The following is a 67,076-nucleotide window of genomic DNA, read 5'->3' as shown; positions in this document are numbered from 1 at the left end:
CTGTCTTTCCTCTATTACTCTTTTGAGTCGACTCGGAAACATTGGGAGTCGACTCGGCATGTATTGGAGCCGAGTCGACTCGAATTTTCGAGGAGTCGACTCGAGAACTATTCTTTTGAATTTTTCTTTAGAATTTGCTCCTCCAATTTGAATACTTTAAACTTGAAACTTGGGCCAATAAATTGTTGCTTTCTTCCAACTTTTCTTGAGAGCTTTGGAGGCCTTCTTGTATTCATCCAACTTGCTATGTTCCTTGCAAAATAAATATCTTTCTCCTTGCAACACAAACATTAGTATTTATACTTCAAAGTTTTGTGATCATCAAAATCAATCTTTAAATCAATCTTTGGGTCATCAGTCTTCCCCTTTTTGATGATGACAAAACTTGGAGTATATGCAATATAAAATATATTATGTTCTAGAAGTAATGCATAGCTAAGTTGTTTGAAGTGGAAAAAATATATATCTTTAAAATATACTTCATGATAATGCTTTTTAGATTTAATCTTAACATAATCAACACATAAAGCAATATGAGCATGTACTCAGATATTTCTCCCCCTTTTTGACAACATCAAAAAGGTTGTAAAATAATGAATCATTAAGCACAAGGTTAATGGTACTCAAATATTTCTTTTCCTTATAGTACTCTGATTTTCAGTTAATGCATGTTAAATTATTGCAAGTATGAATCATATAACTCAAGGCAATAATGTCAGAATAAGATTAATTAGCATAGATCATAGCCAATTAAGATGATTTCAGAGCACATTATGATGAGAGCACATCGAATGTGATTCTAAAGATAGTTTTCAAATCAAGTACAGGTGGAATCTTTCTTAAGTTAATTCAAGAAGTACCACAAATGATATTCAAGGAAAGCACGAATGGAAATCTAACCTCTTTTCAATAATAAGTATGAAAGCTTGTTCATTTAAGATCTTTTGCCCCAATATATTAAGTATTTTAGCAAAAAGAGAACAATTAAACTAATTTTTAGAGTATAAGAGCAATATATTAAGTATGATTGCAAAGTTCTTTTATGGTGTAAACATATTGTGGCATAAATACCAAAACATGAATTCATTCAATTTATGATATATCTTAGAGCATACATAAAATTCAAAGCTTTGAAGGTTCTTCTAAAGACTTTATTCCAAAAAAAAATATTTTGGTACATATAATAATGAATTGGCACAAGATTGAAGTTCTGAAGAATAAGCCAATAAGAACACATTAATGAATTCCAAAAAGAGGTTTTCTAAGAGATACTCAAGAGAATTAAACACATTATTCTCCCCCTTTTTCAATAAGTTAGAGGCTCTTAAGATCAACTGTTTGAATTGCAATTTGGTTCATGATATATGCATAAGATATATCAAACAAATAACAAGCCTCAAGGTGTATCATAAAGATTTTCAGATTTTAAATTTCAGATGATACATATTGGAGAGTATTAGGATCACTTTTCATTTAGTATTCTTTCTCTCTCTCCTTTAGTTATAGATTTATGCGATTAAGTTCCATAAGATCTCTCCTTCTGAAATTTTCTTTCTCCCCCTCAATTAATCATTCTATTTGAGAGTTTAGAATTTGAAGATAATGTTCAATAAAATTGTCAATCTCGAAAATATATTTTCTATAAGTTTCAGCTTATATTCATAAGACTCAATGTTTGAGATAAGACAACCTTTATAGAACTCATCTCAAGGTATAAACTTATTATATAATTAAAGCAAGTCTTGCAATATAAGGAGGTTCATCAAAATCAATCCATAAAAATCAAGGTATGCATCAAATTAAAGTAACTTTAGGATAAGATACTGAATATCTAAAGCTCCCCCTCAAAAGATGCATTCCTCTTTAATCATTCTTTTCTATTGTTGAATTTCAGAGTTTAATGATAAACGTGAATAAAACTGAAATTCTATGATATCGAGAATGTAGAGTAATCTAGCATTATTCAAAATTTGTAGCAATTACTCTTTCTTCAAGAACAAGTTATGTTTTCTCTTAATCTTAGAGAAAATATATAGAAATATTAATAAGAAAATGATTCATTTGAAGCTCAGTTTCTTTCAAAAGCATTTACATTTTCTTTCTTTTAAGAATCATTTGAGTGAGCTAAAATATTTCTAGCTTTAAGATCATTCACTCTATATATATATATATTGATGGAAGTCTTTAAGAATGTAGGAGAGAAAAAAAAGAAGAAAAAAAAAACATATAGATGATCATTGAGGTATATATATTTATAGAACTCAATTCCTTAATCATAGTTTTTCAGCAATGTATACATGAAACACAATAAATCTTTTTAATATCAAAATACAATCATATATTTAGAAATTTTTGTTTGCAATCAAGATCATTGAAAGACACATCATTTGGACTAATATTAGTACACTTTAAAGATAAGAAATGATATGTTTCGGATGCGTATCGGAGCAATCAACCAAGGCATCAAAATTAATTCTGTTTTTCTTAAATTAAGATTTTATTTAGAAATCATATTGAGTTTAAGCTTTTATACAAAATCAGATTCTGAATTTCATAAAGATTTTCAATAGAGGCTTTCAAAGTCATAATTTGAGATATGTATCTTCCACATTGTAGCTCATCTTAAATCATTATGATTGAAAACACATATTTCAAACATATAAGAGCATATTCAGAATATTTGTATTTATGTTGAGTTTTGGTAGAAATTAGAACATTATATACCAAGGTTAGGCAAGTTGAAAGATAAACAAAATCAATTCTTTTTTTTTGCCTAAATAGAGATATTCTTCTCTTTTCCTTTTTACAAATTTATTCAACTTTCAGATTTCAAAGATGATTGTGAATGACAAATCTGAAATTTCTTTCTATAATACCAAACAAAAATTTTATGTAGTATTTTACACATTCAATCAAATTGTCCAAGCATGGAGCATTACAAAATATTGAGAACCCATAATTCAAGACATCATGCCACATGCAAAATATATTATGTGTTAAGTCATGCATTAAAATATTAAGGACAAGCATGTCAAGGATCAAAATCAATTCTTTTCAAATAAACTCCCCCTATTTAAATATAATCTTGCATTGATTTCATCCTTAAAGTGTGTTTTCAAGTGATTAAAAAATTTGACTCGATTCTTCTTATATACTTTCATTTACTTTGTCTTTCATTTTTACTTTCTTATGCTCTATACTCTATTTGCTCCCTATCCGGTGGAGTTGGAAAGAGCACGAGGTACTACCACTAGCCTCCCTCTTGTGCCGTCCCTGATATACCCTACACCGAATAGTTGGGTCAAATAGTGCCGGGTACTACCACTAGCCTCCCCATTGGCACCATCCCTATGATGAGCAATATAGAAAGGTTAAAATGTTCACTTCAAACTCTCTCTGTTTAAGTGTAATTAATTACGGATTTTATCCCTTTCACAAGTCTCATAAATGTGCCAAATATATTATGCTTGTTTTGCTTTTCCTTAAGATTGAAGTGTTTGCCTTTACTTAGATTTTACTTCTCTTGAATAATATCCATTTTCTTTTCTTTATCTCTCTCTTTTTTTGTTATTCTCAAGTAATTTACATGAAAGAGCAGAATAAAGAAATAATCTTATGTATCATATAGATGTATATCATGCAAACAACATTTTCATTGTGCTCAAGGATTCATAACTTCTCACAAGTTATTTTTCATCAAAATTTTAAGCATATACTTGTGTATTTTATGGTTATGATATAGGCAAAGAAATAATTTAGTTTGGGCAAACCATGAAACACTTTCTAAAAGTATAAGTCAATCAATACATATATAGACATGATATCAAAAATTAATAATTAAAGAATTTAATCATGCCATAATAAGATTAAGTTATTGACTTTGCTCAATTAATTTATGAGAGAGGTATCTAAAATTACCTATTCATTTTATATTCTTCAAGCCAAACTAGATTTCTTATGTGTGAACTTTTGGCTGAAGAAGGTCCTCTCTCTTGTTTGCATGTGAATGTTTATTGTATCTTATGTGGAGGTGTCCTTCAAATTGAAATCTCTCATTTTCTTGCTCAAGGATCCTGCATTATTAACAAACTCCTTTTTTTTCCTGAAAGAGAGTCATTAGTTTCTTCAAGATACAAACCATTTATCCAACATATTTTTTAACTAGGTGACTCAAAATAAGATATGACAATAGTTGAATATTGAGTCACTTTACTCAAGAGATTGCCTAAATATAAGCAAGCACATATCACTTAAACTAAAGAGATAGTTTCATTAACCCAGATGGTTCAAGGACAAGCATGTGAGGCACTAGGAAGATTTATCAAGATCAAATCAATTTCTTGTTTTCAAAATCAATTTAGCTTAGATTCTATTTGCTTAAGATAATTATCAATAAGACATGTTAGCTAAGTTTTAATCAATTTATCTTAAACAGTTGTTTCTATCAAAATTCAGATTATGAATCATTAGGGTTAGATTGAAGTCTTGCACAAGTGCACATAATGAGCATACAATCTGGTCTACTAGCTGTATGATAAAATAATTATTCTATCATGCTTCAATACAGCTTTAAAACAATAGATCTACTTTGCTCACCCTTTTCAAATTCTACAAGATGGGGCCATAGACATACCTTCTTCATGCCAATCTTCTATAAGAGTTTTCTTGTGGACTAACTTTGGTCAATGAAGATCCCCTTTCTTGTTTGTCTTAATTTGGAGTTTGTGAGAAGATGTTAATTCATTCATCATACATATTTCAAACTCACCTTGCATGAGCTTAGTAAAATCTTCATATAACTCTTCATTAGTAGAACCAAAAATAATGTCATCAATGCATACCTTGAGCAAATAAGATATCACAAATTCTTCTTTTTGATGCATAGATTTATCACTATTACTTTTTGTTAAAAAAAAGGTTACTTAGGCTTTTATATCCTGCTTTTGATGCTTATTCCAAATTATGTATTGCTTTATCATATTTGTAATGAGTGTTTTCAAATATGGTGGTTATTTAACACATATCTTCTTTAATAAGCACCTAGGAGTGCATTCTACACATTCATTTGATAGAATATAAAGCTCATAAAGCAAGCAAATGATAATGGTGATCTTTACTTCTAATCATGCAAGAATTTCTTCAAGATCTATTTCATCTTTTCTTGATTTAGTCTTTTAGTAGTTATCAATTTTTCTTCATTAAGTCCATTTCTGAAAAACTCAATTTGATTCTAATTATTAACAAGTTTTCAGATTGTTATATGTAAAAGATTAACCATATACATATATAATTTAATTTTAGTATCTTGATAATAAATCATTAGTCTCATAAAGAATAAAATGAATTGATATTTCTACAACTCGAATCTTTTCATTGAATGTTCTATATGTATTGCTTGATGAATGATATCCAAGGATAGAAATATCTTTATCAGGTTTGGCATTATTTTTATAAGAACATATCAAGCATAACGTGTACGACTGGAAAATATGAAAGATATGCAATAGTTCATTTTCTATTTTTCAGAAGAATAAAAGGAGTTTTCATCAAAAATAGATCTAATAGAAATCATATGTATGACAAGCAGTGATGATAGCTTTTAAAAATCATTTAAGTAGATGACTATCATACACAATTGTCTTTTTCATTTCTTCAAGAATTTTATTAACCCTATTTTACTTAAGGTGTCCTTGGTGCTGAAATAATTATTTTCTGTATAAACTTTATCAGGATTTTGGTTTTCAACACTGTGCCATGATACTCTTTATCTTCACAGTTTGAAAACTTTTTTCATTTGAAACACTTTTACAGGATTTAGCAAATACAGAAAATACTTCAATTTTATTTGCCAAGAACAAATCCAATGTAAGCTTTTGAAAACTTAGTGATGGAAACAACATCTTTAGATTTAGAGATTGATTCTTGTTTGTTTCCTTAGTTAACATGCATAGCAAACTTTGACCTTTCAGAAGATAATCTAAGTAAGCCAATGGCAAGGTCTCTTGAAATTAAGTACATACTAGCATGAGTTGATTTTATAGGCCAAAGATGGTTTCTTTAATCTTGGTATTCATAGTGCATATATTCAAAAGCATACCAAGTACACATTATTATGTCTATGATCAATAGAAGATAATGCCATGGACAAAAACTCTTAATCAAGCATATAGAGAATTCATAAAGTTATTTTTAATTAATTAATCATTTAGCAACTTATCCAATAGTGAGTAGAGCATACTATAAAATGAAGTGATTTGAATATATTTTCTTTTCATACCAAAAATATCACTTATATCACAAAAATGATTAATTCTTGCAAGTTATATTTTAATCAACTAATAAAGTAATTTCAATATGAGAGGATGCAAGAATTACTTATTTCATTATTTCTTTCATTTAAATCATTCTTCTTAATTACATTTTAAATTTAATTCTTTAACACATGTCTAGAGCACCCATTATTTAGAAAACATCTTTCATTAGAACCTTGGATAGCTAGACATACTTGCTGAAAAATAATCATATTTTCAACTTAGGAACCCAAGCTCTTTTGGGTCCTTATAGGTTAGCTATAATTATTTCTTTTGGAACCCATATTTTCTTAATAGCTATTTTGTCCATAAATTTACAGATTTTACGATTACAAGGGATGTATTTCTGTATCCTCTTGTTGAATTTAACAAACATAGATCTAACATAAGTAGTAGATAAACTTTCAGTTTTCTGTTTTTGCCTTTTAGGTTCATCAAATTTGTAATGTATAGATTTAGGAATAATAGAAGAGATTTTACTTAGCTTTTGTTCCTGTTTATCAGTATTATAAGAATCTGTTTTAGAATAATTAAAAACTGTTTTAACAAACATATTCTTCAAAGATTTTTGGGTGTACCAAGGTTGATATCCTAATCCAACTTTATCAAATTCAGCTCTTTGATTATTTATCATAAGGTTCAATTTTTCAGAGCTGAAGGTAAATCTTTCAACAACAGGTTTTAATTTGTCAACTTCTTTAGTTAATCTTCTGTTATCTTCTGAAAGTAATTCATTGTTTTTCTTAAGTTTATCATGGCTTTCAGTGAGAAGTTGATTTCTTTGATTTAGTTCTTGATTTTCTTTAATTAAGATTTCAGTTTTATTAGTTAGTTTCAGTTTTTCATCTATTAGAATTTAATTTTCATTCTTCAAGTTCTTGTTCTTACAAATAAGTTTCTTATATTCTAAATACAAATTAGAAAAGGCATCGTGAAGTTCATCAAATGTAAAATTGCTTTCAGTTTCAGCATGTACCTCATGTGCCATGAAGCATGGATTTGCAATATGATACTGCTCTTCTTCTACACATGATGTTTCAGATTTGCTAGTGCATTCATATTTGTCTTCAAGCATATTCCATATTTCTTTAGCAGTCATGCAAGAAGATATGCAATTAAACTCATTCCTATCTAATGCACAATATAATAGGTTCATGGCTTTTGAATTTTGTTAAACCATTTTCTCATTATGACTAGTGTTTGTGTGTGTTCCATTGACTATAATGCTCCATAAATTATAATCAAGTAATTGTATGAAAATGCGCATGCGTGCTTTCCAATGTGTATAGTTTATCCCATTAAATAGTGGAGGTGTATCAATTAATTGTCCTTCTCCTAGAAAACTATCTATTTGAGTTGTCATGATCTTTGGCTCTTGATCGTAAGATCAATAATTAATCTTAGAGCACCTGCTCTGATACCACTTGTTGCCCAAGATGACAACCCAAGAGGGGGGGTGAATTGGGTCTTTTAAAAATTTTTCAACTACTTATAATCTTTTAGAGTTAATTAAGCTAAGTTGTATGGATGCATAGTGGAATTTAAACTTAGCAAGAGTAAGATTCTAATCTAATCAACTATTAAGCAGCGGACTCAATAAAAGATTAGTCTAAGTTTGCCCAAGTATGCAATTCAATACAATGAGTCTTAATGTTGTTATATTGAATGAGACTTGATTAAGTAAATTGAATATGCTTGCAACTAAAAGATGCACGGAGAAGTGTTAAGCAAGCATAGTATCTAAGTAAGTAAGTGAGTGAGGAAGTTAGATAACAAAGAGCATCACAAACACAACAAAAGTATAGTGGTTCGGTGCATCCCAGTACCTACATCTACTCCCCAAGACCTCTTGAGAATTTCACTATAATCCCTCAGATTACAGCCGGTTGTTTTACAAGCTCACAACCCAACTTGTTGTTTTGCGAGATCACAACGAACTCGGTCGGTTTTCACAGGCTCACCGACTAGAACCAACTGATTGTTTTCACGGGCTCACAATCCAACCCAGTTGGTTTTCCCAAAGGCTCACCAACCACAACCTTACAACGATTGTTTTTCGGGTTCATAATCAATCCAGTTGGTTTTCCCCAAAGGCTCACCAACCACAACCTTACAACGTTGGTTTTTCCTTTGGCTCACCAACAAACCTTAACACCGTTGGTTTTTCCTTTGGCTCACCAACAAACCTTAACCTCTTGATTCAATCCCTTGATTGAATCAAGTTACAAGATATTAGACTAAGAATTTAAAGCAAATACAAGCTTCTTAACTAAGCAAATGTAGCAAATATAAACAAATAGAGTAAAGAGAAGCCCTCAACCGAGTTTTGAAGATGAAGGAGCTCGGCTTCTTCTTTACTTGACCCTCTTCTGATTTGGCACGAAGTGGAGAATCACCGAGGCAGCACACGGATGGAGAGGAAGCTTTGGAATTCACTTGGATGCTCTTCTTCTCTCTATTTTACTTTGAATGGCCCTTTTGTACTTATGGGAGATTTTCCTTGTAATCTCTTTGAAATCTCTTTCCTAAATGTTCTTTCCCACTTCCATACCATCTTCCCTAGCTTTCCTCTTAATTTTATAGCTTTAGATGGCGTGGAAACAAGAATCTAGCCGTTAGAGACGAAAATAGAGCCGTTAGACACAGTCTGTACCTCCTGACAATATTTCCGTTGCGATCGGAGTCGACTCGCGCGATCTGGAGTCGACTCGCCTGTTGCAGGAGTCGACTCGTGCTTGACTGGAGACGACTCGGCCACTGTTCCAAATTTGAATTAATGTGCATGCCTTGTCCTCGGGTCGACTCGGACCAAACTGGAGTCGACTCGCCAATAGCTGGAGACGACTCGGGCACTTGGGGGTCGGCTCATTCTCAGGAATCCAGAGGACATACTTTCTGATTTTCTTCCTCGAGTCGACTCGGATTCTCTTCGAGTCGACTCGGCTCTCAGAGCTCGAAAACTGATCCTCTGTCTTTGGAGTTGAACTGCCTCGGAGTCGACTCGGACTTTGCGGGAGTCGACTCGGCTCTCAGTGTCCGAAATTGTCTCTCTGACTTTTTGCCTTGCTTTTCTCTGGGAGTCGACTCTTGCACAATTAGGAGTCGACTCGCCTGACTTCGGAGTCGACTCGTGGTCCTCTGGAGTCGGCTCGATTGCAGGGTCTAAAATTCTTTGTTCTGTCTTTCCTCTATTACTCTTTTGAGTCGACTCGGAAATGTTGGGAGTCGACTCGGCATGTATCAGAGTCGACTCGAATTTTCGAGGAGTCGACTCGAGAACTATTCTTTTGAATTTTTCTTTAAAATTTGCTCCTCCAACTTGAATACTTTAAACTTGAAACTTGGGCCAATAAATTGTAGCTTTCTTCCAACTTTTCTTGAGAGCTTTGGAGGCCTTCTTGTATTCATCCAACTTGCTATGTTCCTTGCAAAATAAATATCTTTCTCCTTGCAACACAAACATTAGTATTTATACTTCAAGGTTTTGTGATTATCAAAATCAATCTTTAAATCAATCTTTGGGTCATCATTATTGTTGATGGATTATAGATTGAAAGCTTAGGTTACCGAGGGTCTATCTTCTTTATCTTCTCTCCCTTCTTTCCAGCATACTTTTTTATCTTAACGAATTGAGGTGGGGATTCACTCTACCTTTCTCTTGAAAAAAGAAAACAAATCTCACGAACTTGGTCGGTAGGATTTTAATTCGATGAGATTTACGCTATTATGACTTATTTCTTGACAAGATACTAAATATTTTATGGTAGTCATATCATAAGGACCTTCATGGATATACCATAACTATTTTGGTATGCCACTATATACTTGTATAGAAGTTATACTAATGATAGTTTGAAAATTTTATACTCATGGATAGAATGGTTATAACATCTTTATCGAGAAATTATTGCTTTCTCTACCCCATATAGGTTTTTCCCAAGCTTAAGTTCATTTATTTTACACATATTATCCTGCAAATTTGTAAATAGAAATATAATCAAAATGGTAATTATTATATACAACTTCTTTATGCTGGTTGTAGACTTGTATTACATGAATATTTAATGAGTACACCGTAAATTTAAGATGCCTGTACTTAAATGCATATGATGGGGTTAACTAAGTTTAGTAAATACTCAAATATGAGTAGTAGAGAAAGAATCATGATTTTTCTTACTCATCATAACACTTTATAATGCAATTGTTTAAAGTTGGGTCATGCTCGCTCCTGCGCTTGACACAGATTGTTTTTTCCAAGTGAAGTTTGACTCCAAAAATTATATATGTGCGTGTGTGCACATGCGTGTGCATGTGTGTGTGCAAAGCGCACACGCATATATGTGTGTGTATGTGTTATACCTTCCTATGTACTTCCCTTACTTGTCCCACTTTGAATCACTGCCAACTAAATAACAACTATTGAGATACGGGGAAGAGCTAGCTAAAAATGGCATTTCTAGTCTATTCCTATAAATTTGGAGAAACAAAAATGATAGAGAGGTGTGATGGTTAGAAGGCATACATATCCACCTCTAAGAATTAGGAGATATGGTATTCAATAGAATTGAATCCAAAAAATAAAAGAAATAAAATATACATATTGGTTTCTTATTTGGTTTGGCTAGTTCGTGATTTCTATTTCTCAATATTTCTAAATATTTAACCATATAAAATAGAACTTGTTTCAAGGATATAATAAAAATAATGAGAAAGTTTGCTTATCCGACTTTTTTTTTAATAAAGAAAACAATCAAGTATCAATTTAGAGTATCTTTCTGTCATTGAACTGCTATTACACTTATTCTACCTTCACATCTCTCAGCCTATAAGATTTATTATGATTTGCAATCACAAGAATGATGAACAAGGATTATTAAGTCTGCCATATGATTGTAGGTTTAGCTTATGATCAATTGAAGTATAATCATGGTCTTTATCACTTCCACTCTCTATAACCATCATTTTGTTGCTTGTTATTATAATGGTGGGGACTGCGGATGTTACTCATTAAAGTATGGATCAATAACAGTGGATAAATTTCACTTTTATAAATAGAAATATGCAGAAGCTGGAGCTTTTGGTTGCCCCTTAATATTTTTTATTATTTTAATAAAGATATATCATGTTGTTGTCGGTAAGGATTTTCTCACTCTCATGTAAGTGGGATTTCCAAATACTTGCAATAATGCCTACTGAATTAGGATTTCGTTGTTTTTCTCTTTGCAACTCATACAAATATGATATCCAATCAATTTGTGATTATTTACTCAATATTTTTTGGATGCAACATGAAGGGAAAAAAAAAATTTAAACTCACACGCTATATTGCAGTGATCATCACATAAAAGATAGAGAGAACGTGCATGATCCGTATTGTTTTACAATTACCATAAGCATCAAATATTTGTTGTTGAGTGCAGTCATTTAGCTTCACCAAAGCAGACCACCAGCCCAAAATACTTATACATCATTTCTTTCCCCTAGTACATTGATATTCATTTCTTTCATAAATCTTATCCTTCCTATTATCACCCAAATATAAATGCTATCTAATGTTAGATGATATAATGATCATATAAAAGCCTCTCTTATTATCTTTCACAATTAACTCCTAATAATCAGTTAATTATCTAGTCCAAGTAAGCACTTACTTACCTCATTGAGCAAGCACTAACTCAATAACCTAACAAATCATGCCATGCACTTAAGAATCTGGCCTTAACACACTGCATCTGCTGAGTTGCACAGTTCACTCCAAGCCCTGCTACTTTGGCCGCAATATAAATTGCCACCGAGATGCCACCTCTAAACCAACCAAAAGAATGGCGATTAAATAAATTCCAAGCTGCTGTACTTCTCATACAAACATCACGATTCCAAATCTATGTGACCATCATACCTCTCTTATCCTCTCTGCCGTGTAAACGCTCTCGCCCGACCTTCTAGTCCAACTGCCAACTGCCACCATTATTAAAAACGTCACAGCAAAGTACCAGCTCGCCTCACCGTACGTGAAAATACCACGGCCACGACTTCATTAAGTGGGCCAGGCTCAATAAGAAAATATTTTATCTTAAAATCTAATAAATTAATAATAATTATTTCAATTGTATTTTAATAATAAGTTGGTAAAACAAAATAATTATATATATATATATATATAATAATTTTAAAAATATGTAATATATTTGTATAGATTAATTGAGTTAGGATCAAAAAAGAAAAAAATTGATACTAATTGAATTCGAGCCAGACTTCTTTTTTTTCTAGTAAGATACAAGAAATTTAAAATCTGACAGAGAACTTTGAGTGGCATGTCTCTAAGGAAGGTACTTTTACCTATGAGTGACTGCATCTACCCACTCAGGAAGGAAGCGGAAGGGAACAGGAAAAGCACAGTAAAGGACGGGAAAGGATGAAGATCCCAAAATGGCGACGGACATGAAACCGATTTCTTAAATGCAGTTAAATCTGTATTGAAGTCCGAGCTGCCTGTCACCCACCGTCTTCCCCTGTTTCCTCCTCCTCTATTGTTGCCACCGCGAGAGATCGTCGTGAAGGGCGGAGGATCGACACGTTAACATATCTTCGGTGACGCGACACGAGCTGCGGTCTGGTGCTCCGCCGGAGAGGGAGCCGCTGCTCTATGGACTGAGGGGCGGAGTCGGGTCGCCCGTTTGGGAGGAGGTCGACGAGATGGCGGTAGAGAACGGAAGGGCGGGGGGGACGGCGGAGGGAAAAGGGTGGGGGCTGTGCCGGCTTCCCTTCTGGGGCGGCGGAGGCGTCGGCAGCAGCGGAGGGGGGTCGTCGTCGACGAACTCGTCGGCGTCGCTGACGCAGCACAGCCACCGGAGCTCGAGTAGGAGCCAGGTGGGGCAGGCGGGGCAGCCGGAGGCGGCGGGACCAGACGCCGGCCACCGTCACGCCGGTGGGAGCACGGTGAAGGCTGTGGCACGGTCGCTGCTGCCAACCCGGCGCCGCCTCCGGCTCGATCCGCCCACCAAGCTCTACTTCCCACGTGAGTATTTCGGTTTCTATCTTAATTTTCTATTTTCAAATTGCATCTTCGCTAGATTTTTCTCTCTTGTATACTCCTGTGGAAGTTGGGATTTTTTCGCCTGGATGTTGAGTAATTCGATTTTTTACTCGGGGAGCAGGATCTCTTGTGCTGGTTAGTGAGCTTGTTATGCGATTTAAACCCTCGTAGGGTTTTTCTTCTAAATTTCCTTCTTGTAACTAATGAGCTTCTTCAATTGACAAGCAATCGATGTTGGGTACTGAAAAGGTTTTGGTTTGAATTTTGTCATCAGAATTTCCAAATAGAGCATAGAATTACCGTTTTCTTTGTATACTGACCCCAAAAAATTTTATTTGGAAGGATTTGATGGGAGTTTTGGAAGTTGATTTATGGGTTGCTTATGAGAATTTGTGGAATTGGTTGCTTTAAAAATATCTATGAGGGGATTTCTGTCACTTTCTTAGTTAAATGGTGTGTAGATGTGTTTTAAGAGGTTTGCTGATCGTTTGGTGGACTGGTTTGCGTTATTTTCTCTTATTTAAGAATAAATTTCTCTCCCTTTATGCTTGCTAGATCAGTTCATTTTTTGTGTAGTTATTTGAAGTTTGGACATCTTAATGACTTTAGCCTTCAGGCCTTTCTGGCTTACAAAGTTAATTCTCTTTTTATTGGCATCACAATAACTCTATTGATGAGATGCAGGGGTTGGAATTATGTTGTTTTCTTGTCATTGTGATCGATTGATCGATACAATTTTGTCATATCTTAATTTAAAATTTGGAAAAAAAAATCTAAGAGAAAAGAGGAGAAAATTGATCAGTTCAAGGCTTTGAGGATGGAAGGGTAGATAAGCTTCTTTGAGAAAACATTAAAAAACATCAATAGAGAGCTGACATGTTTGGAAAGTAGAGCTAACATCCCAAATAACCTACCAATATTCATTGTTATCTTCCTAAAACATCATCAGTTAGAATAACATAAAAAAATAACTTACTGATGGGCATCATTCCATCTTCCTCTTGCATTCTTGGTCTTGAAGGGTTATGCATAGTTTCACATGCCTTTACATAGTTATCAACTTATCATCATTCTGAAGACATGCTCATACCAATGACAGTTTTGCTTTATATGGTCTCCAAAACTAAGCTTTTCATCATGGTTAAGGACTATGCCTTTTCTTTTGCCTTCTAACATCTCTGCAAATGTCAAATTTTTGGTCGGAGGCATGCTTCTTTTCTTTGGAGTCTACAAAACTGGATTTGTCATGAATAGGCTTTGAAATTGAGAATCAATTTGCACAGCCTCCTCTTGAAGCCAAGCCAGAAGAACATGCTTGCAAGAAATTCATAGGCTGAAGGACCTTTACCTTAACCATGATTTTATCTTGGAGATGGAACAATACAACTAACCAAAAATGATTCAGCTGGTCCCATCACTCTCCTGGACCGAGTTTGATATTCCAAAACATATTTCAGGTTGGCATAGCTTTGAGAGTATTCCTCTTGAATCTGCATAATTGAGATATATAGCATGGGTTGGAGACTGGGCTATGACCATAATAATCCCTCTCTAGGATGTTATTTTCTTGGTTGTTCCTTTTCCGTCTTTCCTGCTGGAAACTTACCATCAAATTTAGGAAACTCAGCTTTTTACTTTTTTGGGTTTGAATGGCAATTTCACCATATCCCACTCCATATTGGCCTTGGGAACTTGATACATCTAATGGTGGCATACCAGAAGATTCTTGGACTGCAACTTCTTGATTTTGATAAAGTTTCTTGAAGTGGGAAACGACTTTCACCTATCTCCAGAAGTTGACGTAGGTTCCAATCTTGACATCTATCCTTGCTTTCAGAACCGCAAGTTCATTCTCCATTAGTGCCAAGTACATTATCCCATTAACCAAAACGATGACTGGTATCAATTGATATGGCTAGAACTGCAAGTGGGTTGGATAGGGTCAGGAATTTGCTTGATCCTTATCCAGCTTGATATTAATTTTGGGTCTAATCCAATCTGACCTAGTTTGAAATTGAATTTTGATCGGGTCAAATTGACCTTTGTATTTTTCTGTCTCAATAGGAATACTGGGTTGAATTGGTTAGAGGTGGATCCAAATCCAAACCCATACTTCTGGGGTTGGGTTTGTGTTGGGGAAAATTTATTGAGGAATTGAACTGTTTGTGGTTTATTTACTTTTAATAATAAATTGCATTGCATATATTTTAATTTCCAATACCTACATGGTCATTGTAATAACGTTTGAATAATAACTACAAATAGTTCAATTTATAATTTCAAAACTTGTTAATCACAATAATAAGAGTAACAAATTTGTTGTGCCATAACCAACAAGCCTTATCACAACTATTTGGGGTTGGACCAAAAAAAAAGAATTACTTATTACATCATACCTGGTGGGACTCATGCCCCAATTACATGATGAGCAGACAGTTCTACACGTCGAAGAATTTGACCCTCAAACATCATTATCGTGCTACGTATATAATGTTTTTATGACATTTTTAGAGATAAAGGAACTTGGAAACTTAAAAGGTGTAAGTGGGTTTTTTGTAGACCCATAGACATAATTAATTTTATGTCATGAGAAGGCATGTATCATCACATGCTAAATGTGCTAAATTGATTGGTTGACTGCTGTCATAATTGATACATGACATAGTAAATGTGCCCAAATTATAGGATGGATTACCATGAGTGGTAATTCTGTCTTAGGTTCTGTTTTGTCAGTTTTGGTTTGCTTGGGGTGCTAAGTTATTCTAGTCCATGTACTTTCTAGGGTTGCATCGGGTCAGGTCAAAGCACGGAAGATGCAAACCTGACTCCAAATGGAAATGAGGCGTAGATTTAGACCCAACCCAACCCAACCTGTTGTTTCATATGGGTCAAGGTCTTGGTTGGATCTTGAAGACTCTAATTTCATTTTCAGCCCATACAGCCTTGTATCTTAATAAAAAGATGAAGAAATATAGAAAATAGTAGAGGATTGACCACTTTGAGGGGGTTGACACATCATAGTCACCAATATGAGAGGGGTCAACCTCCTCGAAAAATTTTCCTTTCATTATCCACTGAAGCAAGTTAAGGACCCTTGTTTAAAGAACGCACTGACCTAACAGACAAACAGGGTAGGGATGTAAAATAGAGAGCTAACACCCTAAATAATATATCATTGTCACATAATTACCTACCCAAATCTCATAATTATCTAAAATAGATTTAAAAGGAAAAAGAATTGCACACCACTGTTTCAGTTCATTATCCTGGTTTCATGAAATATCCTTAATTTTCTCCGTAGGTGAATTCTGGTTATTTTTGCAAATTTTAATATTTTTTAATTTTTATTGGTTGTACTCATGGTGTTTATTTTGTCATTTAGAATTTATTGCCTGGGAAATGAATCAAATGATATGAAGTTTTGGTTGATTCATTATCCATTGAAGATTTGGACTTGTAATTGCATTTACATAAATGAATTGAGGGCCTTTCCTTCTTAGAGTACCCCTTGAATGCCATATTTTGATTTACATGTTTCAGTCAATGCAGAAGATTGACTTTATTTTCTGCTAATATTCCTAGTTTAATTACAAAAGTAAATGAGATCTTGAGCTTAACTTTGCTTTTATCTCTGGTTTTTAGCTTTTCTTTTTGATGTTATAATTTCTTCGAAGGCTGCTAGTTATCAAAATTAAAACTTTGAAGGTATTCTATTGTTCTTTTTATTAACTGTTTTCCTTAAATTATATCTGTTGAAGATGAACCTGGTAAACAGGTTAGAAGTGCAGTCAGGATAAAGAATACGAGCAAATCTCATGTAGCATTTAAGGTGTGTATGGAAGTGCCGTAGTATTTGAACTTTCATAGAATCAATCATAGTCAACGCATGTCTTATCTTTTGGTAATTATTTGTTCTACTTTGGAAATTCTTTATCCACATTTTTTTATCATTTCTTTCTCGTACCCGCTAGCTAATATTTCCACTGAGAACTTTGGTTTTGATATTTTTTTCATTACATATTTTTTGTTGGCCAAATATTGACCAATGGAATGCTTGTTAGTTTCAAACAACTGCACCAAAGAGCTGTTTCATGCGTCCTCCTGGTGGTATACTTTCTCCTGGGGAGAGTATCATAGCAACTGGTAATCTTGTTTATGTGTTTGCTTTTTTTCCTTGATTTTTCCTCCAGAAAAAAGAAAATTCGAAATTAATTCTTATAGAATTTCTGCAATAGTGTTCTTATTCTTATTTCCATATTAAATGCTAGTCTTCAAGTTTGTGGAGCATCCAGAGAACAATGAAAAGCTGATGGATCAAAAGAGCAAGGTTAAGTTTAAGATTGTGAGTTTGAAGGTGAAAGGACCTATGGAATATGTACCAGAACTGGTGAGTCTGTTTCTTTTGATTACTTCCAATTTGACAAGGTCGGTCTAAGTTTCTTTCTTCAGAGCTTTTTTTAGCTTTGATTTCGAAAAGTTCTGGCAAAAAAGAAACACGTTGACCAAGACCAGCCCACTGATCAATTGTTCAATTTGACTGGTTTCAGCCAAATATGGATTGACCATGCCATTTCCAATTCAACATTGTTCAAATATTGGGTGAAATTCTAACTTTTTTTTTGCAGGACCAACTCCTTCAGAAGAACTTGACATGTTCCTCTAGGAACAAAGACATATCAGAAAGAAATATATAACCTATTTTAGCTTTGCCATTCAATTTGTTTTCTCAAATTTTTGAAGTTTTGATATTATAAGCTAACCCACCTTGGAATGTGTACATATCTTCTTCCAGTGGGTGGAAGAAATCATGGAGGAAAATAGTTTAGGTTCACTCACTTCATAATGTTGAGAATCACTAGAAAAATTGGCTCATAAACCTTGTGAAGATGAGAATATCCTTAATCTGTAAAGACAATTCTAAATGTGCTTGACTGAGGCTTTTGTTATTTGTCATTAACAGCTATAAAATATTCTAGTACACTTAGGGCTTGTTTAGTTCGTAGGAAGCATTTTTTCTTCTAAAAATATGATTCCTGGAAAGCAAATTCCTGAGAAAAGAATGCCTGAGAAAGTACTTTTGGCATGTTTGGTTGACAATGGAAAAGTCACGGATTTTCAGAGTGCTTACATTTGGTTGACCATCCACTTTCCTAAAAAGTTATGTATAATTTCTATTATATCCTTAATAAAAATTAGGTCTTTAATGCCTCTTTAATGCTGAAGGGCTTTTTTGGAAAAAGATAAAAATGGAGTGATTTCCGGCTCACGGGAAAGTAACTTTTTCATGTTTCTCATGGAAAAGATTTTCCCATAAAATGTGGAAATCATATTCTCATGGGAATACAACTTTTCCATCTCTCTTCTTTGAAAACTCCAACCAAATAAGATGCATCTCATTACTTTTTCATTGACCACACTTTCTCCTCTTCTTTTCCTGCGAACCAAACGAGCCCTTAAAGGCATATGGACCTTGTTTTAATTTAATGCATGGTGTTAACAGTGGCCATCTGCAATTGCCTAGCTAACAAATGATGACGAAATAGACCTGGTTAGCTATGGAAATCCTGAACTGCGAGAACAACCCTGAACTTGTTGCATTGAGATTATTTATGATGGGGACTGACATATATTACTGTGAAGCCACATTATTTAAATATTGTCAATGCATATTTTTTTGCATCACTATCCATTTGAAAGGAAGTGTCTGCAACAGTTTGATGAGCAGAAAGATCAAGTTGCAGTGGAGCAAATTCTGCGGGTTGTATTCTTGGATGTGGCACGTCCCAGTCCTGTAAGCCAATCTGCAGGCATCCTTTTTTCCAGCTCTTTTCATGCCTAAGATAGTGAATTACTTGCTTAATTATTTAACATATCAAGCAATGATGTACATTGTGATTGTTGCTGAAGCAAATGGAAAAACTGAAGCGTCAGCTTGCTGAGGCTGAGGCAGCACTTGAGGCCCGCAAGAAACCTCCAGAAGATGCGGGTCCTCGGATTGTTGGTGAAGGGCTTGTCATAGATGAATGGGTAAATTAATCTTCCACATTCATGCACGAGTGAGCTATCCTCTTCATCTGCTCTGAAGCTTTTCTGCTAATTTTTTGCTCCACTTCCCTTTTTATTCCTTTTCTCAGAAAGAACGAAGGGAAAAGTACCTTGCTCGGCAGCAGGTTCAAGGGGTTGATTCAGTGTAAAGTGCGGCTTGCTATTATTGTAACTTTGTAATCCTTTATTTTGGTTGAATCAAATAATTTAGTCATGCATTGTGGAAAAAGAATCTGCCATCATCCTTCACCCCTTCATTTTCAGGCTTGTCAGGGTGACTGTTTAAAGGTTCATTGGTGACAATAACAGGCTTACATGTCACGAACCTTTTGAGACATGTTGTGCTTGACTTAGGCTTATGTCCTATTTGTAGATATGGCTTTTTACTCTCTAAGAAATAAAAGCATTTTCTGTGGGAGGAACCAGCACCATGCACCCTCTTCTCTTTGTTATTTGAGTTTATGTATTATGTTCCTCGCTCAACTTGTTTTAGTTGATAGGAATATCTCTGTTGGAGGCCTTGTAATGATTATGGACACATGTAAATGTAATAGTGTTTCCCATCAGCTGTGTGCCATTATCTTGACAGATATTGTTCTAGGGGCACAAGAATGAGTTTTTAACATTTTTTAATGATTCATGTTTGTAAGTTGTCATAGACACTTGATTCATGTGTTTCTAATGTCCGCATATATTTGCTGTCTTAGACAATGTGATCAGAGTTCTTTAATTACCTTGACTTTAATTTTTTAAAATGGTTTACCAAATTGGTGATTTCTAATCACCAAATTTCAAGTGGTTCACTGTTAGTTTACTGTCTTCTTAGTGTTCTAATATTCTTTGTTGTTTTCTTTTCACCTTTTCTTAATTAAGTTCTAGGATATTCCTTGATGTTTCATCAGCTTCTGTTCACAACTGATTAATTATATTGGACCATCTTATTGGTATGTAAAATTTCTAACATCTTTATTTTAAATAGTTACTTGGTCACAACTGCAAATATAGGCTTCGAAAGTGATTCATAGAGCACAATCTGTACATTTGTAGCTAGACACATGGAATTATCTAGATTTGGACATTATGGTTCTATCTATAATTGACCTACCAGTTAAGATCTGTTTGTTGTTATTCTTTCTCCAGTACAAGAAAGGCTACTCCGGTTACTATTTAGTGCTATTGATTCTTGAGGTATTCAATTTCTGCTCAATTCTTAATTGCCTGCAGTATCGCATGATGCTTGATTTCTTTATATTGGTCGGCTCATTATGTGGCTCAATCTGTTTGTTCTTGTTATTATGATGCTATTTCTCTAACATATCTGTATGTTGCTTGCTTACCTACTTATTCATCTCTTAAAGTTCTTTTGCAATCTCAGTCATGCTTACAGTTTGTCATCTTGTCCTGCCAGGTAAGATATACTACTGTGAAACCTAACAAGATTGGGATCTAATCTTAGATTAGGAAGCAAAATTTAGATATGAAAATCATTTGTTTTGTTTTCTCTTCTGCCCTGGTTATTAAAAATAGATTGTTCGTTGTCAATATACCTAAAAAGATAGTTTTATCAGGAGAACAAAAAAATAAAGCCTCTAATATAGCAAATAGCCAAACAGCCGGTATTAGTTAGGAGTATATTTAGTTGGAGCAAGGAACTAGTTGTTTTGGCTATGATTTCTTTCATACTTGTTCTTGAATTAGCCCTGGTTGAATTAGCTGGAGTTTGAGCCTGAGAAGGTGCATTTGTTAGCCAAAATCCTGCATGGTAAAGTTGCTCATTGGCTGTAAGGAAGTAAACACAAGCAATAAATGCTTTCCCGGGAGGAAATCTCAGGAGATTAGTGGATCTTAATTACAGGGACCTTAGGGAAGGTTGATAAGAAATAGCTTGTCTGTGATCTTTTTTTTGAGTGCTCTGGTGATTTGCCTTCCATGGGAAACTTTTGAGGAGAGCCATCTAATTCCAAACCATGGTACTACTTGAATATGCCAACAGAGCAAGCTTTATTAGCAGACAAACAAGATGCATGCATCCATTGTTTCTGCCATCTGACGGATGCTGTGAAGACTAGTTACATGGTTGGAAAGCAACTGAAACCTTCAGCATAATTGTCAGAGAAAAGGTACATGAGTAATCCCATGTATGAGTTGAGCCATGCTATTTGAAGACTATGACATGAAAGAATAACAAAAAATTAAAGAGATGGAGGGTTATTTTAGGATCTTTCTGGCATGCATCATTATTTTTCTTTTACTTATAAGGGTTTAGTCTTTTTTCCATAATAAACTGTAGCTTTATGCAACACATGAAGATTAGAATAATAGAATCTCTTGATTATAGCTAATGTTAGGGAATGTCTGCTTTTCTGCATGAACGGTTCTTATGTTATATAACTCATAGGTATTGATAAGATACATTAATTACGGATAATTGAATATAGTTGCAAGGCCAATATAGGTAGGTTTAGGAAACTTTTTGTATGCACTAATAGCTGCTCTAAAGCATTTTCCATCAATTATTAGGTTTATGCTTTGATAGCTTGGATCTCAAAATCACAACCTTATCTTACTACTTGCTTCAAAAATTTTAGATTTTAAAAGCTGATTTTTTTTTTTGTAAATATTGATTGTTAAAATACTTTAAAAAAAACAAAAATCTCAACTGTCTTGTCAGTTCTTAAAGTAAAATCTAAATTTCATATAGAGAAATTTTCCAGATGTTATGCTACCACTAAAAAGAAGTTAATCAAAATTTCACTTTATGATTTAAGAAAATACAAAAATCTCAACTGTCTTGTCAGTTCTTGGAACCAAAGAGTAATGTCCTGTTAATGGTATCTAACTGTGTGAAAGGCTACTTGGGTTACCATTTAGTGCTATCGATTTTTGAGGTATTCAATTTCTACTCAATTCTTAATTGTCTGCAGTATCACATGAGGCTCGAGGCAAACCTTGTTTATATTTGGTAGGCTCATTATCCGTTTACCTTTGGTGCATTCACTCAAATCTATTTGTTCTTGTTATAATGTTTCTATTTCTCCCACATACCTAACTTTTGCTTGCTTACCTACTTATGCTCCTCTTAAAGTTCTTATGCTTATTGGAGACCTTAAACTCTATGCATCAAGTGGTAGGATAAGATTAACTTGGAATAATAATAGTCTTGGAATATCAATTTTAATAGTTCTAAAGAAGTAAAATTATGATATTTCGTTGGAAAAATTAGGGGAAAAGTGTATAGGGGTAGTCAATTGAACTACTACCTTATAAGGGCAGTCACTGTCATGATGTTTGTTACCAAAAAAATGTTTAAAATTGTAGTCCTCTTGTCAAATCAAAAATTATTATTTTTAAAAAAATGACTATATTTATAATAAAAAAATTATATTATATATATAGAAGTGGATTTGGCTATACTTGGCTAGATTTTTACTCATCCAATTAAATTCAGATCTAAGGTCAACTAGTGTTGAACCAGTAACACAACCATATCTACACCAGAGCTGGAGTGGATGTTGCTGCATCCCCTGGCGCTTAACTTTCGGAAAGTTCAATTGGAGTCATATAAAGTTATATTTTTCACTGGAAAGTTCTCTATGTTATTTAGAATCAAAGTGGAAGTAATCATATCATCATGGAAGACGAACAAATGGAGTCAGATTCTAGTTTGAAACGTTAGAAACCCTTGATTTTTTACTCAATGACGGTTGCTTTTCATGCTCCAAAAGATAGTGGATGATTTATCTCTTGCATACTTTAGATCAGACCAAGTGCGCACGATATTAAATAAAAAGGTTTTTTTGCATGGATACACCCCTACATATCGGATTTTGTATGAAATATCCTCTCAAAATTGATATTTGCATTGAATGACTCCGAAAGGTTATTTGTTATAAAGTAGCACTTAGCTGTGATACCAAACTGAGATCTACTCCATAAACTAATATTTTCAACATTAAGATACTTGAATACCTCCAAGCTAGCCTTCTTAATTTGATTGATGATATCGTCATATTGGACTTTTTTGTATGCCCTTGCAGCTCCCCATATCTTAATTTTAAGCCAGTGTCCTGGAAATTTTGTTTGAAAGTTTTTGTACAAGTGTCTCATGCATTTTCTATGTTCTGCTTGGGGGTATTTATGTTTTACTGTTTCTTCCGGTCCCTTTTGTTGATTTAATACAAGTATTAGACCTTTTGGCGTTTGAATTGACTCTTTAAGTGCCTCCAAAAATCAAGTTCAGCTATCACTATTTTCAGATTCTGCAACACCAAAAGCAACTGGAAACAAACTATTATTTCCATCAAATGATGTAGCAGCCATCATCACACCCTTGAATTTTCCCTTTAAGTGGCAACCATCTAAGCCTATAAAAGGCCTACAACTAGCTAAAAAGCTCATACTGTAAGCTCGTAGACAAATAAAGAAGCGATGGAAGTAATGCTTATCACCAACCACATCTAATTTTAGCTTTACTACACTACCCGGGTTTTTTTCTCAAAAGCTCCTCCTTGAAATCCTCCATTCTCTCAAAAGAATCTGCCCAATTACCATGAATCATGGACATGGCAAGCTCCTTTCCTTACCAAACTCTGTGGTATGGAAGCTTAAGATGATGGAATTGCAACAATCTTCTTCTTAGCTCAATAGGCGACAGGTGACCCACTTTTCATAGCCAACCAATAATCCTATCATATATCCAAAATTGTGTAGCCATCTTGCTGCCACATTTGTTTATAGATGAGCATGTATGAGGTTCCTTCAATTTTTTAACCTACACATACAAACAGAACAATATATTAATATGTGCAATATTTTTCAAGCATTATAATGAAAAACTAACATATTTCAACCGTAATATCTGAAATGTACGACAATCACATAATAGTGAAGCATGAAATCTCCAATTATAAGCTTTATTTTTGCAATTCACTGCCATTCTACCGGGCTCACTTTTGAGAATTCTTACGGCAAATTCATTCAATATAACATACTGACTCAATGCCACCTTGAACTGTTCTCAACTTGTATATTTTGCCCCTAAGGCTATGTTAGAATTCTCAATGTCCATCTCATATGTCTCTCCCTTGTAGTTTATGATATTTTCATCATCATCATCATCAAAATTACTATTATAAATACTGTGATAGCTACTCCCAGAACCATAAATTTCAGTATCTGTTTTCTGCTCCTCTTGAAATAAAGTTTTATCATTTATCCCAACATAGTCATTATATTCAATAGCAGTAGCTAAGATATCAATGCCTATTGTAGCTAGATGTTCACTTTCGTTTTGCCTTTGCTTCTCTCTTACTTTATCCACTTGAATTTCTTTCACTCTTTTAAATCCTTGTACTCCTCAAACAAACTTATCAATTTCAGCAAAGAAAAAAACAAACTCATCAATTTTTGATTTGTGTCTAATATCATGTAAGACTTAGGCGTTTAAATATCTAATTACAAACTAAATCTTTATGGTCTTTTCAAGCTTCAAATTGAATGTATGCAGTATATCATTATATAGGTCCTTGTAGTAATAACAGTCAACATTAACTAACCAGCTTTTTTGTATTCCAAAGTAGTACTTCATTCTTGTAGAATTCTTAATCTTCTTAAAATATCCTCCAAATTTCACCTTCAATTTGAATAGTTGTTGCTCCATTTAAGAACCTGTACATTGAATGAATAAATATGCACTATATAAATTGTAAGAGAGAGTGCTTATCAACCAAAACTATGCTAACAAAATAAAAGAAAAAAAAAGGAATAGTACATAAACATCATAGCCATACTATGTTTCAACAATCAAAAATGGGTGATACTTCACCTTTCTTACCATCTAATAAAATATATAGGTATGTGGTTTAGAAGTCAAAAAATAGAACTTCAATATAAGTTCACAGTGAGAAATAGGAATAAAATAAAATCAGCTACAACAATCATTATTATTCTTTTAACACTTACAATGATTTTTTTTTTGTTCAAATTAATAGGAAAAAAAGTATACATCGAGAAAGAAGAGAGGGCAAGATAATATTGAATTATGATGAACAGAGAGGAGAGATTCTTTGGGTCCACGACTAGTGCTTTTGGAGAGGGGAGATTTGGAAGTTGGGAGGACTATGGATTACGAAAACAGGGAGGAAGGAGATCGCAATCGCGAGCCGCGAGTTGGATCGCGATCGCTGTGAAGAAGGAGATCGCGATCGCGAGCCACGAGTTGGATTGCGATCGCTGTGAAGAAGGAGATCGCGATCGCGATCCCGCTCCCGGCTTGTGAAATTTTGAAATTACGTTTTTGTCCCGTCTTCTTCCCCTGCCCTTGGGATCGCGAAGGAGATCGCCCATGGGATCGCGAACACCCGCAGGGTCACGATCGTGATCCCGATAGCAGGGGAAGAAGACGGGACAAAAACGTAATTTCAAAATTTTATTTTATTTTAAATTAATATAAATATGATTTTTTTAACAGTGTTAAACAATCGTTATATTAAGGCATTTGTATAATAACAGTGTTTTATAAGGGTATAGATACAAATATAAATTTTAAAAAGTTATTCACGCAAATTTAAATATTCAGAAGGGTATCCATGCAAAAAAATCCTAAATAAAATAATGTAGAGATAACATCTTACTGCTATACCTATGGGAAACATTTATACTTGGTATCTCAAGCCTTTCCAATAGGGCAGTTCCTGGGTTAAATCTATTTTCAAAAGTTCGTCTCAGAAAAAAAAATCCTCTCGGAAAAATCTATCTTCAAAATTAGCAACTTTTTTATTATTATTATCTTTCTAGTGATCTAGGAATAGGAGGAAAGCCGGTGGATAAAATCTTCATGCTCATTTTACCCAATCTTTTTATACCAAGGAAATGTTTTTGTTTTTTTAAATTCTAGAATCACATCTGTTATCCGCATCATATAATATCATATCAGCTGCAGTATTGATCAAATTAGAGACCTTACGTTGGTGATACATCCTAGGGGAGTTCTTATTCTCCATGCATTAAGGATAGCAGCAAATGATTTGCCTACAGTGTGGATCGTATCCTCCTCTCTAAATAGACATAGACTTTGTGAATAGGCTTATGTCCATCGATAGCTCTTAGAGACTGTTAAGTACTCAACATCCAAAGATCTAGTTAGGAAGCCTTTTAACCTATTAGGACTCGTTTAGTTCGTGGGAAGAGGTGGGAGGAAAGTATGGTCAAAAAAAAAAAAAAGAAATACCTCATATTTGGCTGGAGTTTTTAAATAAGAGAGATAGAAAAATAGTATTATCAAGGAAAATAAGGTTTCATATTTCATGAGAAAGAGAAATTCATATGAGATATAAAAATATTCAATGCTCGCCGTCAGCAAATTGGGATAATTCTTTTTTCAAATATATCCTTAACCTTTTAGATAGAATGGATTAAGATTTTTATTAACGGCATAACAGGTACTTTATACAACTTTTCCAGAAAAATTAGATGCTCAACTAAACATAAGTCACATAGTAATGTGTCACTTTTTCATGGTCAACAAAAAATACAAAAATCATTTTTTCAAGCATTATATAGTCAAACATCAGCTTTTCAATAAAAATGTTTCAGTGAAAAAAAAATCTTTCCATGAAACAAATGAGTCCTTAATTAGTTTAAGCAATGCATGGACATATGAACATGATTACAACTGCAAATCATGGTAAAAAAATCTTTAAAAAGTAGCACATAAGTTTACTCCCAAATGGTATTCTTCTCAGTATTGACATGATAAATTTGATTTTTATCACTTTATGTTCACTCTCATCTCCCAACATTTTATAATTTTAAAAACCAATGCCTCCCAGTATCAACTGCGCAGCAACACCAAACACCATTTCCAAAACGGACATATGCACCAATCTCAGGCTTTTCCGCATCGCTTTCAGGAAAACAAGGTGTCTGATCCACCTTGGATCTTCTACTTGTCCAAGTTTCTGCCCCTTTTTCTTTCCTGAACCATTCCATATGGTCATGAAATATTTTAACTTATTTATTAATTCATCGGTTTAATAATATATTTTTTACTTGGGCCAATACATGATATTCTTGCTGCAAAGCTCCAAGTTGAGTATGAGCTTAAAAGAACTTAAACTGATCTAATACTTTCCTTTGTTATTGAACTTTTGACTCCTATAAAAAGATTCCACATGAACGAGCAGGGCGAGACAAAAATATAAAAAGATTTTTAGATTCAAACCCCACATCTCTCGCCAGTACATGCGCTCTGGAGATGACAATCTAATTTAAGAAACAATCTCTTAAAAAAGTTTGTTCAGAGCAGAAACAATCTCAGAAGTTTATAAACAAAAATCCATTATTTATCTTCTGCTTCACCGTTTACCTTTTGTTATAATTATTAAAACCTTTCTTGTTTCTTTTCCTTTTTAGCTTCCCAAATCTTTTATAGTGGACCTAAGCAAGTAGGTGCTTTTCATCTTAAGCATGTTTTTGGTCATAATACTTGCTCCCAACAAGAGTTTGTGCTACTAATTCACTCAATACATTGACATGCTTTACTGTTTTATTGGCATAACAGCAGGGACACGAATTCTCTCAGGATGAGAGTTAAAAAGGAATCATGAGAGAGAAGAAAAAGTTTCGACGAAAGAAGAGGAAGCTGAATTTCTGGTAATTGGTGTTGGTAGTTGAGAGTAGGTGCTGGATTTGCCACTTGCACCATGCACTTGTGAAACCAATAACGTCTGGTAATCCACTTGCATATATTCTTTATGTTTCTTTGTTTTCTGTGGAAATAAAACAATGAGGAATTATTAGTGTCTGGCTGCCTGGTGATTGAAAGCAGCTAATCCTACTTTCTGGTTGGCCCAAAACATCACTTTAGATGCAAATTTTCAGGGAATTCCAAACCTCATGAATCATGAAAATCAAATTTAATGTTTGTTACGTGCTTCAACTTGGAGCTCCAAATGCTAAACACAGCAACTCACTCTTTTCTCTCCAACAACAGATGTTAGAGAGGCAAAGCACACCATCATAGATTTTAGCAGACAAATAAAATGCACAGAAGACTGAACAGCTGAACTCTACATTTTATTCATCTGAAAAGCTCTTTAAATACACACAAAAGCATAACAAACTTCACTATTCAAGGACCTCTAATAGCACTAAATCATGACCACCATACCTCCTAAAACTAAGCCACAAAACCATAAACCAAGGACACTTAGTTACAGGCAGTCGACTCACTCAAAGACATTCAACCAACTCTAATAAGATGGGACACATAAGCCACTATGAGATGAATTTAACCCATAATTAAGTTTTGCATTAATCTTTAACAATATATATGTATCTATATATATATATATATGTGTGTGTGTGTGTGTGTGTGTGTGAACATCTAATAGAGATTTTAGGAAACCACATTCTAAGGGCATCCCTTACTTTCTAGAGCATAGCTAATTAATGACCTATAGTTGTAAAATCATAACCAGCTGGTTCTCTTGCAACACATAAATAATATCGAAATTCTTATTAATTTCTTGGTATTGTACAAAGGTTAAAATCATGATATACTATACTAGCCCGAACTAAATGGTATGGAGCATATCGTATCATATCGGTATCCAATATAAGTGGCGTATCGACATTCGGTACATCAAAAAAATTTCATACCGTATCGATACTGTGCCAGTGTGGCTACAGACCGTATGGCAAACTTTGCCCGAAATATATATTTTGACCATCATCCGCGCTCACAAAACCTATGGGCGGGCAACCAAACTGCCTTCAGCGCCTGGTTTTCTAGCCTCCTTTCTCCATCTCTCCTTGGAGGAGTTTTCAGGTGTCTCAATCACACATCATGATGTGCAGGTGAGAATGGCCCAAAGGTTCCAAAAGAGGGGGACCAAGAGAGATGAGACAAATATAGAGCAAGACGAAACAATGCATGCAGACCCATTTGCAATCTAGGTTTCAGTACTTCTACTCCATAAAAGAGAACAGAGAGAGATAAAATAAGGGCGGCCACCCATAGAACAAACAAGACAGAAAGCGACTGATCCCATCCTTCCTTCACTGGATAAATGAACCAATGGGTCTATTAATTGCTACTGGTTTTCCCTTGGAGAAACCACTGGCACTCGGGGCCGTAGGACCACACCCTCTCTTTCAACCTCCTTTGCCCACTTGAAGCCCTATTTAGCATATATATACTAAACCGTAACCTGGTAAAGTCCCTTATCAGCCAACGTTCTGCTAACCTTCATATCCAACATTGTCTTTGCTCTTCCTAAATCTTTCTGGAAAGATGAGGCTTGCTAATAAGGCATGCATAGCTGTGGCTCTGGGGGCTGCTCTTGAACTCAAAGATCAAGTGGTCATGCCAAGCTCCTCAGCCTTCGAGAGGGGTTGGTCGTCGACAGCACAAGTAAGACTCCTCCCAAACACTGACGGCAGCCCAGACAAGAAATGCGTGCCTAAAAAAATGAAGGCTATGGCTGCCGAGGAGTCATTTAGGATGGTTTTCTATTTGAGTTGCTGGGGACCTAACTGAGGTTCTCATGTATTCTAGGCTCATCTGAAACCATCTCCACATCCTCCATGTTATGAACTTATGATTCTTTTGGCACTGAAATGAGCATAGGATGCCTTGGGAGTGCCAAAGTGGTGGTGGCAAAGAAGCTTGTGATGCTTTGCAATATGTGAGCTCTAAATTACGAAATTTCTTCTTGGGATGGGGAGGATGTGCGTTAGCGAACGATCAGAGTTTCCTTTCGTAGACTTGATTGTGCATGTAAGATATATACAGCTCTAGCTATACTGTGAATTAAGTGAATGAAACGTACTGGAATCGTAGTTTGGAATTGAATGAATGGAGTGCACTTCATAACTAGTTAACTTCGAGTATATTATTTGTGGCATGATCTGCATGTGTTCTTTAGATTTTATAATCTATTTAGTGATATTGGAAACTTCTTAAATAGTGGCTATGAGAGTGTCTTCCATAAATATTGTCATGGATTATCAAAGACATGTATACGAGTGATAAAAAACGATGTTAGCAAAGTGTTCTCAGCTAGGGTTTGCATGAGGTCTGAGTGTAAGATGCATTATTTTGCAGTTGACTAATTTCATGGCAAAGAAGGGAGTGCTGCGCGCATGTGATTTAGGAGGCAGATGATTGGAATCATTAGCCATATGTTGTTACAGAAGAAATACTTTGCATAACCATGCTTTACAGCTGAAAGATGAGACTAGAATTAACTAAAAGCAGGTGATTTTTTATTTGGAGAGGGTGGAAGGTATTTAGTGGGTGATGATGGTTAGGAGAGGCCTTTACATGCTTCTTGCGGGATCGCTCTATAGTTTAGTAAGTGAAGCAAGAAAAAGGCCAGAGGCTTCAAGGGGTAGAGAGAGAGAATGAAACATGGGTGTGCTTTATTCTGTTCTGTTTTATGCGATCCTAGATTTTTTTTTTTGTTCCGAATAAATTATTTTCTCACAATTAAAATTATATCTATATATATATATATATGATAATTTAAAATAGTGTGAATTACTTTTCTTTTTTTTTTGCTTGTCCAATAAAAAGAACCCATCCCTGCAAATACATACTTCAATTTATCAAAGTAAAATCTTCTAACTAACATATTTTGCTTTTGAGCTGGTATACAACAAATTTTGTAGACTTAGTTACATGCTTATTCACTTATTCACAACTTATAGATATATGTATGTGTTTCCATATCTTTGTATATATCTATTTATGTAAACATTTCTTTTTTGTGTAGTTCTTTCAAAGTGAAAGTCAATATTTTTAATCATGATCTATGATATTTAAAATACCTAGAAGTCAATGATTACTTATTTTAGAGGTCTATAGCCTTTATAATGCATGAATCCAAATTATCTATCTTTTTTTCATGGTAAAAAATTTCCTTATTTTGATTTAAATATTTAGAAAATTGTACTTTTATCCCTTGATTTAACTCTCGTTCTATTCATACGTCATTTAGTTTAAAAAAATTTAAATGGATCCCTCAAGTTACTTGGTTGGCTCAATATCATCCTTCCATTCATCTTTATTAACATGGTCTGCAAGAATTGTATCATGCACCTATCACATGACATTCTTAAAATGTTTTAGGATCGAAATACCCATGATACAATGGAACTTTAAACCAAAGGATCAACATGGGTTAGAAAAAGAACTCTCCTTTTTTATATAAAATATATCCTAGCCTCCTTTAACCATGTCCTCCGCCTTGTTCATTTTTGCTGCTACTGCCTCCTCCGCTACCGCCACCATCCACTTCTTTTAGTTACCTCCATCCACCCCCACACCCAGCACCCTCCTCTCTTTCGAACACGCTAAATTCCTAATCAAGCAGTTTCGACCACTACTTTACCCTCTTCTGCTTCATCCTCGACCCCAATGTATTCTTTTAGGCATTAGTTCAATACTAAACTAGTGACATTATGCCATCTTGCATCATACAAGGAATTTCTACAAGATGATCATATATAACTGTCATCTTAATTAAAGAGGACAACAGCATTAAGATGGAGGAGTCTAATGGCAACCTCATGAGGATCCACAATATCACTGAATGACTAGCCAAAATGATAGAGATGATCGGCACGACAATGATACATGATCCACTAATTACATCTAGTAAGTGAGTTCTGAAGAAGATTTGGAACAGTATTTAAACCAGCCACAAAAGCTGTAAACCCCGGACCAGATGGACCGGCATGGACCAAAGTCGGCGGTCCATCTGGTGATTTCGGGAATAAGGCGGTGGAGAACGGCAGTTGTTGAGGCAGTTAAAACTGCCTAACAGCCGCGGTCTCCACCCCTCCGAGCTGGATGAGGAGCTACAAAAGCCCATGGAGTCACAAAGAACTCCATCAACCACATCTTACCTCCCTACTCACCTTCTTTCTTCTGTGCAAGGAGCCGGACCGAGAGCAGTAGCGCCGGAGGAGGGAGAATCTCCAGCGCGTCATCGCACTGCGCTGCCGGAGCAAGCACAGCAGCTCACCGGAACGCCTCACAGCTCCTCGGAGCTAGGTAAACCCTTAACTCATTCCCCATTCATGATCTACATGCTATTAGGTTAGATCTATTCTAGCTAGGAGATGATTAACAGAGGAATAGGGGTGGGAAGAAGATGAAGAGGAGGGAGGATAAAGGTTTATGCAATGATCGGCTGTGATCCGACATTGGCCGAGGACCTTTCTCCTTCATCCGATGGTGGCTTCCCCTTTCCATTAAAACCCTAGATCTAAAAATCCAAAGATGAACCTACCTCTCGATTCATGGGGAGGGTTCTCGGCTCGTGCAAGTCAGGTTCCCATGGGTGGAACCGGCTTGATCTAGACCGGAGGTGGTCGGAGCAGACGAGTCGAAGGGGGATCTTCCCGTTGTGGCCGTCGTGACACCGTCGGGCCGACCGCAGGTGTCGTCGTGCACCACCGGCTTCGGCCGGTTCTGCCGCTCCACGACGGGTGGCCGTGCTCCATCTCCTCCGTCGGAGGTGGAGGAGGAGAGCTCCCGGTTGGGCCGTGGCTGCTGCAGGTGGAACCACGGCCGCCGCCGGTGCCGCCGGTTGGCCGCAGCACCGCCGGCTTCGGGCCGGCCTCCTCCCGAGTGCCTTCCGGGCGCCTCCCGAGCTCGCCTCCTGGTTTCATGGGAGAAGAGGAGAAGAGGAAGAGGAGCTCGGGAAGGGAAGAAGAAAGAAAGGAAGAGAAGGTTCGGGAAGGGAAGAGAAGAAAGAAAAAGGAAAAGAAGAAAGAAAAGGAAAAAAAAAAGAAGGAAAAGTTCGGTGGGCCGAATTGGGCCTGATTTCGGGTTGGGCTGCAAATAAATTTGGCTCTGGGAACCCGAAACCGGGCTAGGCTCTGGCCTGAGCCCAATAATCTGGTCAGATCTGAACCAAAATGCTATTGGCTCAGACCTGAACCGGAAACTTGGGTCAGACTCGAATCAAAAATTGTTTAGACCAAAATCAGACATTGGGTCGACCCAAATTGATGATTTGAGTAGACCCAAATCAGAAATTGAACCAGGTTTGGGACCTAAGGGTGAAGTTGAGTCCTATAGATGAGTTGAAAAATGGTTAATTAAGAAAGATTGTAGATAAATAAAGTTGAACGTGAAATTGACAGGTAATTCAATGATGTTTTTAGGTAATTGAAGAATTGGCACTCAAAATTTAAAGTTGGTAGGCAATCTAAGGTAAGTAACCCTGATATAATCTTATGGTTGAATCAAATACTTGTTTATGAAATTGTATATGGTTATTTATGTTTTCATAAAATTAGGATCAAGCATGTGTTAGCAAATGATTACATGATTTTGGATAAATAGCATCTATCATGATCATTATTATATTATGTACCCATGATTATGATGTTATAGAAAGATGCATAGAAAAATAAAGTTTTCAGCATGATCATGAATTTTATTCAGTATGATGCCATTATTCACTTTCCAATGTATCGATGAGAAAAGATTTATGAAAAGCATGATATGTTTTAAAGAACTCTCAGATTGCTATGTACGACCCCCGCCAGTGGGTAACAGTAACTAGGCATACGACCCCAGCCAGTGGAAAAAAATAACTTGGCTTTACGACCCCCGCCAGTGGGTAATAGTAACTGGAAGATGACCCTGCAGTGGTAAAGGCCTTGCCGTGGGAATAAGAGCGGCCATAGCTACACTACCATCTGAGAGTATGAATTTCAAAGTATGGAATAATGGCAAAAGTTTTTATGATGCATATATGGCAAAAGTATTATGATGCATAACCATATTTATGAAATTGCATGAATGGACTTGCATAGTTTGATTACTGGTTTGATTATAGAAAATGCTTTCTGTATTAAATTTGTTTATTCTTCAAATATTGTGTTAGCATACAAAACACTATGCTTGATCCGATAAGATTATTCTTGTTTACTTACTGGGCTTTATAGCTCACACCATTTTAATTATGTCTTTACAGATGAATAGGAGATGCTAAGAACAAGGAGCGTAACATGCTCCAGGGTTATGGGAAAGACAAATGTTAAATATTGATATTGTTTTTAGAAGCTTTGTATGGATTTTAATACCTGAACATTTAATGACTTTCATGAATATAGTTCTTTAGTAATTGAAGTTTTAAAGTGGCTGCGTGTTATTGTACGCTTAATTTGGCAATAACATGGCCGTGTCATGAACCGAATTCGGGGCGTGACATTTAGTGGTATCAGAGCAATAAGTTTAACCATGATTTAAAAAAACTTTAAAATTAATCATGGGAATGGGTAGCTAAGTTAGCTTTCATATAATTGGAGTCACAGTAAGAACAATAATGATGTATATATATATATATTTATTATTATTATTATTATTATTATTATTATTATTTATAAATAATAATAATAATAAAAGAAAATTTATATATATATATATTTAAATACATATAATATGATGAAATGAATGATGATTAATACTATATTTTGATAGGTGACGATGAGTGATAGTGAGAATGAAGTATTGGCAAACTATAAAAGAAAAGGGGTGAAAGCATTATCCCAAGGAGGTACCAACATGCCAGCCGGGCCAGCTCCAAACGCTGTAGCCACCCAAACGGATCTTACTGGGGTATGCCAAGTTATGGCTCAGCTTCTTCAACAGCAACAGCAGATGCAACAATTGATGCAACAGCAAGTGCAGGCCGTTGTCCGACCTGCACAGTTTATGGACTCCTACTATGAACGGTTCCGGAGGTTGAATCCCCCTATGTTTGATGGTTGAGCCGATCCGTTGGCTGCTGAGACATGGATTCGGGGAATAGAAGAGATGTATGATGCTCTGCAGTTTCCTGAAGATGTCAAGGTTAGGTTGGCTATTCCAATGATGAGAGGAAATGCAAAGTTTTGGTGGACAACCATGAAAGCTGCAATTGGAAATGATGACAATATGCCAACTTAGAATGAATTCAAGAAAATGTTCTATGAACAATATTTTCCTAAGTCGCTAAGAAGGACTAAGGAAAATGAATTCTTATCTTTGAGGTAGAAAGATAATATGACCGTGCTTGAATATGCCAACAAGTTCAATGAACTGGGTCGGTTCTGTCCCCAATTTACGGAGGCTGAAGAGAGCAAGGCTAACAGGTTCGAGCAGGGCTTGAGGGATAAGATTCTATCCCGATTGTCAGTCCTGATCTTCACCAGTTATGGAGATGTCCTGGAGAGAGCACTGAAAGTAGAAGCAGATCTGAAGAGGTCAGAGAAAGAAAGAGGTGATCTGAAGAGGTCCAGGACAACTGGGGATCAGAGTGCAAGGCCAAGAAATTTTGGAGAAAATGCAAACAAAAAGAACAAATTTGGGGCCTGCAATTTCTGTGGCAAGCCACATGGTGGACTTTGCCTTAAAAAGATGGGAGCCTGCTTTAACTATGGTCAGATTGGGCATATTGCACGTGATTGTCAGCAAAAGAAGAATGACCCTAGGCCTATTGGATCAGGGGATCAGAAGCAGAAGGGGACTGCTCGGGTCTTTGCATTGACTCAGCAGGATGTCAGTGCAAGCGAAAGTGTGGTGACAGGTACTATCCCCATCAATACAGTTGATACATCTATATTATTTGATTCTGGCTCTACACATTCTTTTGTATCTATCAAATTCTCTAGCTCTTTATATTGCATACCTGAGAAATTAGTGGAGCCATTATATGTTGCTACACCCCTACAAAAAACAGTAATTGCTGACATTATCTTCAAGAAGTGCATAATTCAGTTAGGAGAAAGGGAGTTAGTGGCAGACTTAATACAGCTAGACATGCAAGATTTTGACATCATCTTGGGAATGGATTGGCTGTCCAAGTACCATGCTCATATAGACTGCTTCAGAAAGAGAGTAGTGTTCCATATACCAGGGGAGCTGGAATTTTTCTTTCAAGGCGATGCACCCAAGCAATGTAAGTCTTCTTTACATATTGTTTCTGCTATGTGTGCACGCAAAGCATTAAGAAAAGGGTGTCAAGCCTATCTAGCCTATGTCATAGATACTCGAATTGAGACAAGACTAGATGATATTCCTATTGTGGGAGAATACCCTGATGTTTTCCCTGATGACCTACCTGGACTGCCCCCTGATCGGGAGATTGATTTTAAGATTGATCTTGTACCGGGGGTTGGACCCATCTCCAAGCCCCCTTATCGGATGGCTCCGGCAGAGTTGAGAGAATTGAAAGCTCAGCTACAAGAACTTCTAGAGAAGAAGTTCATTCGGCCTAGTGTTTCCCCATGGGGAGCTCCGGTGTTATTTGTAAAGAAGAAGGACGGGAGCATGAGGATGTGTATTGACTATAGGGAGTTGAATAAAGTAATAGTGAAGAACAAGTATCCACTGCCTCGGATTGATGACCTATTTGATCAGTTGCAAGGGGCGCAAGTGTTCTCAAAGATAGACTTGCGATCCGGGTATCATCAACTGAAAATTCAAACAGAAGATGTGCCTAAAACAGCATTTCGGACTAGGTATGGCCATTATGAATTTTTGGTTATGCCTTTTGGATTAACCAATGCTCCTGCTGCCTTTATGGACCTGATGAACAGGGTCTTCAAGGAGTTTCTGGATCAGTTTGTTATTGTATTTATTGATGACATACTGGTTTATTCCAAGAGCAAGGAAGAGCATGAACATCATTTGAGGTTAGTGTTGCAAACTTTGCAAGAAAAGAAGTTACATGCCAAGCTGAGCAAATGTGAATTCTGGCTGGATAGCATTGCATTTCTTGGGCATGTGATCTCCAGAAATGGAATTTCAGTAGACTCAAAGAAAATTGAAGCGGTAGTGAACTGGCCTCGTTCTACTAATGTGACGGAGATCAGAAGCTTCTTAGGTCTGGCTGGATACTACAGAAGGTTTGTGGAGGGATTTTCCCGGATAGCCATTCCGTTGACTCGTTTGACTCAGAAACGAGCAAAGTACGATTGGAGCGGAGAGTGTGAGCCGAGTTTTTAGGAGTTGAAGCAGAAATTAGTATCTGCTCCTGTCCTCACCCTACCTAGTTCTGGAGGTTTCACCATCTTTAGTGATGCCTCCAAGAAAGGACTGGGTTGTGTTCTAATGCAAAATAAAAAAGTGGTGGCTTACGCCTCTAGACAGTTGAAGCCCTATGAGCAGAACTATCCAACACATGATCTGGAACTGGCAGCGGTAGTCTTTGCTCTGAAAATTTGGAGGCATTATTTGTATGGAGAACCATGTGAAGTCTTCACTGATCATAAAAGTTTGAAGTATATATTTACACAGAAAGAGCTTAACATGAGACAAAGAAGATGGCTTGAACTGTTGAAAGATTATGACCTAAGTATTAAATACCATCCAGGAAAGGCTAATGTAGTGGCTGACGCTCTCAGTAGAAAGTCTACAGTAGGCACCACAGCTCTGCTCACCACTCAGAAATAGATTATAAGAGATCTCGATAAGATGAATATCAAGGAGACTACTATGAGTATTGGGGGTATGCTGGCTTGTTTGATGGTGCAACCAACATTACTTGAAAGAATTAAGGTTGCCCAACAGACAGATGCTCATTTATGTCAGCTTAGAGAAGATGTAGAAATAGGGTTGCGACCCAAGCTCAGTACTCATCAGGATGGTACTCTTCGATTTGGTAGCCGTTTATGTGTACCAGATCATATCGAATTGAAGAGAAAAATTATGGAGGAAGCTCACCAGTCCCGCTTCTCCATCCATCCAGGTAGCACAAAAATGTACAGAGATCTGAGGGAGCATTTTTGGTGGAGTGGCATGAAAAGAGAAATAGCCGATTTTGTGGCTCGATGCTTGGTGTGTCAACAGGTGAAAGCCGAACATCAAAGGCCTGCAGGTTTGTTGGAACCATTGGAGATACCAAAATGGAAGTGGGAACATATCACTATGGATTTTGTTATTGGACTTCCCAAGACAGTTAAGAAGAATGATGCAGTGTGGGTGATTGTTGATCGTCTCACAAAGTCAGCTCACTTCTTACCTTTTAGGGTTGGCACTCCTCTTGAAAAGCTGACACTGAGATATATTGAGGAAGTTGTGCGCCTACATGGCATACCGGTTAGTATTGTATCTGATCGGGACCCACGATTTGTATCTAGATTCTGGAGGAGCTTTCAGAATGCTATGGGAATTGAATTGAGGCTCAGTACTGCTTATCATCCTCAGACTGATGGTCAGTCAGAGCGGACGATTCAGACTTTGGAGGATATGCTGAGGTCATGTGCTGTTGATCTTGGAGGTTGCTGGGATGATCATATAGCCCTGGTAGAATTTGCTTATAATAACAGCTATCATTCTAGCATCCAGATGGCACCTTACGAAGCCCTTTATGGAAGAAAGTGCAGATCTCCTGTACATTGGGATGAGGTTGGAGAGAAAAAGTTGTTGGGTCCTGAGTTAGTGCAGGTTACCAGAGAGAAGATTTTATTGATCAGAGAAAGGCTCAGAGCAGCTCAGGACAGACAGAAGAGTTGGGCAGACAAAAGAAGAAGAGAATTGGAATTCCAGGAGGGTGACTTTGTTTTCTTGAAAGTATCCCCCTTGAAGGGAGTTATGAGATTTGGAAGACATAGTAAGCTAAGTCCCCGCTACATTGGTCCCTTTGAAATTCTGAACAAGGTAGGAGAGGTTGCTTACAGATTAACTTTACCACCAGAGCTATCGAGTGTACACAATGTCTTTCATGTTTCTCTATTACGAAAGTATATTGCAGACCCCAGTTATGTAGTAGAGTATGAGCTAGTACTGGTTGAAAAGGATCTGACTTATGAAGAGTTTCCTCTACGCATCATTGATCACAAGGAGCAAGTTTTGAGACGGCGCACCATTTCCTATGTGAAGGTCCAGTGGAGTAACCATTCTGAAAGGGAAGCAACTTGGGAACTCGAAGACGAGATGCGTATGAGGTATCCACAGCTTTTTGTAGACTCAGGTACGTAAAATTTCGAGGACGAAATTTTTTTTAAGGAGGGAAGAATGTAAACCCCGGACCAGATGGACCGGCATGGACCAAAGTCGGCGGTCCATCTGGTGATTTCGGGAATAAGGTGGTGGAGAACGGCAGCTGTTGAGGCAGTTAAAACTGCCTAACAGCCGCGGTCCCCCACCCCTCCGAGCTGGATGAGGAGCTACAAAAGCCCATGGAGTCACAAAGAACTCCATCGACCACCTCTTACGTCCCTACTCACCTTCTTTCTTCTGTGCAAGGAGCCGGACCGAGAGCAGTAGCGCCGGAGGAGGGAGAATCTCCAGCGCATCATCGCACTGCGCTGCCGGAGCAAGCACAACAGCTCGCCGGAACGCCTCACAGCTCCTCGGAGCTAGGTAAACCCTTAACTCATTCCCCATTCATGATCTACATGCTATTAGGTTAGATCTATTCTAGCTAGGAGATGATTAACAGAGGAGTAGGGGTGGGAAGAAGATGAAGAGGAGGGAGGATAAAGGTTTATGCAATGATCGGCTGTGATCCGAAATTGGCCGAGGACCTTTCTCCTTCATCCGATGGTGGCTTCCCCTTTCCATTAAAACCCTAGATCTAAAAATCCAAAGATGAACCTACCTCTCGATTCATGGGGAGGGTTCTCGGCTCGTGCAAGTCAGGTTCCCATGGGTGGAACCGGCTTGATCTAGACCAGAGGTGGTCGGAGCAGACGAGTCGAAGGGGGATCTTCCCGTTGTGGCCGTCGTAACACCGTCGGGCCGACCGCAGGTGTCGTCGTGCACCACCGGCTTCGGCCGGTTCTGCTGCTCTGCAACGGGTGGCCATGCTCCATCTCCTCCGTCGGAGGTAGAGGAGGAGAGCTCCCGATTGGGCCGTGGCTGCTGCAGGTGGAACCACGGCCGCCGCCGGTGCCGCCGGTTGGCCGCAGCACCACCGGCTTCAGGCCGGCCTCCTCCCGAGTGCCTTCCGAGCGCCTCCCGAGCTCGCCTCCTGGTTTCATGGGAGAAGAGGAGAAGAGGAAGAGGAGCTCGGGAAGGGAAGAAGAAAGAAGGGAAGAGAAGGTTCGGGAAGGGAAGAGAAGAAAGAAAAAGGAAAAGAAGAAAGAAAAGAAAAAAAAAGAAGGAAAAGTTCGGTGGGCCGAATTGGGCCTGATTTCGAGTTGGGCTGCAAATAAATTTGGCTCTGGGAACCCGAAACCGGGCTAGGCTCTGGCCTGAGCCCAATAATCTGGTCAGATCTGAACCAAAATGCTATTGGCTCAGACCTGAACTAGAAACTTGGGTCAGACTCGAATCAAAAATTGTTTAGACCAAAATCAGATATTGGGTCAGACCCAAATTGATGATTTGAGTAGACCCAAATCAGAAATTGAACCAGGTTTGGGACCTAAGGGTGAAGTTGAGTCCTATAGATGAGTTGAAAAATGGTTAATTAAGAAAGATTGTAGATAAATAAAGTTGAACATGAAATTGACAGGTAATTCAATGATGTTTTTAGGTAATTGAAGAATTGGCACTCAAAATCTAAAGTTGGTGGGCAATCTAAGGTAAGTAACCCTGATATAATCTTATGGTTGAATCAAATACTTGTTTATGAAATTGTATATGGTTATTTATGTTTTCATAAAATTAGGATCAAGCATGTGTTAGCAAATGATTACATGATTTTGGATAAATAGCATCTATCATGATCATTATTATATTATGTACCCATGATTATGATGTTATAGAAAGATGCATAGAAAAATAAAGTTTTCAGCATGATCATGAATTTTATTCAGTATGATGCCATTATTCACTTTCCAATGTATCGATGAGAAAAGATTTATGAAAAGCATGATATGTTTTAAAGAACTCTCAGATTGCTATGTACGACCCCCGCCAGTGGGTAACAGTAACTAGGCATACGACCCCAGCCAGTGGAAAAAAATAACTTGGCTTTACGACCCCGCCAGTGGGTAATAGTAACTGGAAGATGACCCTGCAGTGGTAAAGGCCTTGCCGCGGGAATAAGAGCGGCCATAGCTACACTACCATCTGAGAGTATGAATTTCAAAGTATGGAATAATGGCAAAAGTTTTTATGATGCATATATGGCAAAAGTATTATGATGCATAACTATATTTTTGAAATTGCATGAATGGACTTGCATAGTTTGATTACTGGTTTGATTATAGAAAATGCTTTCTGTATTAAATTTGTTTGTTCTTCAAATATTGCATTAGCATACAAAACACTATGCTTGATCCGATAAGATTATTCTTGTTTACTTACTGGGCTTTATAGCTCACACCATGTTAATTATGTCTTTACAGATGAATAGGAGATGCTAGGAACAAGGAGCGTAACATGCTCCAGGGTTATGGGAAAGACAAATGTTAAATGTTGATATTGTTTTTAGAAGCTTTGTATGGATTTTAATACCTAAATATTTAATGACTTTCATGAATATAGTTCTTTAGTAATTAAAGTTTTAAAGTGGCTGCGTGTTATTGTACGCTTAATTTGGCAATAACACGGCCGTGTCATGAACCGAATTCGGGGCGTGACAAAAGCAATGTCTAAATCACCCTCGCTTTCTCATTTAGTAGTACAGAAAACAGCCATCGATGAGAATTCTGGGAACTAGTTAATCAGATTAATCAGCAACAAACAAATAGAAGAATCTACATAATTTAATAAAAAAAATCTAGATTGTGAATTCAATCTCACATTGCCTCCCCTCATTGAGGAGAAAGTGCAGTGGGAATGATAATATTACAGTCCAGTATAACTAGATAATGTTGGAAACCAAGAAGAATGGCCTATCTACAGCATCAGAAACAACAAAAACAATACCAAGATCAAATTAGCATTATCCCATCAGATCAATTTATGTCAGTGATAAAAAAAACATTTAGGAAATTGCAGATCAGTGTGGGCTCAAAAAGATTTTTTTTTAAAAGAGGCACATTGGTGGGATTTATGGAAAACATGTGACTTCTGAAACAAAAAATGGAAATAGAATTTGATGAAAGCACAGTTCATTATCGAAAGGTCTCTACAACCCTCAAATAACATAGAAGTATTTGGGATTTTGTGCCCAGAAAAAAGAGATACGCTTGATTTACAAAAAGAAGAAGGAATTACAGAAAAAAATAAGACCGAATTTTTTTCTTTTTCGGACTCCTGCTACCTTCGATTGCTGTAAGATATTTATAAAATAAAAATTTACAGATGAAGATAAAATAAAAGAAAAAAAAAGTTCGGCGTGCCTGAAATTTTTTTTATATTCTAGATTCATGTGGTTTTCCTCAGCGAGATTAAAAAAGAAAAAGTCCATCTAATATACTCGTGCTTGAATTTTTTTTTTTTTTGGAATTGTTTTCCTTTGTTCTTTGGATTCATATTGTTTTTTTTTTATTTAATTTTTTATGATTATTTTAATATTTTCTGAATTTTGAAAAAGGCTTTAATTTTTCTCTTCTTTTAGTTTAATATATGTCTAGAGCTAGAGATAAGATGGTTGACATAAATTGATATCTATTTTATATTATTGAACTTCCATTATATATCTAATAAATACGCGTTTATTTGGATCAGGGGAGAAAGTTGCGGAAATGCGTCTATCCTTTGACAAAATCCACTTATGCAATGCCTACTTGCGTGGCAATATATTTCAATATATTTTTTCCGCTTTGATTCCTCACATTTCTCGGGTGGAAAATAACAAACTATAATTCGTAAGCCATACGAGCGGGAGACGATCCGATCTCAAGCCCTTTCACCCTCTATCTTCCGTATTCCCATTGTAAAACAGTAGAAAATTCTCCGGAAAACTGAGAAAGAAACCCCAATCTCATTCGCGAATCGCGTTATGAATCCCAGGCAAACACCACCGGAGCCCGATCGCCATGCCGCGCCGTCTCCGGCGGCGGTGGCGGTGGCGGCCGCGCAGGCGATCCAGCCGTCCTCCCCGCGCTTCTTCTTCTCGGCTGCGGCGGCGGCGAGCCCGGGCTCCCACCGCCGGATCGCGATCGCCGTCGATCTGAGCAACGAGAGCGCCTACGCCGTGCGGTGGGCGGTCCAGAACTACCTGCGCCCTGGCGACGCTGTGATCCTCCTCCACGTCCGCCCCACCAGTGTACTCTATGGCGCCGACTGGGGCTCGATCGACCTCTCGGTCTCCGCCGCGGCGGCGGCCTCCGCTGAGGAGCCCGACTCCGAGGAGTCGCAGCAGAAGCTGGAGGATGACTTCGACACCTTCACGACCACCAAGGCCCAGGATCTGGCACAGCCCCTCGTGGAGGCTCAGATCCCTTTCAAGATCCACATCGTCAAGGACCACGACATGAAGGAGAGGCTCTGTCTCGAGGTGGAGAGGCTCGGCCTCAGCGCCGTCATCATGGGGAGCAGGGGGTTCGGGGCCTCCAAGAGAAGCAGCAAGAGCCGGCTTGGGAGTGTCAGTGACTACTGTGTCCACCACTGTGTGTGCCCTGTAGTGGTGGTACGTTACCCTGACGATGTGACCGGTGCGGGAACGGGGGCCAGGAGATCGTCGGTGGATGGTGGTGATGGGGCGGTGGGGAAGGATTTGGGGCTGCAGCCAGTGCCAGAGGAAGAGCATGAGCGCCCTGGTGCCACCCAAGGAAAGAAAGGTGATTCAATCATCCTTTTATCTTTTAAAATTTCCAATTTTATGTTTAGAGGTAAATTAAAGTCTGCTTGTTTAGGTATGGAAAGGTAAAAACTCGAGGATTTCAATGGTTTAGAATACATTTGAAGTCATTTGCGCATATTTACATGTATTTTGATATCTTGTAGTGGTGGGGCTTAAGAGGAGTTTTATCTTTAGAGGTTTGGGAGTGGGGTGTAAATTTGTTGGAATGTCTGATGGTGATGCTATTATTTGTTTATTATGGTATGTGTGATGTTCTGTTCAATGCTACTATCTTAAACATCAAGTGCAATTATCAACCATCAAGGATTATCCAAACTATTAATGGTCATTTTTATAAATCCCTTTTACAAGTCATACCTATTAAGGCTTCCCATAATGATCATAGCATTAGGATTCATCGTGTATATGTATGTTAAAATGCAACGAATCCTGTCTTCTCTGGAAACAGTGATTTTGTCTCAATATGACTGCTTTCATACCTTACTGGGTAGAATCTTAGTACACCCAAATATGCAGAACAGCTTTTTGTTTTTATGAATTTTTTGTTTCCTTCTAGAAAAGTTGATATTTTTTTAAAAAATAATTTTTTCTGTGGGGGAAATGGAATCTTCTTAGTAGTTTTGAACTATGCTTTCTTCAGATGAAGCGGCATGGCAACATGTGTATCAATTTTAAAATTTTCATTTTGAGATGTTTTGATCTTGAAGGTTCTTCTTTTTGTATGTTTAAAATATTTGTTAGTAAAATAGCAAGTAGACCTAGGGTACCATTAAGAGGACTTCACAAATCCCGCCAACTTTTTAATTCTTGGATTTGCTTTAAGAAGTGCACTAAAACTGACTTCTCATGGGTATTTTGATGTTGGCGAAATTCCTAAGTCATTTCTTTCATCATAACATTTCCCATGATTCCAGCTATCTCCTAACCAAGCGATTTACTTTCAGTGTAAATCATATCTCTTTTCTCCCTTTTTCCATAGGCCTATCCCAACTACTCAAATGGCCTACTCTCTCTTTCTGCTTCCCTCTCTAGAGCTTGACATTGGAACCATCAGAATGGTTTAATTTCTCTCAATATCTCTTTGCTTCATTCCATCTCCAAACCAGTGGTCACCTAAGGAAGGCTATGGATCAGAGGGAGTTCCGTGACTTCCTATCGCGGAACAGCCTAGTGGACCTAGGCTTTTTCGGATTGTGGTTCACTTGATGTAACAGTCAGTCCGGCGGTGCCGGGTTTGGGAGCGGCTGGATAGGGCCGTTGCATCCACTAATTGGCTCATCAGGTTTTCCTCTTATAGGGTTAGCCATCTTTTCCGATTTGCCTCAGATCATTGTCCACTAGTGATCTCGATGGCATCAAGCTCCAGTTATCATAGTCCCTTCCGCTTCGAGAAGGTTTGGTTGTCCTACCCTCAATCTTGGGACGTTGTTCGAGGGGCATGAAACTTGCCGATTTGGGGTGATGCCATGCAGAGGGTGTCACGCAAATTGGAGTTGACCAAGAGACGGCTGCGCCGTTGGAACTGTGGAGTTGTGGGCGATATTTTCAAGAAGCTGGAGGATGTGGAGGCCGCTATTGCCGACCTTCAAAGAAAAGAAGATTAGGTGGGTGTGCTCCCTGAGGCAGACATGTTAGGCCTCCGGGGGCTCCTGGCCACCCATCACTCGATCCTGCGACAACACGAGACTTTCTGGAGACAGAAGTCCAGGATCCAGTGGGTTAGAAAGGGTGACTGAAACACGAGTTTCTTTCATCGGTCCACAGTCATTAGAAGGCAGAGGAATATGATTCGGTCTCTGCGGGATGGGAGGGGTCTCCGGGCGGAGGGAGAACCGACGATCAGCCAGATCTTGCTTGATTTCTTTCGTTCTCGTTGGACGGAGGACAGAGGGGATGACATTGTTGGCTAGGTTCCGAGGGCCGCCTTGGGAGTTGGTGTTACAGAGAATGCGTTACTGGTTCGATCGGTGATGGAGAGGGAGGTGCGGGAGGCAGTCTGAGCCCTAGGAGAGGATAGGGCTTCTGGTTTAGATGGTTTTCCACCCTTCTTTTCTCGAAGATACTGGGCATCGTTCGGATAGCAGTGGTCGAAGCGATCCCGTGCTTCTTCAGTCGGACAGGGATGCCTGACGACTGGAAGGCCATGTTTGTCATGCTGATACCGAAGCATCAGGACGCTGCGGAACCGAGCCACTTTAAGCCCATTAGCTTGTGCATAACCTTATATAAAGTTATGACAAGATTATTGGTGGAATGGATGAAGCCTTTGTTGCCCGATATTATCTACCAGGAACAAGGAGCTTTTGTGGGAGGTAGGAGCATCTTCGATAATGTTATGTTGGCCCAAGAAATAATGTGTGGGATCTTCAGCGGGCTCCGAAGCGGCGAAGCCTGATGGCTGTCAAGCTGGACATGGAACGAACTTATGACATAATCAGGTGGAGCTTCATTCGACGAGCCTTGGAGAGTCTCGGTTTTCACGAGACCTAGATCGGTTGGGTGATGGGGTGCGTTCGAGGATCGAGGTTTTCCATCCTGGTCAACGGCACTCCCTCCCCCTTCTTCAAATCTACTATGAGGCTTTGGCAGGGATGCCCTTTATCCCCATACTTGTTTATCATTTGCTCTGATGTCTTGTCTCGAGCACTACGGACTGCGGGCGCCGCTGGAGAGCTGGAGGTTTACGTCTCTGCTTCAGGGGCCCAGACGATATCATACTTACTCTTTGCTGATGACTGTCTCCTCTTGATGAGGGCCCGAGTAGCGGATGCTCAGGCTCTCAGGAGGGTGTTGGCCGACTACTGTACTATGTCAGGGCAGAGAGTGAATGCCCAGAAGTCCACCATCTCCTTCAGCCCTAGTACAGTGCCTGAGGTTCGACGGAGGATCCGGAGGATTCTGGGGATGCCAGAGCAAGACGGAACCTGGACTTACCTGGGTGTACCGATCTCGGGTAAGAGATTGCGGGTATCTGAGTGCACCGGGCTGGTGCAACGAGTCCAGAGTAGGTTGGAGGGATGGCGAGCAGCGTCTCTATCTATGATGGGTAGATTGACGCTGATCAGATCTGTATTTGGCTCCATGCCCATCTATCTCATGGCGAACATGGTGGTGCCAAGGACAGTGCTACTGAAGATTGAGCGGTTACTTCAGGGCTTCCTATGGGGCTTGCATGGAGGTGGTCGAGGGTGCACTTGGTGGCATGAAAAGCATCTGCCGCCCATTTAGTGAGGGTGGCTTAGGGGTTTTGTCTCTTTGGAAGAGATGGGAGGTGCTCTTTGCCTGACATGCAGTTCGGTACCTTTGCAAGCTGCAGGGGCCCTGGAGTCGGATCATGGCTGCCTGCTATGGGAGAGGGGGCCTTGAGGTACCGGTCCGAGGCGGGCGCCGATGCTTCTTCCTGTGGCGAGAGATCGCGAGGTATTTGCCTACTACGATAGTACACACTAGATGGCTGATAGGCGATGGACGCAGTATTGATGTGGCTGGAGACTCGTGAGTCGATACCCTCCCTTTGCGGCTCTGGCCGACTATGGTTTGTGTTGAGGCAGGGGAGGGCCTGCGCGTATGTGATCTCCTTGTCCCTAGAGGGGCTACATGGGATGAGTCTAGGTTGGTTCAGCTCTTTGGAGGGCATCTGGCGGAGAGAGTCCGATCCCTTCCGCTATCAGGGTGCGCAGGTCCAGATGTGCGGGTCTGGAGCACCTCTACCAGGATCAGTGTCAGGGCGAGCGACCTTTCCTGCATCCTTCGGCAGCAGTATGAGCGTGGGCCAGATTGCTCCTGGATCTGGCGTTTGGGTCTCCACCCGAGGGTAGCATTGTTTCTCTAGAAGGTGGTTTGGGACCATCTTCCAACGAGAGCAGTACTGAGTGGACGGAGCCTGAGGATTCCTTCGGTGTGCGGGGACTGTGGTGTGGACGAGACAGTGGACCATGCCTTGTTTCAGTGTACATGGGCTAGGGCAACGTGGTGACTGGCAGGAATCTCGTGGGAGGTTCGGGGACGAAGGGAGTTGTTCTTGCATACCATGTGTCGATGCTCGGAGTCCCTACTACTGCGCCAGGAGGCGGCTCGAGCGATTTGCACGTCCTACCAGATTTGGCTGGCTAGGAACGCTCGAACCTTTGGTGAGCACAGTATGTTGCTTTGACTGGTAGTAGAGAGTGCCTGCGTACAGGCGGCGGAGCTCAGTCTCATCACACCTGTTGAAGGGACCTTGACAGCCTAGGACACCTGGGATTCCCTTTCCGCTTTGGCAGTTTTCTGCATGGTGTTTTTCACCTGGGAGCCCCCATCCCCGAGTTTCCTCAAGGTCAATTTTGACGGGTCTTCCTTGAATAGAGGTACATGGGGTGGTGTGGATTTTGTTATTCGGGACTCGTCTGCCAGGGTTGTGGCTGCTGGGGGCAGTCAACTCTTCGACACATCGGTTCTGGTTGCAGAGCTGCGGGCCGCTTGGGCGGGCCTTCGTCACGCCCGGTGTGTCTTACGGGCTAGTTCCATTGTCTTGGAGGGGGACTCGGCCACTATCATCAGTTGGATCTGGGGGGGCCCCTATGGGCAACAGTTGCGCCCACCCATTGCTGCGACACATCTGGGCTATGGTAAGGGATGGCGGGGTCTTTAAGGCCAAGGATGTGTTTCGTGAAGCTAATGGGGCTGCGGATTAGGTGGCTTCTTATATAGCTAGCCACTCCGGTACACTCTGTGGGCTGGTGACGGGGAGTTGCCCTTGGCACTCCGAGACATTCTGTTTTTTGACTTTATTGGGTGCGTCCGTACTCGTCAGGTATGATTCATCCGCCTTAACAAAAAAAATAAAAAAGGAAGGCTGTTCTTTTGCAGTCCCAATTGGAAGATGACCAATGCCTCTACTAAGCATCACATAATGGGGAGGAATGTGAGTTTAGTTAGGGGCTTGGCATGGTGGAATGATTATGCAGTGCATGGGGAGGTGAATGATGAAAGGTAAGGGGCATTAGTGGTGGGTGAAGTGAAAGGGATAGGAATGGTTGACAAAACCATTGAAAGTGGAGAGTGGGGATGGTGGAGCAAATGGGGGTGCAGATAACTAGATAAGATAGATATTATGGGGAGGTGTGGGTCTAACCTCTCATGGAGGAATAGATCATCTCCAAGATGAGCACTGTCAAGGACCATAACATGAAGGAGAGCCTTTGCCTTCAAGTGGAGAGGCTCAGCCTTAGCTTTATCATCATGTGAAGCAGGGTGTTTAAAGTCCTTAGGGATGAATACCAAAGTGGCAGTTAGTTGATAGGTGGAGAGATTCACCTTACTGGTTGTGATTTAAGCTCATGTAACTATGAAGCATGGATACCAATGTGTTATGGATACAACATGATACAAACACATGAATATAATAAATCTTGGAAAATAGAATACAATATGGCTATGATACGGCAATGGTGTATATGTGTGTATGTTTTGCATATATGTAACCAAGCATATATTAAGCATGGTGGATTATGAAGAGAATATAGCCCATACCATTCACAAACTCTATTGTTTACTCATCATTCAAATCAATAAACCATAATCTATGCTGGATACAATAATATCAACATCATAGACTCGAAAATTGACCATTCATTATTAAAAGCTAGATATTCATCAAAAGATGAAACAATTTAAAGCCCTCTCCCTCATCTCTAGAGGTATTAGGGAAGTATGTAGGGTGTATTTTGGAAGTAACCAAAGTGATTTTTTAAATATAACATATATCCTAAAAGTATCTAACAAGTATTTTATTCATTATGGAAATAACATGTCATTGAAGCAATATTTAAAAAACCAGTACCGAGTTTGTGTCAATTTTGAACTAAAACAATAGAGTATCAATATGACACCGATGTGGTGGGTAAGGACCAAAATGTTTAGTGTCAACAAGAATAAAATGGAACTAGCATGTACTGACTCCCGATACATACTGAGTATTGGCTTTCAGTATGGATATAGAGAACTCATACTTATCCAAGTGAGAATTGGTCTTACAACTATGCCAGTCCTATTTTCTTGTTAGAATGTATGAAACCGGCATGCTAATTTGGTAGTATTTCAACAACTGTTTTGAAGTATCTGTGCTTCCTAGCAGCATGTAATACAAAAATTCCTCTGGACTTGTAAACAATCTGGAAGAAGGGGAAAGATAATAACTTTTGATGTTGGGAGTTGTGTTCAACTTAAGGCACGAAAATAAGCCAAACAATTAGCTTTAGTTTGACATGTCCCTAAACATTATATATATACATATCTATACATATCTATACATATATATCTATATATATACACGTATATATATATGTATATGTATGTATCTACATCTACATCTATATATATATATATATATATATATATATGTACATATATATATATGTATGTATATGTATATATATATGTACATATATATATATATGTATGTATATGTATATATATATGTACATATATATATATATGTATGTATATGTATATATATATGTACATATATATATATATGTATGTATATGTATATATATATGTACATATATATATATATATGTATGTATATGTATATATATATGTACATATATATATATGTATGTATATGTATATATATATGTACATATATATATATGTATGTATATATATATATATGTACACATATATATATTGATGATCCGAGTTGTTGGATGTGATCTACTATCTTTAAGCTGCTTACATATGAACAATCATGTGATTTGAAGACCTTTAGCCTATGCATTAGGTGGTCAAAAATTAGATAGTTTAATTAACATGAATCAATACATGTCTTTTGACCACTTGATCCATTAGCTAGGGCTATCCAAATTACATGAATTTTGGTTTGTAACAGTTTAGAGGTAGTAGATCATATTCAACTGCTCAAACTATCAATGTGGGGCCCCCATCCTGGCCCTATATATGCATATACATATATGGATAATTTACAATCGTGTATACTTTGCAAATGAAGTAATAGAGATTATGGGACTTTTTTTTTTCTTTTTTATGATTCATATGCTTTTCATGTTAAGAAAAAAAATCAAATTATTATGTCACATGAGCAGATGAATGGTGGATGATGATGTACTTTCTGCTGTTAACTCATTTGCTTTAGCCTTGCCCAAGTTTGACCAATAGATTATGTGTCAGCTGCAACCAAGATGTAACAGAATGTAGTATTAATTATGCTCTGATTGATGTCATGAAGCTTATATCAGCTGATACAGGCCTAAATTGGCCAATATGTCCAGATGTTTTCCCATTTTATCTCATATTAATGGTACTAGATTTCATGAAGCTGTTTCACTTTTTTTGGTTTATGAATGACAAATTAAATTGAAATTTTCACAGGATATTTCATCCCCACAAAGTTTTCATGCTATTTTACTTTCTAAATAGTGTACTTGAATACTCCCAACTTCGGTTTTTTGATGGGTTGGACGCTTGAACATTTGGGCCACTTCATGACAGTAACACTTTATTCCTACTTTTGGTGCTTTTGTAAGTTTAGTATAACAATTTTTAATTATTTTATCAATATTTTTTTGGACTTAAGAAGCAATAGGTCCAGCTCGTTAATCATTGTATGTATGCATCTATTCATATTTGCAGGTGAATATGTAAGATGTAGACATGTTTCCCTGTTTGATGCTAAAGGGTTCCCATGTCGAACTCTTATAGACACTTGGATTCTTGCACCCATATCATATATCTGAGTAACATTAAGCTTTGGAACAATATTTTGTGTAGACAAGTCCTAAGAAATACTTTATTTTGGAGATATATTTGGGGGTTGATTGGTTTTTCAGTTTTGCAGAAAAGAAAAATTGATAACACAACCTAAAATGAAGTGAACTGAAGACAAACATTTTTTTAGTTGCTTTTTATATACATTAGTTGGAGGATAGATGAAGTTTTTTAAATTGGCATCCATGGAATGCCCAGGGTCCCAAAGATCATCATATCTTCTAACATGGGTTGCTGATTTGACACTTGTAATAGTGATGGACTCCTCAAAGATTGCTTCTTACAAAATCTCAATGTTTTTGTTGCAGTTTATCTTTGAACCAATTTCTCCTGCCATAGATTTTTAATATTGGAACGTATCCTACCTAACTGCAAAATTGGTCAGATGGAGGGGGTTCACATTTTTGGTTCACTATTTGAAGAATGATTTATATGCTCTACATGGATTATATGACAAATTCGGGGCACTTGGAGCTTTATATTCTTGAATTTCTTTTTGCGGACTTAGTGAGCATATTTAAAATCCTACCGATGTGCAATAGATTCTTGAAATGTTATTTGATGACCTCTTGAAATTGTATTTTTATTCTTTTTTACATTTGCAGAGTTGAAACTTGAAGTGGAAGTTGTCCATTGCATTGCAAGGGTTGAAATATGAAGATGAAATTATTCATTATATTGCAACCATATGTGATTTATATCTATTGTTGTGAAATTATTGTGCTTGAGTAACTCATGTTTGGGCATTATACATGGTTGACTAACCTTGTTTACTAATTTTTCTGTTTATTTATTAATTGATCATTTTCTACAATCAGTTCTTTGCAGTAAAAAATTTCCTAGAAATACAAATAAGGATTAGGCTCCAGTTAAATTGTTGCACAAGATGTACTATAGAGTTGCTAGTTTTATTAACAGAATGATGAATTATATTATGCCTAATAAAATAAATCTTGTATGGAATATGTGGAGTGGTGCTTTTAGGGTGTTATGTCGCCGATGCATTCTCAGTAAATTCAGGAAAGATCTAATAAACTAGATACAACACCTGATATGTTTTTCTTTTTTTTTTTATATAATGAATATGAAAAGGAGGATATGAGAATTTGAAAAGGATGCCCATAAACCTAATATTGATAGAGCAAGGAATCAGCATTCTGAAGAAGGTTTTGAGGGCTAAAGGAGAAAGCAATGGGGAATCAAATAAAATGGTATGGCCACAAGCAAAAAATTTGAAGCAGTTTTTATTAGGGATAGGTGCTTGGGGAAAAATGTATAAAGAGGAGGTGGAGACACCAGCTTACATGAATAGAACTTGTGATGAAAGATATGGAAAGTAGTGCGCGATTGAACCAAGGATAGTGCTTTAAACAATTGATTAGTGATTATGGATTCCCAGTTGTTATGCAGTGCTTAGACCCTCTTAATATCTATGGCATCATTAGATGAATATATGTGTGTTACGGAATGATAGATTAAATGCTCTGCCATCATTCATAGAAGTTATCACCTTGCTATAGGAATTACGTATGATTTTTCTCAATTAACTCGTGGAAATCATTTTTAGATTCTCAAGCATTTTTTTCTTCTGCCAGATGCTTGAGCCTGTGGCATGGCGCTTATAATTCCAGGTAAAAGGTTATGAGCTTTTCTCTAAATTACTGTATACAATAGCCTTGTTATTTTACTGCTTTGATTAATTGTTCTTTTTAATAAGTTTTCTTGCATATTTCTCAGAAGTTCCTATGACATCACTAGCTACTAATTGCTGCAGCTTAGTATTACCATTAGGACATCCAAAAGTTCATGTTGTAGGCTGTTTAGGTACTGAACTAATTATTTTGTCATTAATATTTACCTTAAGCACCTGCAAAACATGTTTAAGTTGTCATTAGCTTGTCAAGTTGTCTCTCCCATTTCATTTTGGTGAAAGAGTACCCTTAATTTTGGCTTCTTATCTTTTCTGAGCAATGACAGGACTTTCATTTAATGTTATTTACTTTGGAAAACAAAATATGGTAGAGGCAAAAGCTTCGTCAGTTTTAATCTGCTTCACCTTCACAGATGATTCCATACTGTTTATGGGTGGACAGGCCCCACCATGAAAATATGCTTCTCAATGGGGGTTGTCATGGAGGCGATGCTTTGCAATTAGGAAAGCCAAAATTGAAAACAAATTGACCAACAGAAACCCCATCTTTAAGATGGGAAAACACCAGCATTAAACAACCAAATTATATATAGACAATATGAACATGAGAAATACAAACAAAGACTGCCCAAAAGGATGTTTGAGCTTGTGGAGATAATACTAAAGAGAACATCTTTCGGTGCACCCATGAACCCAAGGCTGTTGGTCTGTGGTAAGACCATGAATTAAAGAAATAATAGCAATGAAATAACTATTGTTGTTGAGTAGCAATTAGGAGGTCAAAGGTCTGAGACCTTGTGGGATCTTGGCATGACTAAGAACTTCTAGCTGAAAATATTTGTAAGAACTATGTGAAAGTTAGGGCAAAGAAGAGGTAAACAAAAGTAGCTAGGTCAGTAGAATGATGATTACAATTTACAAGAAAGAGGAAATGAAAACTTACCATGAGATAGAGAAGATTCACTCCCTATTATTCATTGCTCGACACATGAGATGGATGAATCATGGTCCTGGATCAAATTTATCGAGAGCAAAAATTTGTTGGGATAGGTCAGCACGTTTTCTAATGGAAGAAACAAAAGAAATTTAAGTTGTGTTTGTGCTACAAAGGAGAGGCACACATATAGGTAGGGGAGGGTTGGAGTTTAGGTGGTTGCCATACTCCTTGATTGGCTCCTTTCAATTTGAGTGTGGTTCAGCCATGGGCCTAGAATAAAATTTTGTTGGGATTTGTTCTCACTTAATGTAGCCATGCGAGTGTCATTTGGCAACTAATGAACTAAGAGTGTGCAAAGCCCCAAATTATGACAAATGACATATTCAGATGCCATCATAAATATCAACCACATTTGCAATAATGCCATTGTTTGTACTTTTAAGGGCCAATTTATCCTAAATACTAGAATCATTTCTTCAATGCAATATTTCTTCTCGTACTATCAGGTGTTAGGATAATCATTCAGATGCAGATAAAACAGGCATAAAATAAATCAAAAGACTTAAGAGAATTAAGTTCAGAGGGACTGCTTTACCACCCAGTGACAAAGAATTGACCTTCTGTGATGTATGTACATTTCTTTGGGTTTAAAGCTTTGCAACATGAAGCTCAATTTCTTCTGCTCGACTTTCCTAAGTTCAAGGGTTAGAAAAAAAATAAGCAATATATTTTATAGAGTTATTGTGGCATCTACACTTATTTCAAATCCTTGTAGAAATAACCTGAAGAGATTTTGCATTTATTATTTTTAAATGCAATTAATTCAAAGTGTAGATAATTAGGTTAAATGCTTTCAGTTGCTGGATCTTACTGTACAGAAAATAAAGTGTATGTGTGGCAAGTTGACTATGTTTAAACTTGAAGGCCCAAAACTCCTCTATATGAAATAACCTTTTTACCAATCATACCCAGCTTTAAGAAATGAGATGAATACCTTTCCTCTAAGAACTCCTCTTAGAGGAAAGGTATTCATCTCATTTCTGAAAAGTATACATAGTCTTCTTTAGTTCTTGAGTCCTTTGTCTCCAATACCTTGTGCATTTCAAGAAATAATCTTTGATGATGAAAAAGTGTCAAGAAACCCAGAGCCACTCCCAATATCCTGCATCTAGGACCTTTTCCAAGCTTTTGAGGAGATTCATGGTTGCAGCCCAGCCTTTCTTTTCCCTTGTCCTCAGAGATAGAAGCAAGGTTTGGAAAATTGACCATATTGCGGTACATACTCCCATAGTGAATCATATCAGGGGCATCTTGTACTGTACTGTACCATGTTATTTCAGACCTTCATAACTCCTATGGTGGCATACCGTGGTATCTGTCGTACCTAACGTGACCAATATGCCCCTGTATCGTGCTAGTTCAAACATTGTATGGAAGGAACAGAACCCTACCAACCTTTAGACTAAATTGGCTAATTCCTCATTCCAAGAATAGATTAAGAGGGGATTTCACTCTCTTTAAGATGCTTCTTTAACCTCAACTTTGGTCTTACCAATAGTGGTGTCTTGTCTGTCTTAATCGTAGCATCAACTAAGAAGTCTCTTTTTCTGTCATTCTGTTAAGAATTGGAGTGGCTGCGCTGCCTTGTGGATGCATCCACAAGGGGAAAGAAGCTATTGGAATTCCATGACCAGCACTGCATGGAGGCTTCTTGAATTAGGGAGCATGTGAGCCTCAAAATGCTGATGATCTACCTGCTCATAGGATGAAAATATGTGTTTGGCGATATGGCATATATAGCAAATATCCTATACAAATCAAGACAATCTACTGCTGCCTTGTCATTACAGTTTAAAGGTTAAGCATGATCACAATCACCTAAGCTAATAGGGATTTGAAATATGTTTCTCGACCTGTGTCTTCAGTCAACTACTAGAGCAAGATAGAGACCAATCCTCTGAAGGCCTGATCTGTGATACTCTGTATTTTCAGATCAGATCTGAAAACATTAGGATAAGGTGTAGAAAACCTGCATGATGGGAAAGCAATGACACTCCAGAGGTGAAGGAACAAGTCTTGGGCTGAAGGAATTCAAGCAGAAGTTGAAAGAAAAGGAATAAAATGGAAGAACAAACAATCTGGAATGTCTATAAATCTCTCCAATACTAAACTGATGTAACCTCCAACTCTAATGAGAGATTACAGCGAAAGAAAATGGTCCAAATCTGATTTCGATTTGAATATGTATCAGCAGGAAATTGATGTCCAAACAGTGGGGTAAAATAGAGAGGAAAGACGTGGAGAATAGAGAGTAGAAAGGAGGATAAACAGGAAGGAGAATGGAAGAGGATGGGAAAGAAGACCTGCTATCACTTATTCTCACAAAAAAAGGATTTCCGTACACTACTAGTTTCCAGCTTCATATAGATCTATCTTAATAATTTCAGTCAACCAACTTTCTTTCTTCTGTTAGGACTTTAAAAGGAAACAAACATGACACAAGCGACTTGTAAAACCCCTAAAACCACAGCTGGCTTGCAATTCAATTACAAATAAGACTCCTAAAAAAGAATAGAAACCAAAGTATTGACTATGGACCCCGAACTGACCCGTATACTGTTCAGTGTACCATAGAGTGAATAGTAGCTAGGGTACTTTGGGGCTTATTTTGGTTTCAACATCCTAGGACTGCCTTATATTCCCTCTGATGTTGTTGCATGCCTCTCTTTTATCTTTTTCTTTGTGCTAAAAATCGAAATGCCCCCAGTGAAGTCACCATGGCAGTCATCTTGTCTAACTGTCATTATTTAAGGGGATTGTTCTTCCAGCCTTAACATGAGAGGATTAGGAAAATAAAATGTGAAAGAATTTCAACTGGAGTAACTGCATCAACTCACTTGATTTTTGGATAACTCATTTTAGTGGCCAAAACACAATTTGACCTGCAGAGTGAGACCTCAATCTTCGCTGTATGGGTTCTAGCACATTTTAGCCAACCTTCATTCTGTTCAAAGATTGAGCTAAAGTGGGCTTCGGGACACATTTAGGACCAGACAGTTATTACTTCTAGATACTTCTTGTGATCATCTTTTCAAAATCAGAAAAACTTAAATTGAGTTATGAAACTCTAAGGAATTCAGAGACCTGAAGTGGATGAGGTTTCATCACAAACTGGTAAAGCATTGTTTCTTCCAAGAAGCTTGTGTTTTAAGTATTTAAATTAATCTTTAGCAGTAACATAACATTCATCAAATTGGGCCGCAGAGCTAATGTCTGTCTCTTCTGAAAAAGGAGTGGTATACATCTTTTTTTATGGGGGCAACAGCAATTGAGAAGCAGTAGCATTTGAAGTTGAAAACAGTTGGAGAAAATAAAACCTGATACTTCATGACCAATCACTCCCGGTACCATCCCCATCCTTGCATAAATTCGGACAAGATATCCAGTTCATTGGTTACTTACTAGTTGCAGAGAGTAGGACGCTCTGTTATGAGTACAGTGATCAGACAAATATGTTATCTGTTGAATTAAATAAATGTCATTATCTTGATTTCCATTGTGAATCTAAACAATTTTGGATGTTTGTAAAGGCCTTTTTTGATTGTAAATGTAAGATTCCTGCTCCCACCTTTTTCCATTTGCTGACAAAGAAAGAAAGCACCCTTTTAGTGATATGGGCTCATCACTTTAGGGTATGTTTGGTTGCTTGGAAAAGCTATTGGTAAACTGAAGTTTTGCAAAAATTTGAGTTTCCAAGTGTTCAGATTATGGGAAAACTAAAACGATATATAGAAAATGTTTTTCTAAATTTATCTAGATTTTTTATTTTCCTTGGAAACCTTTTCCTTATTCCAAAGTTTCCTGCACATCCAAACCCTTAGAGAAGAGAGACAGAAAAATAACTGTCATAGTTCCGTCCTTAAATGGCTCAATCTCGGTTACTATATTCATCTTTCAGTTTGTCTGTAATTTTGGGCATTCCAGTGACCAAAGTAGATAAAGCTGACAGATCAAAAGCTGAGGACTTCGCCATAAATATGAAAGTGAGTACTTGCATGCCTAAAATGGATGTCTAATCAAATTATTTGAGGGGGTATTGATTCATTTTACTGAAGGTTAAATCCTAACAAAAAAATAACTGTCAAAGTTCCATCCTTAAATGGCTCAATCTTGGACACTATACTCATCTTCCAGTTTGTCTGTAATTTTAGGCATTCCAGTGACCAAAGTAGATAAAGCTGACATTCAAAACCGGAGGACCTTGCCATAAATATGAAAGTGAGTACTTGCATGCCTAAAATGGATGTCTAATCGAATTATTTGAGGGGGTATTGATTCATTTTACTGAAGGTTAAATCCTATAAACTCTCCAATATTTGTAAGTACCCTAAACCCTGAATTCCTAACTTAAGAAAATTGATTACTTCAGATTTCTTATGTGGTTTCAGTTCCTCCTCGAGATGTATCCTTTTCTAGTTCATTTTTCTACATTTTTTTTTGGGAACTATATTTCTACATTTCAGTATCATGAAACCTAACAGAGGTGGCAAACATGACATCTCTTGTGACCATCCATTTCAAGCTCTGGTTTCTACATTTCAATTCTATAAAAAATAAGAAGCGGCAACCATGCCATATCTTGTAATCAATCATCATATCATGCAGATTGTTCCTTGTAGATCTTTTTGTTTCTGATAGTTCATCATATGAAGAATAATACCTGCCTATCATCAACCATGCATGTGTTTAAATTGCGTATGTTACTGCAGAAGGTTTGCTTGTTTTCTCATGTTCTCGTATTGAACAAAGTTTCCTGCTAAATCTATTGCCAAGAATATCTCCTACTTGGATTTTCAAGATTTCCTTTGACCTTTGCTTTTGGATTTTTTATTTCCTTCCACATTAGGCTGAAATTTTATGCGGAGGATGTAAACTTTCCATGTTTCTCCATATATCATTTTCTCATTTATTGAACTGCTAGACCACCTAAGCTCTTGTAATTTAACAAGGGATACTGCCCTTGACCATGTCGACAACAACACCATATATGCTCTGCCACGAGGATCTTGCCACTGAATCAATCTCTTGTTTTGTGATATGATCTTGTATTCAGCTTAACAATGGAGAAAATCTGCAACCAAGCCCATGATACGGTAACAACAGTGAATGCCTTATTCTCCAATTATCAACAAATTTCCTTTGCCACCACAAAAAAACATCAAACAAAATTTAAGGCTTGGTAACAGGAGACAAACAACTCTCTGGGATCCTAAATCCCTTGCTCTTCTTCTCATGTCCAATCTTCTCCCCAGAAGAGGACCATCTTCCTCACTAGATGACCCATGAAGGAGCTCTGGTTCCAACATTTTCTAAAGCAATGAAAGTGTCACGAATCTTTTTTTTTTTTTTTGTTATTTTTAACTCGAGCATATGCTATTTGTACCAAACACTTATTTTTCCCTTTTGACATTAAATCTAATGCAAGATATTGGATTTTTTGTTTCGTTTTTTCAGAAGGTAGAAATGGGCCATCCTCAGCAAAAAATAAAATGGGGCAGCTGCCATGGCATTGGGAAGCTGGTTGAATCTTTTTATAGCGGGGATTCACTTTTTGTAATGGAACAGTGTTACTGATTGCTCTCTCTTGTTTATTTCTCATCTTCCATTAACTGAGTCATTGTTGAGCATATCGTATCCTTTGTGTTTCTTAGATTCTAACAGCTTGTCTCAAGGTTTTCCCTGCTTCTTTATCGAGTCATTTATGCTGCTGTATTTGTCCTTTCGTTTGCCGGACTCCCATCAAACTACCATGCCCATGTATTCGTGGTTCCTCTTCTTTAATTTATTAGGAGAGTGTCCTTCGAACCGTATCATGATGGCTAGCGCATGCAAGTCACCACTCCTAACGTGGCGCGCCCGTGAATGCTTCTGTTGGCTTTACATGGACTTTCGAGTCGAGGCGATGTGATTGAAACCACTTCCAAGTTGATGAGGTCTACATTGAGGGCACATGCACCAAATTCCCCCGCAGCTGCAAGCAGCACAATCCATCTAATGCACACATGCACAGATTCATTTGTTATTTTATTATACCATTTTGTAATAATTTAGAACCGGCTAATCGAAAAGTATTATTTGAATTTTTTAATTTTATATAAGTATTTAAAATTTATTTAATAAATAATCGATGTGGAACTAAATACACATCCATACGGATCATCATATTTACTATCTTAAATTCAAGTCTAATACTGTATGATTGTTGCTAAAAGAATCCATCAAACTGTGTACGAGCGGACAGAGGCAAGATACCCCCAAAAAAAAAAAAAAAAAAAAAAGTCAGCAAACACCCTGATCCAGTCTTTACCCTGTACACCATGCTGTCACACACAAAAAACAAACCGGGACGAGATCTTAACATTATAAGCAATCCACCCCCGCACGTGTTGAGTTAGCCGGTGGCCACACTTCGGTTAGCTCTGTCTGGGCGTTAGACTTTCAGCTCGTAAGAGAACCTGCATCACGCAAAATAAAATTTTAGATGAACATCTCCCCATCTAGCACTCGTCTTCAAGTACACTGGAGATGACAAATTTGATGCACTTGGTCGTGGGAATGCAGTGACGTGGAGCTTAACAAATGCATCCCTCCGGAGTTTTTGTTATGTAACAGACAGAATAAGACTCATGAAATCGATCCCAAGTGCTTAGTATAATTATGCAAATACTAGTTCATGCGCATGTAATGAGAGTCCCCCGAAGTTGTTTTACGGCTGTGATAACGCAAGAACCCTTATATAAAACTTGTAGTCTTTTGCTGGATGATGCTTTGGGAATATAAAGTGAATGTGTCATGAAATGCTGACATGATTAAAATCAGACATTACAACCCTTCCCCATGTGGGAATTGCAGAGGCATACAAGAGTATGCATTCACAAATTGTAGCAATCTGTAACCCAACCATGAATCTGACCTAGGAGAAGTGGGGCTATAATTGGATTTGTGTCATAAAAAAGGCCGACTCGATTAACCTGTGTCAAAATTGTCAGGTTTAGAATCCTCACAGAACTAACTTGGTTTGATATACTTAATGGCTGGGTCAAGTCCATGAAATTATCATCCAACCTGCTCGAGACCCATTTAACTAATGAAGGTTAAGATTATTGAAGTTATAGCAGTAATCCATGAACTAACACACTAACTTGACACAAAAGTTGACCCGAGATGACCGAGCTTAGGTCATTACAGACCCGACTCGACCCTACAAGTTCATTAAAAGGATTATATGAGGTTGTTTAATTAATATATGAATTCAAATTTAGACTTCCAACTTATTTAATAAATGGATTGGTTTGATTTGATTTTTTCCTAGTACGTACCTATCTCTCAAGTTGACACAACCTTAGCACGAAACGACCTCTTGTCACCAATAGATGGAGATCAAACACATTCATGCATAAAAGAAATAAAAAAGGGCACAATAAACATCAGGCAAATTATGTAAAAAATACAATAAAAAGAAACTTATTGCACATGATAAGAAGGTAGAGTCTTGCTAACTAGGGCCTGCTCCAATGGTGACATCTTGCAATGTAGCAACCAGAAATGGTGCTTTTGAATCTTGGACAGTTTGTCTCAAAAAAAATCTAAATGCAGGTAGTTATAGCATGAGTGTGTACCCCTTCCTCCAAGCAGGAGAGAGGGTAGAAAGGTATAATCGTAACGACAACACTGTTATGAAACAATGACACAAAATTTTGTATTTAGAAATTATTTAGCTAGGATTAGATTCTACCGGACGCTTGTCAGAGACATTTCTCACCATTTAAAAAGTCTTTGAATTAAGAAAAAAGGCATAAAATCATTATCTTCTCTCTTATGCATATTTTTTCATAAATAAATATATGAAATCTTATTATTTTTACAATAATTAATTATTCCTTTTTTTTCTACCGGAAGGATTTTGAGTGTTGAGTTTGTGACGTGACGATGCTCTCAAGACTGGCCAAATCTGGCCCTTCTAAATTCTACTGTTTTATATTTTCATGAAATATGACGAAAAAATAGCGAGATTGGTTGGAAGGCTCACGGTCTCATATCGGAGGACCACGGGAGGCGGTGGACACAAGATCGACGGCTCGATGATCTCCGCAGTCTCGGATCTCGAGGACGGCGGCGGCGGAGGTGTCGGCGGTCGGGCGGGCTCCTCCGTGCTGGTCTTTTCCGGGCGAACCGCCGGGTTGAGCCGGAGCCGGAGCCGGAGCCGAGCGAAGGTGTGCCGATTTCCTTCGGTCCTTGGAGGGGCGGTAGGAAGTGGCCTCGTCCTCGGCCGTGGCACCAGCCGGAGACCATGGCGCCCGAGCTTGAGCCAGAGCCAACGCGACGTAGCTCGGCGACGACGAGATGGTGGGTCCCTCCTGCGATAAGGCGTCAGGAAAATCTTCACCGTCAGATTGCGATTTAGGGAGAAATACATGTGGAGATTCCGGGAAAATTTAGGTTATTGGATCAAAAACAAAACTAAATTTCCGTACCCCATACCTGGCTTCTTCATGAGAACAAAAATAAACACATAAAATTTTGACTCCTCGAGATAATAAATGAAGAAATTTGTGGAAGAATAAGAGAATAAGCAGTCAAAGACAAATCAAAACAAAAAAAAAAAAGTCAATATCCATAGCTTCTAGATTACCATTATTTTAGAGCAAAAATATTTATATTTAAATTAGAGTGCAGATTGAAGAAATAAAAGAAAAATGCAATTTAAATTAATTTCCTTCTGTTTTCGAGCGATCATACAGGCTCAAAAAAAAACAAACAAACAAAAGAAAAGCGAAAGACACACATTACCATCATGTTGAAAGAAAACATTGATTGCTTTCTCTATTCATTTGTATTTTATTTTTGTCAAAATTATGATGATAAAATTTTTGGAGAGGAAGGACGGCTACCTGAGAAGCGAGCTCTGTAGCGTTCTCCCGCATCCTCTTCAAGAATCCATTACTGCTCCGGCTGGACGACTCCTCGCTCGTGGAAGAGCTCGCCGGCGGCGGCGGCAGCGGCGGCGACCACGGCACCACCTGGTTCTCTCCATCCTCCTCCTCTAATTCCTCTTCCTCGTCCTCAATTTCCTCCTCGTCCTCTTCCTCCTCCTCCTCTTCTTCTTCCGCCAATTCTCCATATCCACCTCCTCCTTCTCCTTCCTCTTCTTCTCCTCCACCGGCTTCATCGCGACCTATCTCCGGCGGCTGCTTCCCTCCGGCGAGGAGGCGGCTGCAGCGGTCGCAGATGGAGACGGTGGGGCCGAGGCGGGCACCGGCCGCCCGCCAAGGCGTGGGGGATTGGCAGGTGCGGCAGAGGAGGGTGCGGGAGTGGCGGGCGACGAGGAAGTTGGCGGCGTGGACTTTGGCGTCGCACTCCCAGCACAGACTCGCCTGGTCCGACTCGCAGTACATCCTCGCCTCCCGCTCGCACAGCTCGCATCCCTTCATCTCTCTCTCCCTTTCCTTCCTCCCCTGCTTTTCCCTCTTCTCCTGCAGTCTTATGGTAACCCGAAAAAATATGAATAGGCATCAATTGCCCCCATTTTATACCACTTCTCCTCGTGTCTTCCACCTACCTTAAGACCCGTGGTCTCCTCCAATTCTTAATTTTGAATCTCAAAGGTCTACTAGGATTTTTCCAATGTCAAAATTTGTGATTTATTATTTCCCCAATTTTGAAAATAATCATATTCGTAAAAAAAAAAATCATAGAATGTACATGCAATTTCATAAATTTTTAAATGTGAACGAAATTTCATGCGTTGAACCATTCAAATACACACTAAATATTATTTCCTAAAATAATATCTTGGTTTTTAAAATTATATGTACCAGAGTTCAACTTTGTTTGTGTGGTTATATTTTTTTCTTTATAAAATTATAATATTCTTTCTAATAATAATATGGTGATGGTGCGCTTCATGGAACTTGCATGATGAGGTAAACTTCATCTTATCCCGATTCTGATGGCTTTCGCTTGGATTTTTATTCCCTGGACACGTGTCTACTTTTCAGTCCTCTAAGCTCCCCGCCGTCTCTTTACGACTTTCGACTTTCGACTCGCTTCAACCTCAAGCTTTGGATATTTTCCCGCCATCGATTACGTGGCATCAGCTTTCCCTCTTTCCCACGTGGCGCGATTTCTGCCACTCGATGCTTAGAGCGGCTGCTGCTGCTCAATCTATGTCGCATCCAATAGCATATGTCAGGATTTAAAATAATATATCATTCGGTCTCTTCAATCTTGATGATAAAATAATATACAAGCGTTTAAAAGTAATAAAAGTTGGAAATATTATGCGGCTGAGAAACGCCGTCCCTCGTGGCGCGAGCAGGGCCACAACCGGAGCATTTGCGGGTGATCTGATCTCCGTGACTGCTGACGTGGACATACACGCGAAGATTCCACGTGGAGCCCATTTGCACTGCCTCCACCTCGCGGGTTATACCGGTAGAGATTTTTTTGTGATCAGATTACCTATAGGTAAGCTTAGCCTAGTGATAACCATGCTTATATTTTTAAATGAAATATTCATAATATAAATCTGAATATTGGGAAAGAGATGCCTACAACTGGGCTAATATTTAATAGATTGGGCTAACTAACCGACTTACAAACAAGTCCATTACTAGGGTTTCAACTTGTTTCTGGGTAAGTGCGAATTATAGAAATTTGGATTATATATGTGGTGCCGCATTGGTTTGGAAACTAATTAGCTAGTTGGGTCTTGTAATAATACTCTTCTATTATGTACTAGAGCAGTATGTGAAATGCACAGTGGATTACTACAGAGATGTAGAAGGGAGAAAGATATTTTCAGAAGTTTTCTTAGGATTTGTTTGGATGGTTGGCTCAAAATTTTATTTGATTAGTAGATCGAGCAAGTATAACCAGCAAAATTACAGAATTACAGATTAGGCTAGATCTATATTCGCAAATATTCAGAAATAATTTTAGAGTAGGCCGGTCTGAATCTTATAGAAAAAAAATCTACAGTGCGTTTTTGAAGAGTAGACTGTCTTGAATGGTTGAACCATGGAATTATAGTGAGTCACTTTCAATTTACGTCAATGCAAGGCCCTTCCTCAACTGCTTTTAGAAAGCTCCACCTTTGGCATTGATACGATGGCTATGGGCTTAGATGCCACATGAATAAGTTTTACTTGAATGGTCCCCTTTAGAATGGAATTTTCCTAGGGAGTGGACTATATCGAATCATTGATTCATGGAATTGGATTACAGTAAATCTCTTTCAATTTACATCAACACAAAGGCCTTCCCAAACTACTCATAGTTCCATCTTTGGCATGGAGACAACAGCTAAGGGCTTACATGTCATGTCGCATGAGTAAGCTTTGCCTGAATGGCCTCTTAATTATGTACCTAGCACATTGAACTCCTTGATGTTCTATCATTTTAAAATAGCTATTATATAGTTATGATCCCAGCAATCCAGGATCGATAGGCTATTACAAAAATTTTCTCAAACTACTCTAATTTAAAATCATGGGATTAGCGGACTTCTTCAGAATACCATAAATAAAGCATGGTGGTCCAAATGGGGTCTAGAGAACGAACGGCAGGTCTTGCTTGTGATACAAGGAGCAATTTCCAGCCACAAATCGATGGGAGTCCGATCATGAGGTCCGGAGGGTGCCAGAAATAAAGATCCGCAGCCTTCCGAATGGCGGGACCGTCAGATTACCTTTTGACGGTAACAGGACGTCGCGGCAGTAGTTGGGCGGTTGGTGGGCGGGAGGAAAACGAACGGCGGAGATCGCACGGAGGCCATACGAGATGGGGATGGGTCAGCCGACCGGGGCACATAAGGGTGGACCATTTTATTTAAAGTGTACAGCAGTGGACCCAAGATGGACCAGAGAAGGAGCGGGTTGGGGCGAGATGCATGCATGAGGAGGACTGGGCCCAGGCCCACGCTCTTTGGGGTCCACGCCGCCGGAGAACATATAAAGATGTGGACAATATGGAAAGATGGGTAGGCATGTGAAGTTAGCATGGGGCAGTAGATTAGGTGGGTCACCCACTGGGGCCCACTAAAGTTTGCTTGAGCCTTGGAATCTACCAATAATGACAAATAATCTATACATTAAAGATAGGGTGTTATATTTAATCTGCAGCGGCCGAAATTATTAGTTATTGGTGCATTTGAGAAGAGAAGATTGAGATGGAGGAGAAGATGGATAAGCTTTTGCACTGAAATTTTTTGGCATCATGAGCTAGATAAAATTATTGTTATATATCGTTTTGTCCAAGAGCTGTTGATGTTATCATGGCCTAGACTTTTAGTGTGCCGCCAGCAACATATTTAGTGGAAACAATTGGCCTAAGCTTATGAACTGCAAATTTAGAAATGATGCTGTATTGTTGATGAGATTGCAATGCAATTGGAACGCATTATGATTGTTTGATTTTTAGTTTGCTCTTTGCATCATAATATGATTTTATATTCAAAAATGAAATATCACTTGTGCTTCATGAGGGTAAATTATACCTTGCATATCTCGTGCACCATGCCAATTAGCTCGTTTTCTTCTTGTAAGCTAATCACCGAGATAAGCACATAATGCATGGAACCCATAAAAAGGAGACGAGTTGATTGGCATGATGGATGGCCATG

General features: G+C 37.9%; 2 protein-coding genes and 1 long non-coding RNA gene across 4 annotated transcripts; 1 reads left to right on the top strand and 2 right to left on the bottom strand.

Moving 5' to 3' along the window:
• Positions 1–12,623: 12,623 nt before the first annotated feature.
• LOC103717317 (vesicle-associated protein 4-1-like) lies at positions 12,624–19,827 on the top strand. The gene is made up of 7 exons (XM_008805643.6): positions 12,624–13,329; positions 17,106–17,176; positions 17,409–17,490; positions 17,616–17,734; positions 19,061–19,138; positions 19,255–19,374; positions 19,482–19,827. Exons 1-7 carry the CDS (start codon positions 13,008–13,010, stop codon positions 19,539–19,541), a joined length of 852 nt encoding a protein of 283 aa, XP_008803865.3. The 5' UTR covers positions 12,624–13,007; the 3' UTR covers positions 19,542–19,827.
• An 8,079-nt stretch (positions 19,828–27,906) lies between these two features.
• On the bottom strand, positions 27,907–33,196 carry LOC120104746 (uncharacterized). The gene is made up of 2 exons (XR_005507119.3): positions 32,691–33,196; positions 27,907–28,160 (listed from the first exon to the last, which is right to left on the bottom strand). It is a non-coding gene; the product is annotated as an uncharacterized LOC120104746 (long non-coding RNA).
• Positions 33,197–60,604: 27,408 nt separating this feature from the next.
• On the bottom strand, positions 60,605–64,046 carry LOC103717319 (uncharacterized). 2 transcript variants are annotated; one of them, XR_015968108.2, is made up of 3 exons: positions 63,346–64,046; positions 61,774–62,811; positions 60,605–60,909 (listed from the first exon to the last, which is right to left on the bottom strand). XR_015968108.2 is itself a non-coding variant. In XM_008805645.6 (3 exons), exons 1-2 carry the CDS (start codon positions 63,883–63,885, stop codon positions 62,488–62,490), a joined length of 864 nt encoding a protein of 287 aa, XP_008803867.4. In that variant the 5' UTR covers positions 63,886–64,042; the 3' UTR covers positions 60,605–60,909; positions 62,484–62,487. The 2 variants fall into 2 exon arrangements, 1 of the variants encoding a protein (XP_008803867.4); XM_008805645.6 differs by having other exon boundaries at positions 62,484–62,811; positions 63,346–64,042.
• Positions 64,047–67,076: the final 3,030 nt, after the last annotated feature.

Source organism: Phoenix dactylifera, chromosome 8 (assembly GCF_051530095.1).
Source record: "Phoenix dactylifera cultivar Ajwa chromosome 8, Ajwa_hap1_PhDact_Kaust_v1.1, whole genome shotgun sequence".
NCBI lineage: Eukaryota > Viridiplantae > Streptophyta > Magnoliopsida > Arecales > Arecaceae > Phoenix > Phoenix dactylifera.
This window is presented reverse-complemented; position numbering and strand designations above follow the sequence as displayed.

Coding starts and splice junctions, on each gene's coding strand:
- LOC103717317 (XM_008805643.6), top strand. CDS start 13,008: ATGGCGGTAGAGAACGGAAGGGCGGGGGGGACGGCGGAGGGAAAAGGG. Junction 13,330..17,105: donor CACCAAGCTCTACTTCCCAC/GTGAGTATTTCG, acceptor TATCTGTTGAAG/ATGAACCTGGTAAACAGGTT. Junction 17,491..17,615: donor GGAGAGTATCATAGCAACTG/GTAATCTTGTTT, acceptor ATTAAATGCTAG/TCTTCAAGTTTGTGGAGCAT.
- LOC103717319 (XM_008805645.6), bottom strand. CDS start 63,885: ATGAAGGGATGCGAGCTGTGCGAGCGGGAGGCGAGGATGTACTGCGAG. Junction 62,812..63,345: donor CTACAGAGCTCGCTTCTCAG/GTAGCCGTCCTT, acceptor GCCTTATCGCAG/GAGGGACCCACCATCTCGTC.